The sequence below is a fragment of the Pollicipes pollicipes genome, unplaced genomic scaffold (assembly GCF_011947565.3).
Source record: "Pollicipes pollicipes isolate AB1234 unplaced genomic scaffold, Ppol_2.1 Scaffold_5724;HRSCAF=6776_pilon_pilon_pilon, whole genome shotgun sequence".
Lineage (NCBI taxonomy): Eukaryota > Metazoa > Arthropoda > Thecostraca > Pollicipedomorpha > Pollicipedidae > Pollicipes > Pollicipes pollicipes.
The window spans coordinates 19073411-19143182 of NW_023596746.1; the positions used below are offsets into that span (position 1 = coordinate 19073411).

Here is a 69772-nt window from a genome sequence, read left to right on the forward strand (position 1 = left end):
CGGCGTCCGCGGCAGCCCGCAGGTGGGACATGGCGTCGGCCGGGTCCGGCCCGAACCCCGCCGTGCGAGCGTCAGAGACCGCTGGTCAGCAGTCCGCCGGTCAGCGGCCGTGGTCAGGGGCCTGCTGACGATAAGGGGCTTGCCCGCGAGGAGCTGTCGTTCGGATGTCTATTGCTCGGCGGCCACTAGTCAGGGGCTATGGCTATGTAACAACTTTTTTTGAGTCGCTATCTGCGAGCATTTTCACTGATGAATAGCGCTGTGAATGCGGTCCGTTGGCGTGGGGGCGCCGCGCCCCTGGACCGTGCCACAGAGCTGGTGTGCACCCGGCGCGGTCCGTGTTGTCCGTGCCGCTGACGTGTCCGGTGCGCCCTCAGAGTGTTCTCGCATTCGGGAGGGTCTGCTGTACCTGCTGCTGGGCTGGGCGCTGCACTACCTGCCCTTCTGGGCCATGCAACGCATCCTCTACTTCCACCACTACCTGCCGTCGTTCTTCTTCAGCACAATGATATCTGGTAAGCCGCCTGGTACTCACAGTAATCTCGTGTTCATGTTCCGTGATGCTTTGGGTGGAAAATGAAGTGCTGTGGTGGCAGTGTTACCGGGCGGAACACAAACGGTCGTGGATGAGTTTTTCTGCTGATGACGTCCCCAGGTGTGGTGGTAGACGGACTGATTGGGAGCCTAGAACGTCTGCCTCTGCCGTTGGGTCGCCAATTTGTCCGACCCACCATCTTGGCAGCTATATCGGCTTTCTATGTCAACAGGTCAGTACTACATGTCAACCTTTCCGGTGGCGAGATCAAACCGAATATGTTTCGTCTGGCGCTTGTTTCACAAAACATTCGTGGACAGTGCTCAGTTTTGACTACACGAATCGACGGAGGGTACAAAGAAAAAGACTAAGCTGATTAAACACTTTAATTTCAAAAGGCTGACTACACCTTTCGGCGGGGGAAGGGGGCGAGAGCAATAAGTACAGCAGAGTTAAAAGGAGCTGCCCCAGCACCCGCCAGCTGAGTGGAATGTACAGCGTTCCTTGCGACATCTGATCGTTGACGTCTTCTGGCCGTGTTTTCAGCTTCCTGACGAACTGGGAGCTGGCCTTCGGCGTTCCGGGCGATGGCACCAGCGAGCTGCTCGTGAAGAGGTTCCTGTATTTTGACTCATGGGAAATGTGAGGAGCCGCCGTGCCGCGCACTAAGCGTGGCACCAAGCGCGACCCGGCCCCGTTCATGTATGCTTCGTGATGCCATACCACGCCATCCCTCGACTAGTACAAGAGGTGCTCAAATTGCCGACAGAAGCGGGTTTGAAACAGTCTTGTGCCGCGTACTTTTGTTGCCGACGGGATATTTTCGGCGCGGGTCTATCGCTATCGGTCCCGAATACAGGTGCTGAGCGAGTGAGGTGTTCAATGTCGTGTCAGCGAGGAACAGGGCGGATATGCGGCAGACGAAGGGAGAGTGAGGAGAGTGGTGGGGGGGGGGGGGGGGGGAATATTGACAGTAGTAGCAGGTTATTCACATTTTTCGAATGTTTTATGTGCTATCAAAGCCTACGCGAAACCGTCTGTATATCATAACATACACAAGCAGCCACGTCCAGGAACATAGGATACAGAGAAAGACGCGCACAAAGGTCACGCAAAAAAAAACAGGAGCAACGGGGCTCAGGCCCAGGATAGAAACAATCCAACGTTGGGTTCCTGGTAGCGCATGAAAACGGACGAAACGCACGAATAAAACACACCGTAGTCCCATCAACTAAATGCAGTATCCCTGGGGTTCATTTATTGGCAAACATCGCAGTCTTCGCAACAGTCGCACACACACGCTTCATGATCGGCCCGCGCGTGGACTGAGCAGTGAACATTCAGATTTTGAATGAGACGGTGGGGGGGGGGGGGGGGACGGGAGAGGGGAAGAATTCATTTCACTAGTCCGGATGTTAAACGTGCACGGGTTTTCTCAAATAATGTCCATGACGTTTATTTTTCAAGCACGAGTTACACACTCCTTGCGATCGCCTTCAATCGATTTGCTTCGAAATTAATCGAAATAAATAAATAAATGTAATCGATTTCTTGCTGTTCCCCGTGAGAATCAGGGCTGCGCGGTTGAGCGCTGGAGTGGAAAATTCAGAAAATGTGTGTTACTGTCCCACGTGCCATGTAGCAACCAAAAAAAGTGGAAATGGGGGAAATGTGGAAAAACACACACGCCGAGATTCATGTAAGCAGCTAAGCTGCTTGTCAGCATAAAGAACAAAACACAAATTCAATAATTTAACTGCGTTTGCAGGCAGCAAGCCTGGATAAAAGGTCTTTACAAATTACGCTGGCGGTTACGAATGGCAAACTCACCGCTTTCCCTCACTGCCCGAGGCATTCACAACAAATCACAACAGCCAAGTCACTGACAAAGGACGCCGACACTGCGGAGCAGGTGCGGCGGTCGGAGTTGTTACGGCTATTGACATTCGACATACAGCCATCACCCGAACGCAGTTGGATGTGTAGGGTACGAGTGTGGCGCACTGTGAGAATGGATACGTGAATACGCGCACGAACGGGCAGCCACTGTTGTTCGCCGGTAGTGCGCCGCTCACGCGTCATCAACATCGATGGCGAGCAGACGTTTGACACAACACAAGACTGACTACCTAGTCTACAGTTCGCCGAAACCCGATAAACACTGGACTTCGGCGCAGTTCCAGGACAAGAGGCGCAGCGTACGTTAGTATCAAAAGACCCCAGCCGTCCGCCGGCTCACACGGAAAACGAGGGCGGCCATCACCCCTACCACAGGAACTCGCCTCCAGCAAAGCTTCGCACCCACAGGTCCGCTATGTGACCCCACGCTCTGGCTATCGGCTTGTACCCGCGCCCAGTCTACACAAGCCGACTACGCCCGGTGGCGCCCCTCGCGCGCTCGCTGCGCTGCGCCTCTCGCCGGCCATATTGCACAGCTCCGGCCCGTCCTCCGCGCGGTCTGACCGGCGCCGCGGCCCTGCCCCGCCCGACCGACGGTAGCCGAGGGACGACGTCTGTCTGTCGGAGACCCCGACCCAGCGGCAGGGCTCGTGAGGCTGTGGCACCATATATGACGTACGGTGGCGGCGCCGGCCGTGCCACATTACATCTATCCGGTAGTGGCCACGTCATGGCGCTGATGCCGGTCCGGTGGCCGCATCCAATACAAACAAAGACGTCGGACCGTTGGTGTCCGTGACGGCCGCCCAGAGGTGACGCCAGGGAAGGCCACCCGAGTGACCGTCCACAGCACAGCACCAAGCCGCGACGAAAACGATCGCGGTCTGGAATGGATCTTACCCGCCGAAGAGCCGGCCGCCGCGCGGCGCTCCGTCCGATCAGACCGCCACCGACGGCAGTCCTGCGCCGGCCACCGCGCGGCGCCCCGAGCGATCAGACCGCCACAGACGGCAGTCCTGCGCCGGCCACCGCGCGGCGCCCCGAGCGATCAGACCGCCACAGACGGCAGTCCTGCGCCGGCCACCGCGCGGCGCTCCGTCCGATCAGACCGCCACAGACGGCAGTCCTGCGCCGGCCACCGCGCGGCCGCCTGACCGGGCCCGCCGCCCCGCCCCGGAGCGGTGTCGCTCCCGAGGGCGGCGCCGCACGAGGCGGGAGCGAGCTCGTCCGTCGGGCCGGCCGAGCCCGGCGCAGTGCTGACCTGAGCGTGCGCCGCCAACCGCGATACGCCTGGCAGTGGTATGTAACATACCCGCAAGCTCCGATGCCAATGCCGTTTACAGAACACAGCCAAGTCCGCGGGGGCCAGCTGGGTGTCCGTGGTGCCGACTGCACACCAATACCCAGCGCTGGTGTAACTTCGTCAGTAGGGGTGGCGGAGTCCATCTTTGGGAAGCTGCGGTGCTACTGTGTGTGTGGGGGGGGGGGGGGGAGGGGGCTCAACATGTGGGGCATGGCTCCTCACGGAGATACAAAGTTCTACCCATGATACCCAGGCGCCAGCGCGTGGCCAGAAGTGAACGCCGCTAGCCGCAGAGCAGCGAGCGAGGCCATTACAATGTTACCGCGCCGGCGGGGCGGCGTTACGCACTTAAAAATACCCCAGACCTCCTACACGCTCTGCACCAGCCGTCGCACTAGTTTAATCAACGCAGGGGCGTAAATGACTTAGTGATGCCATGGTTAAGCAGAATGATAGAAACCACCCTCTACGAAAGGGAATAGGTAAAAATAATATTCACAAAATAACACTTAGTCGGGTAGCTTCTAAAGCAGCTACACTACGACATACTGTACCTAAGGTCTGTTTTTGGAAACATGAAAGATCATGTACCACAAAACTCGCGACGATCCCGACAATGCGTTACAGCACCGCGATGACGGCACTGCGCCGCCTTTACAACTTCAATCCACCGATGCCTCGCAAATCCCCGAGCTGGCGAAGCGGCTATGGCACCGGTCGCGCCTTAATGATCGTCAAAGCCGGGCATGGGGAACTGTGCGGCGAAGTGGCGCACGCGCCGCTTCAGGTCGGCCACTTTGTCGATGATTTCGGCGTCACTCGCCAGCGCCGCCCGGTAGTCCTTCAGACTTTTGCCTGGAGCGAGAGAGAGAGAGGGCAGCAAATCAGCAAAGACTCGGGTAAAGCCGGGCCACACTCGCTCTGACGCCATCTATACACAGTGGGCAGCCAGCCAAGAGCCGCCTCACGCGGACGCCACCCTTGTCTTGCAGTCAGTTGCACGAGTACACAGAGTCGACGGGTGTCTGGGTCACGCGCACGGCGCCGTCATGCAGTCTCTACACGAACAGCCGGTCCTCCGGCGCAGGCGCCTCAGTCTAGCAGGGCTGGGCAGGTGTCCTAATTCAGGTGAGGCGCCAACTCCACGTGCGCTATTCTGCCGCAAAGACAGTGACCTCCGACAGCTGGCGGCCTCCGAAACTACGGCGCCAGCAACAACACACGAAACCCACAACTCAACAACGGCGGACAAAGCTACCCACGCCCGCACCACCGCAGGCCGCAGCGCACCACCCTGTGAGACGCGGCGCCACGACGGTGTGACAGCGTCCTCTCGGCGCTCCCGGCGCGGCCGGAGCGGGGGCGCAGTCTGCGCTGCTCACCGGTCTTGGTCTTGAGCTGAGTGGCGATCTCGACCGCCTCGTTGATCAGCGCGACGACCCGCTCGAAGTCGCTCTCGGTCAGGCCGCGCGAGGTCAGGGCGGGAGCGCCTGGCGGCCGGTGGGGCGGCGCAGGTCAGCGCCGAGGGTGCAGCCGGCGGGGCGGCGGGGGTCAGCACCGGGGGTGCGGCCGGCGGGCGGCGCAGGTCAGCGCCGAGGGTGCAGCCGGCGGGGCGGCGGGGGTCAGCGCCGGGGGTGCGGCCGGCGGGCGGCGCAGGTCAGCGCCGGGGGTGCGGCCGCGGGGGGGGGGACCGAGGGGACGGCCGCAGCGGGCGCCAGCGGTGACGCATGCAGAGCCGGCGCCCCGCCGACCCGCGTGTCGACCGTCACGGAGCGATCCACCGGGTAACTCTTGGGATCCGATGGTAACACTCTGCATAAGGGTCGACATCATGCGTGTTGATATCATTCATGTCGCTTTCATCACAAACTGATCATACGTTTTAGACTTAATACGGCACTCGATGATGGTGATACTGATAGTGATGATGACGACACATGTGGTAATACACGCGGCGAGGGCGGTATTCCGTGACCCGAAAAGCTCGCTAAGGCACCCGAATTAAGCTTCCCTTCGGATGACCCTGGTCTCTTCGCCCTCCAAGTCAGGCGCACATTCCTGCTCACCCTCACCAGCGGTCCGAACACGATCAGGACTCGCCTGCCACAACAGCACGCTACACGTCTACGCCCGGACACTCCGTGACCCCCCTCCCTCCTCCGACCCCGGCTGAGCCCCAGGAGCGGAACTGACCGAGGCGCAGGCCACCCGGGTTCAGCGCCGACTTGTCGCCCGGCACCGAGTTCTTGTTGACAGTAATGTTGCAGAGGTTGCAGACCATCTCGACGCGCGCGCCATCCAGCTGCTTCGGCCTCAGGTCCAGCAGCACCAGATGGTTGTCTGCCGACCGACGGCAAGGACGGCGGTCAGCCGGCGGGACGGGCGGACAGGCGTCCCACAGCGGCCGCAGGTCAGCTGGCAGGACGGGCGGACAGACGTCCCACAGCGGCCACAGGTCAGCCGGCGGCACAGGCGGACAGACGTCCCACAGCGGCCACAGGTCAGCCGGCGGGACAGGCGGACAGACGTCCCACAGCGGCCCCAGGTCAGCTGGCGGGACGGGCGGACAGACGTCCCACAGCGGCCACAGGTCAGCCGGCGGGACAGACGGACAGACGTCCCACAGCGGCCACAGGCAACAGAGGGATGGGGCGCACCAGGGCGCGCGGCACAGATGGGCGTGTCCTGCGCGCAACGGCGGCTCGGCCCGTCCCGGCGGGCGGGCCGGCCAGCCGGGGCAGCACAGGCTCGGACGGGAGCCTGTGACGGTCAGACTGGCCGGGCACCACCCACCACCACCCACCTGTGCCGCCCGACACCAGCGAGAGGTCAGCTGGAGCAGCACAGGCTCGGACGGGAGCCCGTGGCCGTCAGACTGGCCGGACGCCACCCACCTGTGCCGCCCGACACCAGCGAGAGGTCAGCCGGGGCAGCACAGGCTCGGACGGGAGCCCGTGACGGTCAGACTGGCCGGGCGCCACCCACCTGTGCCGCCCGACACCAGCGAGAGGCCAGCTGGGGCGGCACAGGCTCGGACGGGAGCCCGTGACGGTCAGACTGGCCGGGTGCCACCCACCTGTGCCGCCCGACACCAGCGAGAAGCCGGCTTTGGTCAGCGCCTCCGACATGGCCTTGGCGTTCTTCAGCACCTGCTCCTGGTACGCCCGGAACATGGGCGTCTGCGCCTGTAACGACCGGGCAGGCTGCGTCATCGCGAGCCGGTACAGCTGGAGAGCAGCGGGCCGCCTCCGCCGCACGGCACACACGGAGGTGGAGGAAGTGCCTGCCGTAGCAGGGACTAGGTTCGCTTCGCCGGCAGTTCGCATCCAGTCATTTAGCTGCACAACCTATGGCGCTGATCGTCGCGGAGAGGGCCGGTGGCCAGGCGCTAGTACACCACTCGCATGCACTTACACTCTTCACAACTTTCACATCACACACGCGCACGCACTTGCACACTTCACAACTTTCACATCACACACGTGCACGCACTTGCATACTTCACAACTTTCACATCACACACGCGCGCGCACTTGCACACTTCACAACTTTCACATCACACACGCGCACGCAGTTGCACGCTTCACGACTTTCACATCACACACGCGCACGCATGCTTCACAACTTCCAGCTGAGCAGCCCCCAAACGATAAAAGGCTCGCAAAACGAATATTACAGCCTCTTTGCTGATAAAGCCGACGCATTTTTCAGTCAGAACATCATCCCAATAAGTCACCAGCTGACTAAGCGACGAATCGCCGTCAGACTGAAGCACAAGTCCCTGAGCACAGCTGGCCTCCGTGGCATGAAGCCTCCACGGTCGGCACCAGTGACGTTACGGCTGACCTGCCGGAGCGCGACGGCCACGCCGCCGATGGCGTGGTTGTGCGGCCCGCCCTGCAGCGCGGGGAACACGGCTTGGTTGACGCGGCTCTCCAGGTCCCACATCAGCTCGCGGCCCGTCTTCGGGTCCACGGAGCGCACGCCGCGTCGGTAGAAGATGAGGCCGGCCCTGCCGACCGTGGGCACGCCCGGTCAGTCGGCTGCGGCCGGCGCTTCGCGGCGCGGCCTCGGTCACAGGGAGACGCCGGGGATGCGGACACCACCCCACTCTCACCTACAAGCCGACACTTCGAACGTGCCCCGCCTCACTCAGCTCAGCAAAGACAGGCTACTCACATAACCAACTGCCTACCCACATCCCCACGGTACTATTGGCACATCCCTGCCTGCTGCCAGCTGGACCGCTCGGTCGACGGCACCGCCCGGGGCGCATCCGTGTGACGCCGTGCAACCCTGTCCGTCTGGCGCCGCGCTGGCCGGGCCGTCTGGCACAACCGGGCCGTCTGGATCACTTCCCCGGTCCTGGTGACCATCACCTGGCGCCGCGCAGTGTCCTGTGCGCGGTGGCGGTGACCACGTCTGTCCCGGCCTTGGTGACCCTCACCTGGCCCCGCGCAGTGTCCTGTACGTGGCGGTGGTGACCATGTCTGTCCCGGCCTTGGTGACCCTCACCTGGCCCCGCGCAGTGTCCTGTGTGTGGTGGTGGTGACCACGTCTGTCCCGGCCCTGGTGACCCTCACCTGGCGCCGCGCAGTGTCTTGTGTGTGGTGGTGGTGACCACGTCTGTCCCGGCCCTGGTGACCCTCACCTGGCGCCGCGCAGTGTCTTGTGTGTGGTGGTGGTGACCACGTCTGTCCCGGCCCTGGTGACCCTCACCTGGCGCCGCGCAGTGTCCTGTACGTGGCGGTGGTGACCACGTCTGTCCCGGCCCTGGTGACCCTCACCTGGCGCCGCGCAGTGTCTTGTGTGTGGTGGTGGTGACCACGTCTGTCCCGGCCCTGGTGACCCTCACCTGGCGCCGCGCAGTGTCTTGTGTGTGGTGGTGGTGACCATGTCAGCGTAGTCGAACGGGCTGGGGATAACGCCGGCGGCCACCAGACCGGAGATGTGCGCCATGTCCGCCAGCAGGTACGCCTTCACGTCATCGCAGATCTGGGGGCGGCGGCGGCAGGGGGTGAGACCCGACGCCACGGACAGGAGGCCGGCGGCGCGGTCCGGACGGAACACTAACGGCGGGGCGGCGGGCCAGAGCGGCGGCGGAGGCACCGGTCCACCGGTCCACCGGTCCACCGGTCCACCGGTCCACCGGTCCACCGGTCCACCGGTCCGCCGGCCCGCCGGTCCGCCGTCGAATACGCTGAGGCCGCCGGGTACGCTGGCACACCGATCAACAGATGGGACAGCTGCAGATGAAGTGCTGCAGCCTAAACATCAACAGCATGAGGCACGGCACTGGCAGACACGCCTTTTCACCACCTAACGAGCGCTTGCACACCAGATGTACTATGTTTCTCTTCTAACTGCAGTAATGATACCTGTAAGCCTTAAAGCACGCGAACACGTCCAGCGGCCAGAAAGGCCAGCTTTGGGAGTATTCACTTCGAGCTTAGCTCTCGAAGACATTACTTAATCAAGACACTTTTAACTACAAGATATTTTAGCCACATAAAGCTGACTATTGTTCAAACTGATATCCAAGAAAACACAACGAGCTTACTGAAGCCAATAACCTGCACAACAGGCAAAGCACTGGTGCCATCAGCAAGACGACCTCCCAACAGCTGCCTACTGGAAGAGAAGGTACGGGTGGCTGACGTGCCTGCCTGAAGCGCTGGTAGTCGAGCAGGCGCGAGTAGGCGCTCGTGCCAGCGATCACCAGCCGGGGCCGGAAGAGACGCGCCGTCTCCTGCAGCTTGTCGTAGTCGATGGTGCCCGTGCACGGGTCCAGCCGGTACGGCATCGACTCGAAGTAGACGGACGTGGCCGAGATCCGCTTGGTCTCCGTCATGAAGCCGTGCGTCAAACTGCGGGCGAGGAGATGGCGCGTGAGAGGAGGCGGCAGAGGCGGGCTGGCCGGACCGGGCGCGGTGGGTGGTGAGGGAGGGTACCGCTGGGGAGGACCGGCCGGACCGGGCACGGCGGGTGGTGAGGGAGGGTACCGCTGGGGCGGGCCGGCCGGACCGGGCACGGCGGGTGGTGAGGGAAGGTACCGCTGGGACGGACCGGCCGGACCGGGCACGGCGGGTGGTGAGGGAGGGTACCGCTGGGGCGGGCCGGCCGGACCGGGCACGGCGGGTGGTGAGGGAGGGTACCGCTGGGGCGGGCCGGCCGGACCGGGCACGGCGGGTGGTGAGGGAGGGTACCGCTGGGGAGGACTGGCCGGACCGGGCACGGCGGGTGGTGAGGGCGGGTACCGCTGGGGCGGGCCGGCCGGACCGGGCGCGGCGGGTGGTGAGGGAAAGCACCACTGGGACGGACCGGCCGGACCGGGTGCGGCGGGTGGTGAGGGAGAGTACAGCTGTGGGGAGGGGGGGGGGGGGAGGGGCACGGCCAGACCGAGCGCGGCACCGGCCACAGCGGCAGGCACTGACGGCCCCGCCAACACATCATCGGCGTGTGACGTGAACAGCTCGTACCAGGTGTCCGTGTCTCGGACTTGTGACTTGCCACTGACGCTAAGGACGTTGGAAGGAGCGATCCAGTGAGCGGAGTGTGGTGGGTGTGGTCCGATCAATGACCGACAATACGGGGTCGCACCAATGGGGAGATTGGACCAGGCGGCGGCGGTACCCCTCATATCCCCCAAAATGGCACAATGTGGGACAACGCACGCCAAATCTGCCACAACGTGTCATTCAAACGACGCGTTACCAGCGCTGAACCGCATACGGGGGGAAAGAGTTAGGAACGAGGCGACCCACAGGCGTTATGCCGCAACACATGCTGTCCGCAGCAGCAGCTGTTCGTCCCAGAAGCAAGCAGCCAGGGCATCAGCACCTAGCGTTAGGTGATGCACTGCCACGCAACGCGTCCCTAGACGAGAGATCGGTCAACATTCGGATGGCACCTCCAGCCTGCGCTGGATTCCCAAAGTGGACGGCCTGACGTAGCCAGGGCCATTCGTCCTACGCATCATAGGATCATCCAACATTGCTCGGCCAAGAGCGGGAGACTAACAGCAAGCGCAGGCAGCTCTGGACTGATGGGAGACGGGTCAGGACTGCCCGGGATCTAGGGCAACGGGGCGGCACCAGCCCGCGTCTGCTGCGCATGCGCCCCGACACGACGGCCCAGACTGCGAGACCTCTCACTGGCAGCCCGGCGACCCAGCTTTTGAGACTGGCTTGAGGCTGGAGCCGGCACCTTGAACACATTTGGTTTCCCGCTCTTTGAAGCTGGAAAGAAGGGGACACCATTGTTCCAGCAGCCCGACAGTCGCGGATAAGAGGCTGACATTGATCGTTTCCGGCGACGTAAACATGCTCCTGAAGTACGTCGTACACGAAAGGCACGCTGGATAGCAGCGTAAAAAGCGCCTAAAACCGTCCAGCGGCTGGGACAAATAAACATTGGTCATGCTCTGAGCCGGTGAAACATTGCTACAACATGGAAAAACTTAAAAACATTTCAAATGCTTCAAAACTCGTCAGTGTTTCATGCAATGAGGTCATAACATGTGTATCTTAGTCCTGATAGCTGTCCCTAATCGTTTACCAAGGTGAACGTTTGTAGCGTTCTTTCGGAACGCTTTAAAATCAATTTTGGGGTTCGACGTGATGAACGTTCGTGAAACGGCCGGGCGAGAAAACCAGGCGTGTACACCCACCGACAGAATATTTATTTAAGTATTCCAAAGGCCATGCAGCGTGAGCGAATGTTGCAACATCGCAACCAAAAATCCGATACCCAGAAACATTCAAACTTTTGGAAAAGCACGTGAAAATTTCAAAGCTTTTCCAACACTCAATACAGCATGATGCAGCAACCAACCCAGTAACACGTTTCGGGCTCTAAAGACGCCACGTCCATCAAAAGACCTGTCACCCGTGCAAACGATAGCTCAAGGAGAAAATCCCGACAGCAGACGGGAGCTTTCAGCCACAGCTCAAACGGCGCAACAATAAAATCGCCATTTGTGCGATGACTCTGGCTGCTTTACTCTGGCTGCCTTCAGCTCAGCTCACGGCGCGCTGAGGCATGACTGTTGTGTGGCAGCGCTGATCGTCGCTGGCCTGCTGCGCTGCCACAGAGCCCGTGTATGAGGAGAGCGCTCTACTGCAGAGGCGTCGCAGAGCACATCTCGAGCGGCTAACGACGCTGGAGATCTCGTGATAGCGAGGAGCAGGACACCCAGACGTGAACGGCGAACCTGAACTGCGGCGACCCTGAACAAATGGCTTGTGGTCCAACCCCCTTCAGCCGTGTTATTTAAGCTAGGTTTGGCAATTCGTGGAGTTTTTGTACTTAAACAATGAGTTTCCATCTTCAATTGACATGTTCTCGGCCTACGATCCATTTAACGACCTATCTCTGCAAATGTGGCACGGTAAGAGCGTTGAAATTCGGGATGCTCGAAAAGCATGATGAAATATAACAACTATCCGAACATCTGAACGCTGACAACAAATACTCGTCTCAAGACAGTGCGCCAAACTCTCCGCAGCCTTGCCACGGGTGAGCCGTTCAGACAGGGCGAGGACAGCGGAGTCGTGGGAGCTCCGCTGGGCTTCTGAACGCGGCGTCCGCTGGCCAGCGGTGTTCGCGCGGTCATGGCAGACAATGTAATGGCAGGCCACTACTGACGGCGACCCCACTCGTCATCACACACCAAGGCGGTCACTCAGGCAGAGCCCGAGCCCGGACCGTGTGTCAGCAAAAAAGGCGTCCGCGACAGGAGCCCACATGCGGCACAAGGGAAGCACACACCCGTGTTATGGATCACAGTCACCCTACGCAGCTGCGGTACCGACAGCTTTTCACCCAGCTGCTCATGGTGTTACAAAATAGCGTGGTCTCAGACTCTTTGTACTAACGGCGAGTCAAAATTGTCGCAGCGCCGTCAGCTGCACACAAACAACGCGGAACGTCGACGCTTTCCATGCAGCATGTGCTGAGACTGACCTACTAGGGGTATATATTCCCATTCCGTTGGGTGGGTGGTGGGAGGGTTAACCTCCCCCCCCCCCGCCGGGACAACTAGGGCCAACCCGCCAAAGTTTGGGAAGAAAGAGAGATAAACCTGAGGATAAACCTGTTTGTCGGCATATTTTGGGAGTTGGTTGAGCCTTTTTTCATTGTTCAACCCCCCCCCCCCCGCCCCAGCAACCAATTTTGAGAAGCTACGCCCCTGTGATCTCCTAAGATGCTCTACGTAACTGAAGATTAAAGTGGCAACCAGGAATATGTAGCATCATAACACGACCATGGGCAAACAGCTCTCAAAGCCACGCACACTCATTGAAAACAAAAACATCACACATTTATGTTTTAACTCGATAATTATTTTTCGAACCGTGCTGACACCGATCCAGCAGGACAGCGAGCCAGGTGCCTGGATTACAATGGAATGCATCATGGGCGGCGTCATGCTTTGTGATACCACCGCATGGACGACACTTATTGAAAACCCCAGCAATCCAGACGCCTGGACGGAGTTTCATAGCCACTTACACCGGAGAGGATCAGGCAAAACTCCAAGACGTTGCACCACGAGTTAACGGCAGTGTACGCGCGCAGAACCAGCGGTGGCGGAGCCTCATAAGCGAACGCTGCGGGCTGAGCTGGATGAGGAGGGGGATACTGTGGTCCGCTGCAAGGCTGGTGAAATAATTCACGAAAGCGTTTGGAGCGCGACATGGCACCACATGTTTACAACAGGGGTTTCGGTATGCCATTGAAAAGAAATCGCATGCATTTAACGGGCCACTGACGGGCTTTAAAGTGTTGAGTCCACTCCCGCCGGCTGGACGAGCCAGCACCGGAGGTTTGTCGACTAGCGGATTCTGTGACTGTTGATGGCTAATGATTGCTGCAAGGGGTCAGAATTGGTATTGGTGCTACTTTTGGGCGTGGAATGCAAAATCCTCCCTAATCTTTGAAAAGTAACCCAACCAATGTTTGCAAAGTTCCAAGAAAAAGACGCTTATCCAAGGTCTGCTTGTTTCATTTGTTTGCCTCCACCAGCCGCCTGGAACCGAGACCGACGGGCGAACCGCCACACCCCCGGGGAGGACATGGCGGCTGGTGACCATACTTTGCACAGCCCACGAAATCGTATCACAGCCACCATGACTAATGCCCAACACTGAACCATCCGGCTACAGCACGCAGCAAAAACAAGGCAGTATCCAACATAGCCCGGTTTGCTTCACACAGCACTGGGCCAGCTTACGATTAGCCATCGGTACACCTTCTCCAGATGACGTACCATCCACGGTTCTGGACATTAGACGGGCCCAAGAATAACTACGCCCTGACGCGAGAAACTAGCGATGAGCTCACACATGTGCCCACAGTTTGGTAACTTAACCAATCGTAGACGTTTTCATAGCGTTTTGCGGCGCGTCACTGGCTGGCGGCCCGACAGCCTAGCTTGCATCAGCCGCATCCATGCGGCCTAAAGCTTGCCCAGCCGAAGCAAAACGAGCATTGTAGCCACCCCAAAGCTTTATGGTTATTACTGCATGTCTGTTTTATGGTTACTTAGCCCGCTAGTTGTGCTGACTGTTGCATGAGTTAGTTGTTGTCGATGCGCAATTAAGAGTCGAAGGTGGCGGTACTTGTGGCGTGACCCCAGTGACCCGAGCACTCACTGTCCGCCGTCGGGCCGGTCCAACACCACGTGACCCCTGTAACCCCACATGACCCGTGACCCAGCGCGACCCGGTACACTCACTGTCCGCCGTCGGGCAGGTCGAGCCCCATCAGACGGTCGTGCGGCTTCAGCACGGCCGTGTAGGCGGCGAAGTTGGCCGGCGAGCCCGAGTACGGCTGCACGTTGACGCCCCAGCGGGCCGGGTCCAGCCGGTAGGCCTGCAGCGCGCGCTCCTGGCACAGCAGCTCCACCTTGTCCACCACCTCGGTGCCGCCGTAGTACCTGCGGGCGCGGCGTGGCGTCAGGAGGACGGGTCGCGCTCGTAGCGACGCCGGGACGCCCTGACGATCGGGAGCGGGTTATCAGGAGCAGGAGCTGGCAGGTCACCTAACAGAGCGAGAGCGCACCACGAAACACCAAGTTATCCGGGCGAACTCGGCAGATTCACGACAAATCAGCCGGCCTGTTTCCGACTACAGGCCATGAGATTTATCGAAGTATTAATGCGCCGGTTCATGAATCAAAGTCAAGCCCACACACAGCATGCACTTGCCGCATCTGAACTGTTCAGACTGCGTGCGCCTTAGCCAGCGGGGAACAGGACGCCGCCGCGGGTGCGGGCCCAGGTCGCCAGTCCCGGACACACCCCTTGCTATGACCTCTGCCGTACTCGCGGACAGGCGACCAACACTCGGAGATCGGTCGTTGCCTGGCGCCGGCCGACACGAGCCAGAGCGTTCCCGGCCGGCAGTCAACATAAACAGCGGGAGGCCCGGCCGGCCAGCCAGCCGCCGCCACGGCCGGCCGGCGCCGGGCGCCGGAGCCGACGGCGGTCGCTGCCGGCGCCCGGCCGGAGTACTGATCCCCGTCACGTCACGCTCGGGGTCAGCTGACGCGGCGTCGCACGCTCGGTCGCCAGCGGGCCGCAGCCGCACGGCCACCCAGGACCGCCAGATGTCACACCACAGGTCACAGAGGTCAGATGTCACACTACAGCTACGGCAGCCTCCACTCGCCGTCCCCGGCCGGCCAGTTTCCAGGCACCAAGGCCCCTTCTCGTCACTTTCCAGTGATGCCCGGCTACGACAACCGCTCCAGCCAGTAACCAGTGTCCGTGGCGCCCGGCCGCCGCCGTCGCCGCTGGCGTGCCGTTGCCGGGGTCAGTGGAGATGCCATTTCCGGCGGCTGCTCCACTGGCACCGCCAGTCGGTGGGCCCGTCACCCGCCCCTGCCCCCTTCCCCCGCTAGGCGACTCGTCACGGTCCGGGAGCCGAGCCGCACTGACGTAACACCGACCGCGACAGGTCCACCTGCGCCCCGCACCTCTGAGTTCTGACAGCCACGGATTAGAGCTGGCCGCTCGGACCGGTCGCTGCGATCAGACGCCGATCACGGTACAGAAGCCACCCCGCCCGCTCCCAGCGACCCCTGACAGCCGCTGATCACAGCTGGCCGCTCGGACCGGCCGCTGCGATCAGACGCCGATCACGGCACAGAACCGCCCCCTCCCGCACCCAGCGACCCCTGACAGCCGCTGATCACAGCTGGCCGCTCGGACCGGCCGCTGCGATCAGACGCCGATCACGGCACAGAAGCCACCCCGCCCGCTCCCAGCGATCCCTGACAGCTGCTGATCACAGCTGGCCGCTCTGACCGGTCGCTGCGATCAGACGCCGATCACGGCACAGAAGCCACCCCGCCCGCTCCCAGCGACCCCTGACAGCTGCTGATCACAGCTGGCCGCTCTGACCGGTCGCTGCGATCAGACGCCGATCACGGCACAGAAGCCACCCCGCCCGCTCCCAGCGATCCCTGACAGCTGCTGATCACAGCTGGCCGCTCTGACCGGCCGCTGCGATCAGACGCCGATCACGGCACAGAAGCCACCCCGCCCGCTCCCAGCGACCCCTGACAGCTGCTGATCACAGCTGGCCGCTCTGACGTGACGCCGATCACGACAGAGGAGCCACCTCCTCCCACCGACCCCTCACAGCTGCTGATCAGAGCTGGCCGCTCTGGCGTGACACCGACCACGGCAGCACGCGGCGGTGGCGGCGGCGGTGCGCAGGGCACGCTGGAACCCGCGCCGCACACACCGGCCGATCCCTGGCACACCGTCGGGACCAGCCGCTCAGTGGCCGAACACGAGGCCGATGACTGCCAACGGCGTCAAGAGGCTGGACCAGCTGGTCAGACGGCCCCCGCGGCTCCTACGGGAGCCAGCCCCGGCAGCGTGCGACGTGGCATGGTGAGACACGCGGCACACGTGGTGGCCCTGAACCGGAGACCTCGGAGGTTTTGCGGCAGCGGCGAGGCCATGACGACTTTTTATCGGCGGCGGCGGCGCCGTAAAAAATTTGGCTCATCCCGGCTCTTGAGATACCCTGGCTGGGGCGTGGGCTGACGAAGCAGAGGCGGTGGAAACACTTGGCCGTGTCAGCACGACTGTGAACAGGAACGCCTCGGACGGTCACCGGTGCCAGCCCAGCGGTGGGCGTGTCGAGAGGGAGTCTCTCCGGAGCAAACGGTGGGTGCCATCCTTTCAGCGGTGGTACAGCAGACGTGTGGGAGGGCGACCTCTCATGTCGGGCGACCGAAGGCCAGCTCTCTCTCCGGGATCACTGGTCTAATCCGAGTTCGCTAACACATGCCCTCCGCGTGTGCACATGTCCTGCCGTCTGCGGATGGTCTGCTCACCTCTGGCCAGGATATCCCTCCGAGTATTTGTTGTGCAGACACGACCCCATCGTCTCCAGGACGGCGCGACTCACGAAGTTCTGAAACACAGGCCACCGTGTGGGTTCAGACAAGCACGGCCGACCCACCGAGGCCGGGGGCTGACGCTGCGGGCCGCAGCCAACAGCAAGAGCTACCACTGCACGCAGGCGCGCACTTGAGAACAAGCACGGGCTGCCTTCGGACACTAGCTCATCTTTACAACGCCGATGCTGACAATAGTTGCCTAGTTGCATCGGTATCGGCATACTCCAGTTTAGCTCAGTGATGTGCAGTGATATAATTGTGGATGACACCAACCTGGGCTATAGGGCGTTGTGGATACTGGATCATATGGCAGCAGTCTTTACTGCCGATAAATTCACACGCAGTGCTCCATATATTCAAACAACCATGATTTATAACTGGGCATCGCAATTATCTCAGATACTCCCCACTACACTTTTCACATGACACCTACCAAAGCGAAGCGACACATTGGTTTTTAAACGGCGCAGATCATGACCGTCGACGGATTCCACCTGTGTGATGTAGCAGATGCCTCCACACATCTGGCGCCAATCTGTCGCTCACCTCACACATGCACCCGCGCTGAATGGCTGCAGACCGACACCCAGATATAGCGGAGCCGAAGGCAGCGCAACATCTTGAGGACATAATAACTGCTGGATTGCTGACTAATGCATCCACTAATCGTCGTTGCAATGGCCAACGGTAGCCGCCCACCTTTCCCTACACGCCTTCTCAAGCTATGCAAGGCAGGCGTTGGTCGTTCCTCATGACTCGAGTTCATAGGAGACGGGCTGGACGGCAGGGCCAAACACAACAGCGGTCAGGCGCAATCAAGGTCGTGAGGTCCAACGTCGGTTGGTGCTGCTAACGTCGGATGGTGCTGCTAGCGTCGGCTGGTGCTGCTAACATCGGATGATGCTGCTGACGTCGGCTGGTGCTGCTAACGTCAGGTGGTGCTGCTACCATCAGGTGGTGTTGTTAACGTCGGATGGTGTTGCTAACGTCGGGTGGTGGTGCTAACGTCGAGTGGTGCTGCTAACGTCAGGTGGTGCTGCCAACGTCAGCTGGAGCTGCTAACGTCGGGTGGTGCTGCCAACATCGGGTGGTGTTGCTAACGTCGGGTGGCGCTGCTAACGTCGGGTGACGTTGCTAACGTCGGGTGGTGTTGCTAACATTGGGTGATATTAATAACGTCGGGTGGTGTCGCAACGTCGGGTGGTGTTGCTAACGTCGGATGGTGCTGCCGAGACCAACCAGTGCCCAGCTTTACGGAAGTTTTAGAAGCACTCAACTGCTCCGGTCATGTACCTTGGCCTTGTCAAAACAAAGATTGTATTCACATATAGCGGGTATTAATGACGTACCCTTTATCTGAGCCTTTGCCATGCAGCCCATCTCGATAGGAAAAGGAAACGGGACAGCAATGCGATGCGAACAGAATACTGTTGGTAGGCAAGAAGCTATGTTTGTATGTTTGTTCACCACAACTAGATAACGGCCTACACAAACGTAAGCACGCCCTTCCGATCCCAACTGTCAACAGGACAGGCGGACGCAATCGTCATTTTCTACGCTTCTCAGGTCTCATGAAATCTCTGATTTCGCAACCCACAATAGGCCCGCAGCTCTTATATTTTTGTTGGACCGACCCGAGACTGCTGTTGTTTAAAAATAAATCCAGAAAACTAGATGACTTTAAGGTGGGATGAGCCACCTAGGATTTGGGAGCCACACACTAAAATGTATAGAGTGCAAATGATTCTAAAATTGCACATTTTTTATTTGGCCAGGAGCATTGTCATTACATAACTGTTGCTTACAGAAAGCAATAAACACCCCACATTATAGATCGCCCCTACCGTCAAGAAATCAGCGATTTGCACGTAACTCGTGTGGTGTCGCCCGCACACGGGCCTGCGAACCCGTGTGACAGATGCATGGGTCCCGAGTTTGAATCTCGTTAAGAACCTTGTCTTAAGTTTAAGTCGTTGACACTTAACTGGCGACGATTTGGACACGGAAGTTCAGAAAATCGTGGATATTTATTCGTCACCTGTCGTCTAGTGATGCATGTCAGATTCACGTTCTGTCATGCCACTTCCACAGTTTGCGACATCGGTGTTATTTTAAGGCGTCGTACTCCGTCAAATATTTTGAAAACATGCGATAGCCTTGGCGGTGGTGCTGGATCGCTTGCATGACAACTTGCAGCTTCACGCAGTGCCGATCGGCGACGTTTCGTGTCAATGTCTCCACACCGCCCACGCAAGCCTTCGCCTGAGCTGTGACTTATGATTGGCATGGCTTGCGCACTCCTTAAGGGCAAGTGTTCTCCACCTGCCTTGGCTCGCGGGAGCGGCCGAGGCGAGGCGCGTCGTCACGTAGCTGCCAGAAAACTCGAACGCCCTTATCTACAGCATCATGTGCACAGACGTCCTAGCCGGGCTCCCGCTGCTGACCTACGGCCCTACCGCTCAGCAGATGTTCCATGCTGAGGAGGTCTGGGCTGATGCGCACAGACGCCCTAGCCGGGCTCCAACTGCCGCCCTACGGCCCCACCGCTCAGCAGATGTTCCTTGCTGAGGTCTGGGTGTACCGCCCAACACCGCCACGGACCGGAGGAAGCGCGTCACACTGCAGCGGGCCCCGAACCACGCAGCGCTGGAGGGCAACGGGTAGTCCGACCGCAACGCCGGCGTCCGCCAACTGCCGGCTTGCATTCGCGCCTTCGGTGCACAGGGGCCTCACTTGCTACCAGACCCAGACGATGGCCGAGGCTCGCGCGCGACGCCGCCCACATCGGCGCCTCCGTGTGAGCCCCCTTGGTGCGGTCACTGCACAGGATTGTCAGGAGTCTCCACCGCCGAGGGGTCATGGCCCCCGGTCCCTCCCTTTGATCAGCACCTCGACACGGCTGCTCCCCGACACAGCAGCGGTGCACTAAAGGTAGCCCCCGACGCCGACAGCGGTGTACCACACTGCTAATGCTCTGAGCCTATGTCTTAGGGAGACAGATACAGGCAACTGCCACGTCTTGCTCTCGTTCCCTGTCACTGCACAGAACAGTGCTAGCCTTGCTAAGCCTACCATTTGATGATATGTTATGCGGGTGGGGAGCCGTTTCCGTCGCGCTGTCTGGCTGCGGGCCAGTCCAGGTGGGGCCGGATGGCTGCGACCCGGTCTATGTTGCACCGCTGCGTGCCCCTCCCCTAAGTCCGGCGGCAGGCCGGCCGCCGCTGCCAGCATCGATCCTCTCCCATGGCCGGCGGCGGTGGCGGCGGCCGCTATAAATAGCCGGCGGCCGCCGCTGCCGTCCGCACGAGCCCTGACCAGGACGGCGGCTCCGCTGCGCGCGGCCAGTGGTCACCTGGCAGGCGGGAGGAGTGCGCGCCGTCCAGCGGCGGCGGAGCGGCGGCGCGCACCGGTCCGCTCCGGCCCGGTGCGGCGCTGTCCGGTGCAGTCCGGTTAGCTCCGGCGCTGTCCAGCAGCGTCCAGTAATTATGGCAGGCACGAACAGGGCGGCCAGCGAATGGATAGGACCAACTCACGCTAAGGAAACCCGATACAACAGGAATTGCAAAAGGTGGGAAACATTTACCCGGCAGTTAATTCAGGTTAATGTTAAGAACAGGCAAACAGAGCCTTAGCCCAGACGAGAATACGCAGTCCTAACACATTAAGTGGGAATACCTGGTATACCAAGTTTATACAAAATGTCTTGCGTCACTTCAAAATGTTTCAAAATGAGGCATCCGGAAGTCTTGGTAAAAACAGCTCACATGGCCCGGCTGCGAAGCCGGCTGAGCACCAGTGGGAGCACCTGCGGGCGCGCTAGACATCAGCTGGACCTCTTAGCAATGTGTGCAGTGCACGTCAACCGTCCGAAGTGAGCGGGACCCCGGACCATAGCAGGGCGACCCTCACTGAACACCTCGAAAAGAAAATGACATTTGACACGGGATTATCTCAACGTTTGTTGAATAAAATCAGCTTTCTTCGCCATCGCGCCTAATTTGTACCGCTCCACTTCGACAAACTACAACCAAGGCTCGCCGTACGGTGCGCCAGACGGATTCGAAGCCGGCAAAAACACACTTCTCTCCACGACTCTCGTCACGGAGTCTTATCCGTCTTTTTTCGCGAAAGCCTTGAACAGCCCAGCACATGCCCAGCCCAGAAGTCCTTAAATGGCATGCCTAACCTAAAGTACGGGCCTCCCCGACCGCTGCCCCGCGCCGGCCGCCAGAGTCGCTCGGAGCCGGCGCCTCGGGGCACAGTCGCGGCCGCTCCTCCGGGCAGCGGAGCCGTCGGCCGCCGGCGAGTGACCTTGGTTGCAGCGTGACGGCCGGTCGGCGGCCCCAGCGAGCAGCCCATGGCCTGCCGTCGACCGGTTCAGTGCGGCGCTGCACGCAGACCCGGCCCGCCCGGCCGCAGTCCGGTCTCCGAGCCCACCGGCCGGCTCAGAGGCGGGAAGGCCCTGACACGGCGCTGCTCGGATCGGGCCGGCGCGGACCCGTCCAGAGCGGGATGGCAAGCTGGGCGCCGATCGGCTGTGCCGTTCTGCTCGACGCATGAAGGCAGAGTCCTTTGAGCGCACGATGAATACCAATTCTTAGTTGGCTGCAGAGGTTTGCAACCAGAAATTGTAACAATCATTACTTTTTAACTTGTGGGAGGCGATGACATTCATTTGATTTCTCTGAATTGTTTAATATGAAACGAAAACACAAGTGTGTTTGAATACAAAGTGTGATGATGGTGATGATTTGGGCTTTGGGGCGCACCGACTACGTTGGTCATATGGCGCCCAGAATACTAAGTAAGACCAACTGTCCGGCAGCCAGAGATTCCAGGCATACGCTGTGTTTATACATGTTTCTGAAAGTCTGATCATGTTCAACACAACCACTACCCCGCTGGTTATTCCACGGGTTATAGTTAAATCATACTGAGCCAATACGATTTCCCCCATCTGGCTCGCGCCGGACCCAACATGATGTGTAACTCATTCTCCATCAGATGCTATTACTCGGCATATCCTCAATCCGACGCTGAGCTCACGGTCGTATGCAAATTCTTCCCGGTCCGCATCCGGACACTGCAGATTTTCCATTAGGTTGTAGACTTAGGAGAGCGACGTGGATGACTGAGATGATAAAAGACACAGAGGAGCCAGGATGCCCGAGCACGGAAAGGATGGCGCGCTCACTATAATGTGAGGACCAGCGAAACACGGCCGAAGATCGGTGATCATGCCATGCACCGGCGACGTCGAAGGGCTGAGGATAACATACAACATGGCCCGTAGCTGTGCCGTGAGCCCGCGAGGCTGAGGGACAGCGAGGACCATCCTAGATGGCCAGTGACAGCGCCCTGTACCCGAGAGCGTACAGGACCGTGAGCGGTACTCGAGACACCAGTGACAGCGCCCTGTACTCGAGAATTTACAGGACCGTGGGCGGTGCTCGAGACGCCAGGTGGCCGCGGCGGAGTCAGCCTTACCTCGGAAGCGATGAGCTCGAGTCCGTGCAGCTGGCGGTCCTTCTCCTCGGCCAGCAGCTGCCACATCTCGGGGTCGTCGTCTCGCAGCGCCTCGCGGCCGGTCCAGCTGGAGGAGAGGCGCGCCGCCGCCCCTCCCAGGCCGGCCTGTCGGCACCGGCACGGCGTCAGGGCCAGCTCGCGCACACACACACTGGACGCGGCCGGCCGGAGTCGCCAGCTGGCGCCGCTGCCGGCGCCCACAGGCGCCGAACCTCCGATACGACTTTGGCGGATTGTTGCTGCGCAGTCACGCACGCCTTCCAGCTATCTGTCTATCTTTTCAGGCATTGAATCTTCCAACACTATCCCGCTGCTAGCCTTTAAAATTGTGTCAGAGGGTTTCCCTTTTTGTTCCAAAACCCATGAATAGTTTTCACCTAAGAATGCTGTAACGGTAAGTAGGTAATGCCAACATGATGGCCCTTATGAGAGCGTAGCGCCCATAGCGTTACGACCGAAAAAGGGTTTCATGATTCCTTACGCCAGTTTAGCCTTCCATATGTTGTCGCCGGAATTGGCCACGCCAGAATCAATTAAGAAACCAGGCCGTGATGTCCTGAGCCTGACGCGGAATACAGTCAAGTGTGTGCTGCGCTGCCCGAAGTCAGAGCCGGCGTCGACCCCCTGGCGCTGGCAGCCGGACTCGGAAATGATCGCGGAGGCGTGGAATCACGCACAAGTTGAATTTGCAAAACTTTAGGCTTAGCATTGCTGCAATGGTACTGCCAAAGATTTGTGGAATTCTTACAGAGCAAGGCGTAAAAATTCTGACATAACATATGAACTGAATCAAGAAATTACGTTGCATTTTCCAATGTTTTTGACTCAAACACGATTTTTGGGCGGGCGAAATCCCTTTATCTTCCGCAAAAGCTGGGCCGGACTTTGACTCCTTGTCTCTTACACACAACAAAATGCCAACTGAGTTACATATGTAAAGCGTCGCAGACGGCCTGTGAAGCAGGGAATGCCTGTGAGCGGTGTTATGACCTGGAAGATATGTTGACTCGGCATCCAGCACCACGCGGTACGAATCCCAAAGTGGGCGCACACTTCAGCCGGACCCACAAGGAAAGGTCAGTGGACAGCAGGTCAGCGAAGGTCATCCTCAGCCCGGGACGGCCGTTCCCACAGCATTGTGCGGCACGTAACACGCTGTGCGGTCCTGTCTGAGGACACGGCGGAGACCAAGTTAACCACTGAGCTGGACGGAACGGCTCGGGTGGGGGGCTCGTGGCACACGCAACAAGCTGTGCTTAGCAAGAGGTTTGATCACAAAGGCATAGATGCGAACCATCGCTAAATGAATTACGTAAAAATAAAAAGGTCGCGGCATAATCTCTCGCATCCTTTGTCATTCCCCTTTCTGATAGTTCTCCCTTTTAGGAAGAAACATTTTTGCAGGTTTGCTTTAAGATGGGCGCAATGGGGGCGATTGCCACCTATCTACATTATGGTACGTGGGTAGTAATACCACCTACCACCTACCATTACGGCATTACGGCTACGTTTCAGTCCAAAGAGTTATGGCGGAAGACCAAACTCAGAAGTTATATAATTTCAGGTACTTGGGTTTTGTTGAAGCTGGAACACTTCCAATGGGAATAAAACGTTCAGTTCGTTCCAGGAAAACGCGTGGACATTTTCGTATATACTATTTAAAGGTCAGACTGGTATCCATGACGCCATAATAACGTCATTCAAATCCTGCTTTTTCACTTGACGGGCGACGATCAAGGTCTTTATAAATATAATCAAGTCGTTCATTTTTGGTGTTTGTGAGCATTATTCCAGATAAAATGGTCGTAAGTTGGCCCTTAATCAATGTGGTGCAGGGTACGATGACGCAATCAAACGACGACGCCTGGAGGAGCGTGTTGGTTAAATAGAAAAATTGTGTTGTCTAGGGTAGCGGTTCACACTTGAAAGCATATCAGTAGTTATGCGCCAGCTTATTCATCACATTCGATGCCTGCTTCAATGCCTTCAAACATGGAACATTCCCTTTACGGTACGCTGAATCTGGAACCCAGGCGTGGCCTGCGCGCTCCGACCTCATCGAGCCTCTAACGAGTAACGTACGCCTCGGAGGTTACCATGGAGATCGCAAGCGCGCTATACATTCATCGGGCCTTGATTTGGTTGACTGGGTAATGCTTCGTCTGCCTTCGGAGCGCGCCCGCGGCCTGCACAGCCTCCAAAGATAAGGTCTTGTGGAAATTGGGCACCGAAGCGCAGTTGTCTGACGTTGTTGCCAAGGTGCGTAAACCTTGTTTAAGCACCTTTAAGTTTAGAGGCAAAGTGAGAGAATACAATTTTGAAATTGCAGGACAACATAATGAGACAAGACCCATAATTATCACATGCATTCCAGACAGTCAGCCCAGGTCCCGCCAAAACAAACTCGTACCGTTTCTGGTCATTTTGGGATTGTCGTATGGCCATGAACCAACTTTGAAAGATTGCAGCTATCAAATCCACAGGAATACACTTTTTCCTTCAAGAGAACATCCCAGGTACCTCACCTGGTGATGGCGGAGCTTTTAAAGCCCAAAGGCCTGTATGCATCCGTTCTTGTTAAGCTCTTAAGATGTGCGTCTCATACTGTGGTTTACATCAGTATATCATAAACGGCCGAACGTCGTCAGGCACTTTCTGAAACTGGTTGGCTGCCGGGGATAACACCCGACGGGATAAGACCAGACCAGGCGGGATAAGACCGGCCGGCGTGCACGGAGCTCCAGTCATATGCCGTCTGGGCATTCCAGTTGAACCTGCGTACTCTTGCGTGTGCTCCGGGTTTAGTACTTTCACAGAATAGCCCTCTGGGATCGACGAGCGTGGTATCTGAAAATTTCGTTGGCCGGGTCCAGCTGTCCGTTAATCATCATGTGTCGTTTCTGAAAGTGTCTGAGATGGGGTGCCGCTTCTGAATGTGCCTGAGACGAGATGCCACTTATGAATGTGTCTGAGATGGGGTGCCGTTTCTGAATGTGCCTGAGACGAGGTGCCGCTTCTGAACGTGTCTGAGACGGGGTGCCACTTCTGACTGGGATCCAGCCCGATCTTGTGCAATCTGTCGTGGGATGTCAGTCGGTCAGTCAAGAAGGCTGCGATCTAATTTAGCAGCGTTTCTCGAATGCCAAGGCCGTGCAGTTTCCCTGCCAGCCTCTGCTGAGGAACACAAACACCTTATAATCCTTATAATTCAGGCAGAGCACGTCCACAGGGTTACGACACCCAAGTCCAGTCATCCAGTGACACCCACCGGGTGTACGGCTCACGACACACCTGGGTTCAGTCATCCAGTGACAGCGCGTACGGGTTACGACACACCCGGGTTCAGTCATCCAGTGACATACACAGCGTGTACGGATTACGCCACTCCCGGATCCCGTCATCCGGTGACCAGACATGGGCACGAAGCCAGGCTTTGGCTCCCAAGCCCAATCCGAGTCCGAAAGGCAATAATGTGACGCCGAAATCGAAGCGCAGCCCAGTGGCTTTGAAGTTCGAGTCTGCGAAACCGGAGAAGCCAGTGACGTCGTATTTGTGAGCCGCGGAGCTGAATCCGAAGCCAGTTACTTCGAACTTTGTAAACACGATGCTTAAGACGAAACCAGTCGTTTTGAACTGAAGAAAATCGATGCCCAAGCCGAGCCCATCAGTTTAAAATAACGAGGCCGACGCCGAAGCCAAATCTAGTGTTCAACGTTGTTTGCGAAACTGAAACCATTTTCGCACCTGCTTTAACTGTGTAGGATATGAAGACATCATCAGGTTTTGTAGACTGGTTGAAACGAGGCGTTTCACTACCGATGGGGTATTGTTCCAGCATCGTCCTCGGCCTGCATGAATTTGTCCACAGTTTGGACAGTGGTCAGCCCATTGTGAGGCGTTCAATGGCCAGGAGAGTGACCGGCTGGTTTTTCACTGCCAGCTATGTATGCGTCGCAGCCTCTAAAAGTTTATGAGGCGCATTCTGGTGACAGAACGGGCAGGGTTGTTTTGAGAAGCTAAGTCACAACTGCAGTGAAAAAATACCATGATAAGGCCATGCCCAGCAGTTCAAGATCTGGTGAAGCTAAAGCCACATTGGAGCACGTGTCCCCTGCGCGCCCGCCCCCACCTGCGCTCATGGAGCAGGACTTAGTCACAGCCTAATCACAGATCAGGATCAGTGGGTACCAAATGCAGAAACTCACACCTCATCGGACTTAAAAGAATGACCACAAAATTTGCTCACTGCTGCCCAGCATCATTGCGACTTTTTGTCTAATGCATGTGGAGTTAAAATACGACACCACGCAGGCCGAGCGTACACAGCATCTGTTGATGTGTACGAGTGTTCTGATGCGTAAGCTTGGTACTCCGCGTGCAAATACTTTTTCGGATCTGGTAGCTTTACAACACATTTTACTAGCAGTGGAATTTCAGTGGATGCCGGAAAAAATGTCATTTGAGACAGGCGATGCTCTGTTAACAATTGCAAAACCAAGTAACAGTTCAAAACACAACTATCAAGATCATGGCAACTCAGGGGCGGATATAGAGGAGGGGGAGGGGCACGAGGTCATGCCCCCTTGGGACCCCAAAAGGACCCCATAGGCTCAGAAGGAGCCCAAAACCGACCGAACATGCGCATTTTCTTTGTACAAAACGCAACAAAATTGGGCATTTTGGGCTTCCAGGCGTCTAAGAACAATCGCCGACAGTGAAGGGCCCACGAGTAGACACGAATTATTCTTCACTGACTGACAGGGTCGTGATTGGGACATAATAAGCTCATAACGCTATCCAGAAACCCTATCCTGTTTCCGGCGACCTATATGCTCACTCGCGGTTTCAAGCCGATTGTTAAGGAGCCTTCCACGCTGCACTTACCTTCGTTACAGTTTCCCGGACGGCCCTGGGCTGTTGCTGGGGCCCTTCCTGCTACCGTACCGGGTCGCTCTTGTTAATCAGGAGCCTTCCAAGGACTTTTCCCATTTGCCCGAGAGGCTCTGTACGCTATAGCCGGGGGCCGCATATGTTAGCCTGCCGGGATATTCTCAGTTGCTCAGGGGCCCTTCATGTTGGTCTCGATTAACCCACCGACACATTCATGGGATGCTCATGGGTCCTCTTCATTCGTCTAGGACCTTTCAAAATCTTTGTTAATTTCTTAGAGCCCTACGCTCTTGTTGGGGGCTCATCTGTTGACCTGCTTGGGCACATTCGGTCATTCGGGCCACTCGAAATTGGGTTTTGGGTACTTTTTATTTCAGTGAAGGGCCTACACAATTGTCGGGGCCCCCATTTGTTACATGCTCTGGCACACTGAATTTTTTAAGGGCCTCGTGGATATCCAACGCATTATATTCAAATAGCATTGGTTATTTGAATGTAAGGCCCTAACCTCCTGTCGCGGGACTCTGATAACCGGCTCGGGTACACTCCATCTTTCGAGGGCCCTCCACACTGGGTCTTGGGCACCTCTTATCTGAATGTAGGGCCCTACGCTCCTGTCGGGGGCCATCTGATAACCTGCGCGGGTACATTCGATCTTCCGAGAGCCCTCCACACTGGGTCTTGGGTTCTTCACATTCTGAATGGAGAGCCCTGCGCTCTTGTCGGGGCCCCCATGTCTTCTCTTGCTTTGACGTACTCGATCGTTCAGAGGCCTTCCACATCGTGTAGTGGGTATTTCTTCTTTGAATTGAGAGCCCTACGCTCTCGTGGGGCCCCACTCGTTAACCTGCTCAGGCACACTCGATTGTTCGGAGGCCCTCCATTCTGTCTTGGTTACTTCCTACTTGAATGGATGGCTTTAAGTTCTTGGCAGGGGCTCATCTGTTAAGCTGCTCAGGCCGGTGGCGAATACAGAGGGGGACGGGGGAGGCACGGGACCATGCCCCCTTGAGCCCCGAGGGGACCGATAGGCTCCGAAGGGGCCATAACCGGCGGAACAGGCGCACTTTTCTAACACAAAACAGATCAAAATTGGTCGTTTTGGGGCTGCAGACGACCAAGAACAGGTGTAAGCGAAAGTGAAGAGCACATGAGCAGACAAAGTTAATTCTTAGCTGATCAAGGTGTGGATTAAGAGAGATTTTGAGGCTCATTACGTTGTTCAGAGGCTTTACGCTGTTGCTCGGGCCCTATTTGTCCACTTGCCAGGCCAATTAGATCGCTGGACAACCTTCCACGTCGCCCTTGACATCTTTAAATTTTCTCGTAGGGACCTACGCTGCTGTTGTGACACTATCTGCTTACATGCCTGAGCACTCTCGATCGATCAGTTTTTCCTCCACGAAATTTTTTCCATCCGAAAGGCTTTATACGCTTTGTCTGGAGCCCCATATAACGGGTTACGCTTAACTGCTCAGGGGGTCTTCACATTGGCGTCGGATTATCTCCACTTGTTCGGAGAGCCTTGTGCTGTCGCCAGGGCCCACCTAAGGCAAGGTACTAAGCCATTCGATGCTCAGGGGCCCTCTTCTTTGATCGAGGGCCCTTTCCCTTTGATCTTATTTGCGGGTGACTCATCACTCCTATCGAGGCTCCTTCCGTCAACCCAACCGGCCACTCTTGATCGCACATGGCTACTCATTCATGGTCTTGGGCAATTCCCTTTCCTCTGAGGGCTCTGTGCTCTGACTGGGGCCTTACATGTCAGCCTGCCGTGGTATTATCGACCGTTTAGGGGCGCACCACGCTAGTCTTGGTTTTTTCCGCTTGTGCTGAGGACCCTATACCTGCTGACGGGAGCCTCCTTGTTTTCCTCCCTCGGCACCCACGTTCACTCAGGCTCCGTCTCTATTGACCTTGGTGCCCCAGGATTAGAGTAGCAGACGGATATGTACAGTTGAACTTTTACGCGCAATTGTCGGAGGTAATTTTACGTGCAGCCGCCGTCCTCCGTGTCATTTCCTTCGCTACTGAGTGTGTGACATTTTAATACTTGTGTGCCACATTCCTAATGCATTTTGAGTGCTAGGATATTAAAACCTGGAAACAATTCTGGGACAAACAATCTGCACTAGTCATCAGCCATTGGCTAACCACACAGAACAGCTGGTTAACCAAAAATGAACTAGGAACCAAGTTTGTGTTTATTCTGATGGCATTTAGCAGCCAGCATCAGATTATTTAACCTGTTTTTCCGGACTAAAATGCATACAACTTTTACAGTGCCTATGATGTTTCTACAAAACATGCATGCAGCTTAATACCATTGATCTTACAGCTGGTTAACCAAAAATAAGCTGGGAACCAAGTTTGTGTTTATTCTGATGACATTTAGCAGCCAGTATCAGTTTATTTGACATGTTTTCCAGGCCAAAATGCATACAACTTTAACAGTTCTTACGATGTTTCTACAAAAATGCATGCAGCATAACACCACTGATCTTAAAATCTAAGGACCAGAATATAAGTACCTTCTATGAAAGAGCGTCACAATGATGTGTGACCCCCTGTTTGTCACAATCCTGGGTGTGCTGCTGTGGCAATTTACCATGAATGTGGGTGTTAGTGAGAAAACTGAGTTGTGAAACTAACTCAAAATCACTTTGCCAGGGGCGTTGTAATTGCTTCATTTAAAAACTAGTTAAAATAAGGAGCATATCCCTTGTCATACTGGCATGCCAATAAGGCATTACATGCACACAATTCTTCACAACCATGGTAAGTACAAACACATTGCTTTCTGCAAACCAACAGTACAGTTGTGAACTTACCTTGGAGCCAGAAAGCGCAAGATTCAGGGTCCTATAGATGGACATCATCTTGCCGAAAGACGCTCCAGATGACCACCGAAAGCAATGCGAAATAGATCCCTTCTTCGGTTCGAGCGCGCCACAGCCCGCAGTAGCACCTTGTTTTACCAAAGTCTCTGTCCTATTACAGCTGAAGATGGCTATGAGCAGTGCAGGATGCACGAAACACGCTTCAAAAGCAGTATATACGCTGCTGGACAGCCTTAAACGCAATTACCGGCACCCACCACCTCCACACACGACCTCCGCGAATAGACACACAGCATCAGAACACGAAAAATCAAATACTGTCTAACACGCGGCATAAATGTCGACAGCAGAAGTGGTAGAGCTGAGAAGTATTTTCTTCAGAAAATATCTCTGTACCAAATGTTTGGATTTACTAAAAGTTTTATTTGAAGCAGTTCAGTCCAGAAGATGTCAATTCTCGACATTTTTTTTGGCCGATCTCACTGAAAATTTTTACTGTACCCTGATGTTTTTCGTCTTGTTTACGATCCAGCCGAATCTGACATCAAAAAAGCGCAATTGAATGGCCCGTACAGCTTTTGAAATGTTTTGTCCTTCTCTAGTGAAGTCGGCCGAATGACACTAAAGTGCTGCTGCGCTGTTGTCCAAGGGAAGATAAGGGATATCTTTAATAATAATATCGGCAAAGGGTTACCATTTCTTCTTTCTAAGTAAGACTACAACACTTCAAAGGCAAAAAATTGCATTGTACTGATCTGAAATCTTCATTGCCTCTAATATACCTCCAAAGTCTTGGGTTCCATGCAAGGCGGAACTGAAAGGTAGTTGGGGTCACGATGAAGTACATAATTTCCTGGGCCTGCATCGTAATGCTGAACATGATTTTAGCTGTTCGGGAGCTTTTTCTTAAAGCTCACAATGTACAAAAGCTCATATTATCTGCACTGCTCTGTGGTTCTTCTCACTGCCGTTCACAACAAATTTACTGTTGCGGAGGTTGGGCGGGTGGCGTAATGGAGCGCGTCGAAGTATAAGCGGGTTTGCGCATTAATGCCTTTGGCTGATTGTGCGTGAGGCAAGTGGGGCGATGTGGGCTTGGCAGGATGGCAATGGGACTATTAATTAGATGTGTCGTGTGAGGCAATAGAGAGGGGTGAGTTGCAGTCCTTTCAGTGCATTTTTTAATGAGGTTTGGTGTGCTGAAAACCCGTGGTGTTGATTGTTGAAAAAATGGTAGTTCTCCTGCTTCTTGTGTATGTTGTCAATTTGGTAGTGCCAAATTGTTACATTGTTGTTCAACAGTATTTCCTTTAACTTGATACCTTTTGTTAACCATGTAGTATACCATGAAAAGGTGTGTGAGCATTTCATGGTAACCAGGCTGCTCATTTTTTTGAGCATGTGTCCATGGCCCGGGGCATAGTTTCATGAAACACGTTTGGGCTGGCCAGCGGCCAAAGACAAAGCCCAAAATAGTGGGGAAATGGTGGCTTTTTTACTTTGGTACCTGTATGGTCAATGGGGAGAAGCATGAGGAAATGAAAGAAGCCATAGTGAACCCTGAGACAGCTGCAATACTATGAAAAATATGAACATTGCTGCTACTCAGCAGTCAATCATGGAAGTGCTGCCTATGCCCATGGCCTATAGTAGCCTAAATTTGGGAAATTTGAAAAATATTTTTGGACCTCTCTTCTATGAATGAGACCAGCATATTTCAAAAAGGCAAATTCCAGGCCTCAAGTATTGTTTGCCACAACCAATATTGCAGAAGCCCTGAAACCTAGGTTTGTCATATAAAAAAGATAATCTAAATAATCATAGAATGAATATTTTTGTTTTTGGTGTTTTCCATCCAAATTCTTTTCCCTTCGCTGCCTGCAGTAATTTCCCTGTCCAAGCTTCTATCCATCAATGTAGGCTGCTGCCCCCACGTAAAGAAAGGAAGAAAAAAGTCAGCGAAACTGCCAAGCTATTGACTACATAGAGTAGAGGCTCACTGCATGAATTTCTGTTACCACTTAAGTAGGCGAGATATTCACGATCCGTTGACAACTGAAGTAACAAAGTAAAAAAATCACATGATAAACAAAACATAGCATTGCTCATGGTATTGCAAGTGAATAAAAAAACATGTTCTCTCACTGTCAGCATTGTTTTTAACTCCCACTACTTTACATCTTCCTGCACTTACCAGTATTCTGTGTGATGTCCTGGTGCAAATTTGAGTAGAAGAATCTACTGCAGCAAAAAAAGGAATTGTGCCCATGCATATTCATGGAAAGGGTATTGTTTTCAGAGGACAGCTTATGGCTGATGTTCAGGGGAGTGTAAACATTTGAGATGATTTTAACTATGCAGCCACCTGCAGGAATTTTCACATCATAAAGAATCTACATTTTCTTGATTGAAACCAGTAGGGCCCCTTATGTAAGGTGAACCCAGAAAGCTGATTACAGATATGAGAGCAAATCATGATTATGTGTATGACGCCAAACCAAGCTGATGGAGCAAGTGTGCAGTTTGACAGTTGGTCTCTGGGTTTAGTCCTCAGTATGTTGCGTTGAAGGACGGTTTCGAAAAAGGGTGGCATCGGCCAGTTGTCAGGCGTCTGCTAGTTCTCCTATGGATCTGGTAGTTCCGAGATCGCTCACGCAGTTGCAAACCGTGCATTCGCCTGGACCGTGCTGTTGGTTTCATGTTCAACTGACCTAGCTGTCTAGAGCTGACACAATCCTTGGTAGCCGGGGCGGATCGATGGTTGGCGCCGAGTACGCTGGACCGGCCGGAGCTGACACAATCCCTGATAGCCAGGGCGGATCAATGGTTGGCGCCGAGTACCCTGGACCGGCCGGAGCTGACACAATCCCTGATGACCGGGCGGATCGATGGTTGGCTCTGAGTGCGCTGGACCGGTCGGAGCTGACACAATCCCTGATGACCGGGCGGATCGATGGTCGGCACCGAGTACGCTGGACCGGCTGGGGCTGACACAATCCCTGATGACCGGGGGATCGATGCTTGGCGCCGAGTACGCTGGACCGGCCGGAGCTGACACAATCCCTGATAGCCGGGGCGGATCAATGGCTGGTGCCGAGTACGCTGGACCGGCCGGAGCTGACACAATCCCTGATAGCCGGGGCGGAGCAATGGTTGGCGCCGAGTACGCTGGACCAGCCGGAGCTGACACAATCTCTGATGACCGGGCGGATCGATGGTTGACACCGAGTACACTGGACCGACCGGAGCTGACACAATCCCTGATGGCCGGGCGGATCGATGGTTGGTGCCGAGTGCGCTGGACCGGCCGGAGCTGACACAATCCCTGACGACCGGGGGATCGATGCTTGGCGCCAAGTACGCTGGACCGGCCGGAGCTGACACAATCCCTGATAGCCGGGGCGGATCAATGGTTGGTGCCGAGTACGCTGGACCGGCCGGAGCTGGCGCAATTCCTGATAGCCGGGGCGGATCAATGGTTGGTGCCGAGTACGCTGGACCGGCCGGAGCTGACACAATCTCTGATGACCGGATGGATCAATGGTTGGTGCCGAGTGTGCTGGACTGGAGCACTCGTCATCGGCCCGCACCCTGTCGAAACGGATGTTCGTTGCATCTTCCGGAAAGCGACATTGGTGTCACGCCGTCGCGACCTTCGGTCATCGGCATGTGCAATGTATCGTATGGTATTGCATCGCGCTTTATCAGGTCATTCCGCATGTTTGGGAATGCGGATGACGCGATGAAGGAATGCGCTGACCTACGCTGAGTTCATGGGTCACAGCGCGGCACGCACGAGCGCGGCACAAAGAGGCATATGCAAGAGGGAAAAAATGTCCGGTACCTTGAATAATGCCTCATATACGGGTCCTGAAAGAAGGAAAAGTTAAGTGCGCGATGTTGTTGCTGATAACACGCTCGTGATACGTAAGCGCGGCTCTGTAGGCGTAGGCTCGCCTTCCGTGGTTGTTCTTAACGCCAGAAGGAGATAAATGACTAGACTGACACGTACTGATGTGTTTGGGGGTTTGTGAGAAAGCTGAGAATGTAAAGTCTATGGTTTCCCGGTGGTCAGTGTTCTGTTTGAAAGACACGTCGAATAAGTCAGTACGCTGCTGGGCACTAAGCCGTTAAAACGGCCGTAGAACATCCGACATATGGTCAAATGGACATCGTTCGGAGACCGCATAAGCTGCGAAGGCAGACATTTGATTTTACAGGAGTGGAGCTGCTAACGCTCCCAAAAACATGAGCGCAGAAGCATGCATGGGAAAACACAGGAGCGTCAATGATGCGTGATAGGACATTGGCAAATAATATATGTTTTGCATTAAACAGAGACATGGATGCCAAAAGGGTGCCACGTAGTGGGTCTCGCGTGCATTTCCCAGGACAACAGGATTCCTGATCACATCAGAAACATGGTGGTTGGGCGCAAAATGACCATTGCAGTCGACGCGCCCGAAAACGCCAATAAACAACAATAAACATGGTGGTGGCTGACTCACGGATCTTGCTGGGTTGGCGCCCGCAAGTAAAAAGTAAAAGTTTCGTTTTACCAGCATTAACCATCATGTCATGTTTGAGACACCACAGGTGCATTGTGTCCAGTACTGTCATCAAAGATCGCGACGGAGCGAACAGCCGGCTGCTACGTGGTCCAGTGACGGCGATGTGCGTGCCGTCGGCGTAACGGACTGCTGTTAGACGGAAGCCGCGGATTTCAAGCAGTATGTGACAACGGTGGTCATTTCTGGTTTTGGCAAGGCAGGAGCCTGACAAGTGCCAATCAAGATGGTTGAAGAAAGTGCTCCGCATTTGTATACGATTTCAGACAATTCCGTGGCGGGCTGCCTGCTCGAATGCTTAACATCATCGCACATCTGTCTGTTCATTCGCAAAGTGATATTCTGATACGTCGATGAGCCCTGTCCCTATGCGCACCCGAAGATGAGCGTCATTGGTTTGTGTCTGCATGATGATGACCACATGGTGATATGTGCTATCTGCATGGTGGTAACCACAACCACATCCGTTATTACTTTGCTCGTCCCGGGCCGCAAAATATTTTTCATTGTTTTACAATGACGTAAGCAGGATTTCGCCAAACTTGGGGGGTCGAATCGGGCATAAGCAACAATTCCAGCAAAGGTACCACAATTCGTGGCTAAAGCGACCCTGTTTTTAGATTAGAGGTCTTTTTCAGCTCGGAATCTCATTTGTATCCAGGCTCAAGGGTTCTATTTATGTTCTAAAGGCCCTGTTTGGTGTTTAAACAGCGCAAAAGTGCATTGGGGCTTCGGTCCTTAAAGAACGGTGTGCCGCCTCCAGGAAGGATCATGACTCAAAGCCCCCCCCCCCCTCCCCCCCGGGCTAAGTCACTGCTGGGCTCATTGCCTGTATTGCCTTCAAAGCAGTTTATGGATGTCTTTGGTTTAAGAAACAGTGCGTGTGGATTCGAATCTCAATAAATATGCCAGTAACCTACGACAAGGATTGAAACCATGGTGTTATTTTGTGCCGTTAAATTCTGAAAGTACACGTCACGATGCTCGTTTTGGTCCACCGAAGATTGGTCCTGAATGAAAAATTGTTAAAAGGGCAGAATACCACCATGTTTCATTTGTTTTGGTTTTGCTTTGTTTTGTTTTTGCTGTTGTTTTTGTTTGTTTTTGTTTTCGTTTTTTTGCTAGCTGCGTCCTTGGTGTCTTTTGCTCATGTCAAAGTTTTGGCTTTTTCAAGCATAATGCGAAAGGAATAAAACGGTTGCTCTAGCGGAACTGGGACCGATGGTAAAGCAAAAAATGACAGTATTTTTTCAGGCCATATGATACTCCCAAAAGTGACGTTTCTAATCAAAATCTGCTCCCATTTCTAGGAAAATAGAGTTGGGTATTATATGTTTAGCTCAGCCCACTGCTCTGTCCATAAATATCGTAACACGTATTGCATATTTATGCTTATGCCACCTCTTCCCCGTGATACAGGCTGTCCATATTGAAGTGGTTAACGTGTTTGCGTCAACCGCCGCACGACTGGAAAACCGGAGGTACGGGTTTCGATTCCCCACGGCATCCACCCGTCCTGCCAGGGTGAGAGGTGGGTGACGCCATATAGCCTCAGCAGCTCATGAGTGCGTCATAAAAGCCCCAATGCCCCTCCCCCCTCTACCCGTGACGCCATTCCAAGGCTGATTCACTCAATTTTAAAGAGAGTGTCCTTTGTGGGACATATTTCAAAAGATACTCAAGCGAAACCAAGTACTCCTCTTCCCTGCAGTCGCGACCACCCTCCCCATGACAACCACCGCGCCACCTCTCCTGGTCCGAATAAAAGAGCATTTGTGATTGGCCTAGCGGGCGGTGAGGACCTGTTACGGAGAAGCGTATTGGTTGAAGGCTGAACTGATGCGTTACTTCGCATCTTCTGATGCTCACATTCCCAACGCCGAAGTGCGCCTCGAAAAGAGCCGCTGTGATAAACGCGATATGGTACGGGAAAAATCAAAGCCATAGGATAATCTTTTGTCGAATTCGCGGTATAATACCTTCATGTTTGCTTATGTTCTCGTCGGTGTGTTTCAACCGTGTTTCAAGCCTTTGCACCATTTTTTACACAGACGTTTTGAATCAATTAATGTGTTGCAAACATTACACAGCACACACAGGAGTGTCGCAGAAATGTCACAGGAGTGACATTTCTCCCGCAGAGTCGGCTACTCCAAAAATGCATTTTTAGCTATTTAGAAGTATTTCTAGAAAACCGGTATTACTGATCAAATCGTACGCGTTTGAGGCAACAGTTGGTGAAAAGTACAAAAATGGTTGGATACTCCCTTAAACTAAAGGGGCCCGTCAAGTATAAAGACCTGATAACCTCCTCCAAGAAGGAGCTGAAGATGCACTCCGAAATACCACCGTTATCCCAAACAAACTCCAGGCAGGCATGAAATGTAAGTGTTCTGGCGCTTGGCCTGCGGCTGCAGCCATATAAATTAAAGAGAATGTTCCTCATTTGAAGATACTGAAGCAAGCATCATATACGATTAAGTAAGCTCACTTATAACTAGTGCATACTTAATGTTCAAAACTGCTCAAGACAACACGATTTCTTTATTCAGAAAATATGCTCCTCAAAGTGTCATTGTGTGGTTACGTCATCGCACCTTGCACAATGATTGAGAGCGAATTGACGGCCATGATATCTGGAAATTGTGATCACGAACGTCAAATATAAACGACTCGATAATTTTGTTTACATTGGCCTCGATTTCTGCCCGTCCAATGGTGTGGCAGGATTGAAATGACGCCGTTATGGCGTCAGCGATGCCTGGTTGTCTGTAAAATAGCTTGCACATCGCGGGCGTGTAACCCAGAAGTTAAAGGGGCTTAGGTTTTAAGAGGGACGGGACTGAACTGCACGCAATGACCTTCGAGATGGCCATTTCAGTTCAAAATCTCATGCAAATATGGAACACAGCTAGGTACCCTTTTTTGGTATTGGTACCAACTCTTCAACGGTTATGTAAACCATGGACGAACTCCTGTGTGAATAATCGGGCATACCGAATAGTCGTTTTTGTTTTCGTTTTTGATATAGGCGTGTAAACTTACGCCACACTTCATCAAACCATGCAGGTAGGGTCCGTTCTGCCAGAAACTTTTCCCCTACACTGTTTTAAGGATGCATATTTAGCTCCCAGTCAGCCAAGTGGAGGGTAGACAAGAGGCTTTGCAGTGTTTGACGCGGCCACTGGAAGGGATAACAGAACCGTGCGTCCCCTCTCCCTCTCTGATAGAGGTTTGCATTAGCTACGGGACGGTATCGTGCAAACTTGGTCCCAGTTTGCAAGGATATCGAAAAATCCGAAACTGACTGTTCCGGAACGGGACCCTTACCTCCACCCCCCTAAGGAAAATTATGGGCGGCTATGGGTCCAATTCCAGTAAGGAAATTTTGAAGATGTGTAGGTGATATTGGTATCCACGTTACGATAGGTTTATATATAGTTGCGTAGCGATAGAGAACAGGGCACGACAGTAGCATTATTCCCATTGGTCGACATATGTGCTTCTTGAAAAGAAACTTTTGCAACGCTAGTTTTGTCCTCATTCAAGTAAGAATGAGATTTAAAACTGAATGTCGGGGCATTAAATTATCTGTTTTTTTTGGGTTCGTGTAATCACCTAGAATGCTGATGGTGTAGCCCTTTTGTAACAAAAGTCTTGCTATGCATTTTGCATCAAAAGTGACATGTTTTTGGGAACGAGAGATGTATTACGTTTGAGACATGACATTATCTCCGGACGCGCCAGGTTTCCAGCAGCACTTTAGTCCTCCATCCATGCTGAAAGCGCGGCCATGATGCGTGGGGTTTGCCGCAACGCCGCGTATGCGTTCCCCGGCTGCGCGCGTCGGGGGATGGTGTCGTGATTTATTCGGATTTCAGTTAAGTATGTATGCGCGTTCGTTTACGAGGAAGCCGTGTTGAGTGCATGCAGACTTGTCCCTTTGAGTCAAGTCTGTTCCGAAAGGACCGTTGTCCTTTGAAAAGAAGAGGTAAATGGAGGATGGTGAATAGCTTGTGGATATAGAGTGAGACAATGCATGTGCAGATGAATCCTCAGAAATGGCGCTGTTATTTGTTATGCATTAAGTGCAATCTCGACACCAAGCCATGCTCTTAGGGGATGTTCCACATCTGAAGATGCAGGTGCGAGCATCAGATATAATGAAATAAGCTCACTGATAATGTTGGTTTGCTTTAAAGTGATGGAGACTTCTCTAGACAACATAATTTCTCTGCTTTGTAAATATGTTCCTCATCACATTGATAACATCATCAAGCCTCGCACAACATTGAGAGCCAATTGACAGTCATCATATTTGAAAATTTTGCTCACAAATGTCACATGATCAACTCAGTAATCACCTTTTTTGGCCTGGATTGCTGCATGATTATTGGCATGACAGGATTTGATTGACATTATTATGGCATCATGGTACTTTGTTAACCTTGAAACAAGTCTCCTTGAAATAATTTGCATGTCTTGGTGGGTGTGTAGCTGAGAAACTAGAGGGGGTTTAAGTCATAGGAGGGTAGGGCTATAAACTGCACAAGTCTCCAGGGCTGCTGTTTCAGTTTAAAACATCCATGCAAATATGGTGAACACCCTTTAATGGGCTCCTGTTCTTTGATTTAATAGCAAGATTGGGCATAGTTATGATGTGCAGGTGTGGCTGTTGTGAATTTGGTTATGTTGGTGCATTTTCCAGTCTACAAACCATAGCAAACATGCTTGTGATATGTAAGGAGCAGGTAAAACTCTGTCTTTATTAGGAATGTAAGCTGCCCTATTGGGACAGATTTTGTTCAACTTGCCTACTCCCATAAGCCTGATTTACCACAACATGTGATAATTCTCTGTGGTACTTTTTGTTCTGTATATTGTAAAACATGATTTATATCTTTATTATTCAAATTCAGTAACTTCTGCTACACAATTTTGATAACCTGTTGCTTATTGGAGGTTGTGCCCTGCCCATGGTCTAACAGGATTTTGTCAAAACCTGCTGGACTGGCCCATTTTTGGCAATTTCCTTGCAGACTGGTAAATCAGGGATGTGAAATGTCATACCTGCAGAGATCATAGTTTCCTTCACGAGCTGCATATAGTGCTTGAAAGTACCATCCCAAAACTTGGGAAATGTTTGTCAGTCTAGTTAACAAATGTTGAAATCCTATGCATTGGTGACAATAAATTATTGTCTGCAGGCAAAGTTTTGACTCAAGAGTGGAAAGAACATGGCAATAGCACATGTACACCAGTGAATAATGGTGTGGTACAAAACTCATGTTGATGGAAAATGGCTGAATATTTTTTTACGCTTCTTTTGGAACTTCCTCTAAAGTAAAAAGCAGAACATTTTGCAGAGGCCATTTCCTGTGCCCAGAAAACTGCATGGGAAATTACTTGCAGCATATTAAAAGGTTGAAAGATTGAGATTGCTTGTTGCAGTAATGATCAAGCATGAAATGCAGTATCAGAAGCTTTTTGGATGCCTATGTTATAGGCATTATTTATCAGTTATAGTAGTTGATCAATGGTTATAGATCAATAGTTCCAGGCTTGTGATCATGCATTATTTTTTAGAGATCATGCTGTATCTGCTGATGGTATTAGATAGTATTAACATTTAATATAGATTGTGTGGGATTTGGCACACTTGAAGTTGTGTATGTGACATCAATGTATGAAGATTTGTTTACCATATATATATGCTGTCTACAATAATATAAATATATTATAGTGCTAACAGTCTTATGCCACTGTGTATGTTTGTCATATAATGGCACAGTGTCGACTACTGCCTTATGGAAATGAGTCAGTATGCTCCATATGCTCATTGGTACTATGATGTGGGACAGTTAATGTTCTTATTTGCAGAAAATTTAAATGATTTGTCATAATTATTTACATTGATTTTATTACTGGATAGCATAGTGTGGATGACATATGGAGTTAGAAGATGTCTTTGCCATGTTCGGGGACTCAAGCCATACCAATCTGGAATAGTCCTTAACTTTTGGAGTGATGTCTTTTCGTTTCTACTGCATGTATAGATCAATACTACATTGGGCTATTTGTGATGATTTTTGACCTACAATAATATTCATGCTTATAGTGTAAGCAATTTTATGGCACAGGCTAGGTAGGACCATGAATGGATTTTGAATATCTTTCCTCTGTTCACCATGCAACATGAGGCTCATTGTTCCATTAGCTGATGACAGCCACTGTTGCAGACCATGGACATTCCGCTGCCTGGCGAGGACATACCGCTGCCGTCGTCGCCGCCGCCGCCGGCTCCTGCTCCGGCTGCGACTGCGGCTGCGGCTGCGGCTGCGGCTGCGGCTGCGGCTGCGGCTGCGGCTGCGACTCCGGCTCCGGCTCCGGCGGCGCCGCACGTGCCGCCGCCGGGCCCGCCGCTGGGCCTGCCGCCGCTGCTCGGCCTGCCGCCGCCTAACTTCAGACAGCCGCCGCCGGTGGTGCCGCCGGCGGCGATGCTGGGCCAGCTGCCGCCGCCGCTGCCGGCTCGGCCTCCGCCCATCCCCTCCCTGATGGCGCCACTGCCGCCGCGCACGGTGCAGCAGCCGCCGCCGCCGCTCATGGCCACGCTGCCACCGCCGCTGCTGCCGACCGGACCGCCGCCGTCGCTGCCCACCGAGCCGCCGCCGGCCGCAGCACCGCCGGCTGCCTCTGCCAGTTTCTCGTCCGGCGCTCCACACAAGGATGACAGGTGAGTTACTGGCTGGCGACTGGTGCTAGCACCGGTCACCATGCCCTTTTGGAAAACCGTTCGTGTGTTGTATTGTTGCCCGTGTCTAATTTTCGGTGCCAGAGTCGGGCTGTGTCAGTGTGAGTCGGCCTTCTGTGTCGTTGTGGATGCCGTTAAGCATGCAAGGTCTGCTCGAAGTCGACGTGTCGAAATGCGCGGCGCAAAATGCAATCCTGGCGATCGGTGGGTGCCACGGTGTCGCGGGCTGCCTGCATGTTCCCTGATGGCAGTGACGTCATGTTTCAGCCGTTACTCGCCGAGTGCCATGTACGACAGTGACAGTGGTGTGGACGAAGAGGCGGCCCGCGCACCGACAGCCGCCCAGCCGCCGGCGCCGGCGCCGGAGCCTGTCGTCGTGCCCACATCCGTGTCGCAGATCGCACCCAGTGTGCTGAAGCGGCTGCCGCCCGTGCTGGGCAAGGAGCAGGCCAAGAAGCGACTACTGGCCTTCTCGGCGGCACGCCAGGGCGCCATCAAGAAGCCGCCGGTGCCGCCCAAGCCGGTGAAGACGGCTGCCGCCACCGCCGAGGAGGAGGAGAAGCGGCGCAAGAAGCGCGAGCGGAGCCCGCTGCTGATTGAGCAGATCAAGCGCGAAGAGGAGGAGCTGCGCGAGACGCTCAACCTTGGCCACCTGCCCAGCTCGGCCATCATCATCGGCAATGCCACCAGCATCATGGCTTCGATGGCATCGATGGCGGCGGCCAAGAACCGCGACGCGCAGGTGGCCGAGGAGAAGGCGAGCATCGAGGCCGCCGTGGAGGCGGCGGCCGTGGCCGCGGCAGCCGAGGAGCCAGCGCTGACGCCGGCCGCGGGCGAGGCGGCCGCCCCGCCGCCGGTCGTCGCCGCCGCCGCCGCCGCCGCTGCCTCCGCTGCCGCCGCTGCCGCCGCCTCCGCCGTCGCCACCACAACCGCCGCCGCCGAGCCGACCGAGGAGCGGCGCCGCAGCCGCAGCGCATCCCGGTCTGGCGGCCGGCGCCGGCGCAGCCGCAGCCGCAGCCGCAGCCGCAGCCGCAGCCGCAGCCGTAGCCGCAGCCCCGAGCCGGTGAAGCGGCGCCGGCCCGACACGCTGCCGATCGACTGGCGCGAGTACAAGGACGGCGGCTACGAGCCGGACGACATCCGCAACATCCGCACAGAGCTGATCCGGCGCAAGCGGCGCGACAGGGACGACCGTGAGCAGTATCGGCGCCGGCGGCGGCGGCGCCGCTCACGCTCCTCCGGCTCGGGCTCGGCCGGCCGCGACTCGTCGCCCGAGGAGGAGCCGCCGCTGCTGCGGCCCGAGTACGACCACCGCATGATCGTGTACGTCAGCGTGGTGGGCCGCACTCGCGCGCTTGAGTACCCGCGTGAGACGGTCAAGACCACCAAGACGCGGCCTCACGTGACGTACGGCGAGAGCCTGCGCGTGTTCTCGCGCACCAAGTCGCGCAAGCGCGTGCTGGCGGAGGTGGACGAGACACGGCGCGCCGAGCTGGCGGCCTGGTGGTCGAGGTCGGAGCCGAGCACGCCGGCCGGCCCGGCCGAGCCGCTGCGCGAGCGGCCGTGGTACTCTCGCGACCCAGAGGTGGACGAGGTCGCGCCGCCTGAGCACGACGAGAAGGCGCGCTCTAAGTGGGACTCGGACGCAGAGGCGACGGCCGGGCCGCGTCAGAATGGCCGACAGGCGGCCGCAGAGCTGGCGGCCGTGCGGGAGGCGACGGGGGCCAGCCAGGAGCCGACCAGCTCCGAGCCAATGGAGGTGTCGTCGACGCGGGAGGAGCCGCAGTTGGCGGAGGCGGACACGGCCGGCGGAGCCGAGCCGGGCTCGGCACATGAGGAGGAGGAGGAGGTGGCGGAGTCCCCGCCGGTCGTCGACGAGCGGCCTCCCCAGGAGGAGGCCGCCCAACAGAGGAGGGACTCTGTCAACGGCTCGGAGGTGGAGCAGGGCGTGCGGAAGGGCGATGACGAGGAAAAGGGTCGAAAGAGGAAGGACAGCGTCGGCGAGGAAGTGAGTCGAAAGCGGAAAGACAGTGTTGACGAGATGATCCGAAGGCAGGAACAAGATCGTGATCGTAAGTTGAGCGGGCAGAGGAGAGGAAGTGTGGAGGAGGCTAGCCGTAGCAAGGGGAGAGAAAGTATGGAGGAGGTGAGCCTTAGTAAGGGGAGGGAAGGTGTGGAGGAGTCGAACCGTAGCAAGGGGAAACGAAGTGTGGAGAAGGAGAGTGGCGGTGAAGCGGCCGACAGAAAGATGAAAATAAGCGGGGAAGTTGGTCACCGCGAGAGGAGGGAGAGTGGAGGTGGTGTGGCGGAGAACAGCCGCAAAGATAGAGAAAGTGGCTTCGAAGCTGCCGATCGAAAGAGCAGAGAAAGTGGGGAAGAGGATAAGAGTAAGCGAGACGAAAGTGGCGATGATGTGGCGGTCAGAAGGAGGAAAGATAGTGTAGAGCGCGATGGCCGTAAGAGGGGAGGAAGTGACGATGAAGGGATGAGCCGCAAGAGGAAGGAAACGGAAGATGGAGAAGTTGCAGGCAAAAAAGGTGGCGAAAAACCCAGTCGCAAGATGAGGGAAAGTGTAGAAGAGGTGGACAACCGAACATGGAAGCAGAGAAAGGAGGAGAAAGAGGTCAGTCGAAAACGAAGTGAAAGTTTTGATCGTTCTGGCCGAGACAGAAGAGAGGTTGACGACAATCGACGGGACACAGGCGACAAAATAGACGGTGAGGGAGACCGGAGCAGGAAAGGCAGGGCGAAGGAGGATGTCCGAGGCGGCGCTGAGAAAGAGTCTCCGGCTGCGAAGCGTAGCAGGAGAGATAGGTCAGAAGATCGGGCTGAATACGCAAAGGAAAAAGGCGGTGATCGCAAAGATAGTAAAAAGAAGCACAAACGTAGGTCCGCAAACAAGGAGGACACGTCCGCAGACGACGATACAGATGATTCGGTAGCTGAAGAGAAGTCCAAGAGGTCTAAAAAGAGCAAGAAAAACAAGGATAGGCGTCGTGACGATGATTCTGATGAGGACAGGGTGGAGAAGAAAAAGAAAAAGAAGAAACACAAGAAGGCTGCCTCAGAAAGTGACTCGGACTCGGACGAATCGGTGGACAGGCCTAAAAAGAAGAAGCGCCACTCCAAAAAGAAGAAGAAGAAGGCCGCCGACACCTCCTCGGAGTCCAGCAGCGAGGACGAGTCGCCGAAGAAGAAGAAAAAGTCCAAGAAGAAGAAGAAAAAGAAGGGCCGCTCGCGCCAGCGCGACCCATCCGACACCAGCGACGACTCGGACTCGGACGACGGCGCCGGTGCGGGCGGCAGCGGCTCCAAGAAGCGCTCGCGCCGCGAGGGCGGCGACGACGGTGACTCGGAGCGGCGGCGGCGGCGGCCCTCGCGCGACGGCCGCCCGTCCGAGCGGCGCTCGTCACACAAGCGGCGCCGGCGGGACAGTCCGAGCGATTCAGCCGAGAGCGCGAGCGCTAGCACCAGCGACTCGACTGACAGTGCCAGCGACCAGACCGATAGCGAGGTAGAGCGGAGCGGCCTTGTGGTGAGCGATGATCAGATGGAGCCCAGCGGTCTGCTGGCGAGTGGTGGTCAGATGGAGCCCAGCGGTCTGCTGGCGAGTGGTGGTCAGATGGAGCCCAGCGGTCTGTTGGCGAGTGGTGGTCAGATGAAGCCCAGTGGTCTGTTGGCGAGTGGTGGTCAGATGGAGCCCAGTGGCCTGCTAGCGAGTGGTGGTCAGATGGAGCCCAGTGGTCTGCTGGCGGCGAGCAGTGTGATGGAGCCCAGTGGCCTGCTGGCGGCAGAGGTTCGTATGGCGCCAAGCGGTCTGCTGTCGGGAGGGTCCGGCTCGCCGGAGCTCGCGGTCGCTCGCGGCCGCTCGCCGTCACCCGAGCTCTACAGTCCGCGGGCGGCGCTGCAGTACGAGGCGACGCCGTCGCCGCCGCTGGCCAGCGACGAGGAGGACTGCGCGCCCGCGCGCTGCCCATCCCCTGCGCCGGCCAGCGCCCGGAACGCGGACGCGCCGGCGCCTCTGGTGTCGGAGCAGCGCTACTCGCCGACGGCCGTCTGGGAGGCGGAGGAGGAGGCCACGGCCGCGCGCGACTCGCCGCAGAGTGCACCGCGCGCTCGCCGCCGCTTTACCGACTTCCCGGAGCCGGCGGCCGCACCCGCGCCCTTGGCCGTGCCCGTGCTGCGCGGCGGTTCGTCGCCGTACGACCCGAGCTCCCCCAGCTCGCTCTACGACCCCGGCTCGCCCACCTCGCCGCAGATGAGCCCTGCGCCGGCACGGGAGGAGTCGCCCCGGCCGCTCACACCGCCCTGTCGGGAACCCACTCCGCCACGTCAGGAGTCCACCCTGCCGCGTCAGGAGCTCACCCTGCCACGTCAGGAGCCCACCCCGCCGCGTCAGGAGTTCACCCTGCCGCGTCAGGAATCCACCCCGTCAGGTCGGCAGCCCAGCGCGTCGAGTGCATCGCCGCCTCGCAAAGGCTCCCCGCCGCGTCGGCGGGCCAGTCCGTCACGCCACGAACGGAGCCCGCCGAGCGCGTCACGGCGCAAATCAAGCCCGACGCGCCGCAGGTCGAGCTCCCGCAGCCCGTCTCGTCGGAGGTCCAGCCCTTCACACCTCAGGGGCAGCCCATCGCGCAGAAAGTCGAGCCCCTCACGGAGCAAGTCCAGCCCATCGCGTCCTCGTCGCGAGTTAAGCCCGCGCAGCCCATCTCGTCGCAAGTCCAGCTCATCATGTCGAGGTAGCACGTCCAGCCCACCTCGCCGGACGTTCAGCCCATCAGGACGTAAGTCCAGCCCTGCCCGTCGCAAGTCCAGCCCATCCAGTCCACGACGGCGTAGATCCAGCCCGTCACGTCGGGAATACAGCTCTCGCAGCTCGCCGCGTCGCAAGCCCAGCCCGTCGCGCCGTCATCGAAGCCCATCGCCCCGCCAGACCAGCGCCCCGGTCCAGGCGGCGGCGCGTCCCGACAGCCCGGCGGCTGTGGCGGCCGCCTGGGCTGCTGACGCCGTTCCGCCTCTGCCGCCCTCTTCCGGCCGGCATGAGCCGGAGCCGCCGGCCGCCGGCGACTCACCGTCGCTGCCACTGCCGCTGGAGCTGCCCGTGCCGCATGAGATCCCACTGCCGCCGCCAGCGCTGCCGCCGGCGCCGCCACCGGCCGCCATGACGCGCCTGCCGCGCGAGCTGCCGCAGGTCTCGGACATTGCGGTGCGCGCGCCGCCGCCGCCCAAGCCGATCGGGCTCGGTATCAAGCTGGCGCCGAAACGCACGCTGCGGCCCGTGGCGCTGGGTGCGTTCGCCGAGCCGGAGGAGGCGGTGCGCGCGGCACCGCGCTGGTCGCCGGCCGACAGTGACGAGGGCGCGCCGCCGGGACCACCGGCCGTGGAACGGCCGCCGTCGCCTGAGCAGCCGCCGCACGTGGAGGGGGCACGGGCGCCTGAGGCGAGTCCTCCCCCACACCAGGCGGAGGAGGCGTGGGTGGGGCATGGTCAGAGTGACGGCCGGGAGGAGGCGGGACCATCCGAGCCGGTCGCGCTCGTCTCCCCGACCCGGCCGCCCAGCCCGCTACCGCCGCCGTCGCCGTCGCCGTCGCCGACCGCCGCCCGGCCCGCCAGCCAGTGGGCGACGGAGAGTCCGCCGCGCGCTGCTAGCCCTCCAGAGGAGAGCCTGCCGTCGACCGACAGCGAGAGCGAGGAACAGATGGTTCAGCATTCCCCCCGGTCTGAGCTCCAGTCTCCTGCCATTCCCCAGCTCAGACAGGCTAGCCCCAAGGAGCTGGCGCTCGAGAGTCCTGCGAGGCAATTTCAGAGTCCGGACAGGCGGTCTGAGAGTCCCAGAGCGCGGTCCAAAAGCCCCGAATCACGGCCCAAAAGCCCTGAGTCACGGCCCAAAAGCCCCAAATTGCGGTCCCAAAGTCCTACGTCACGGTCCAAAAGCCCCGAATCACGTTCCAAAAGTCCTAAACCACGTTCCAAAAGCAATAGAGGAAGGTCTGGAAGCCCCAAATCCCAGTCTCTGGAGAGCCATGAGAAACGGCCACAGAGCCCCAAGTCTCGTTCGCGGAGCAGTCCTACCAGAAGGTCTCGCAGCCCGAAATCTCGAGCCCAAAGCAGCCCCGGCGGCAGATCTCGCAGCCCAAAGTCACGGTCCCGGCACAGCCCCGGCGGCAGGTCCCGGAGCCCTAAGGCGCGATCTCGTCACAGCCCCGGCGGCAGGTCTCGGAGCCCCAAGTCTCGCTCTCGCAACAGTCCGAGGCGGCGATCGAACAGTCCGAGGTCGCGATCTCGCAGCAGCCCCGGCCGCCGGTCCCGGAGCCCGAAGTCTCGCTCGCGGAGCGGCACGTCACGACGCTCCAGGAGCCCCAAATCTCGCTCTCGCAGCGGCACATCGAGGCGTTCGAGGAGCCCCAAGTCACGCTCTCGAGCTAGCCCGGGCCGGCGCTCGCGCAGTCCCCGGAGCCGCGCACGCGCCAGCCCCGGCCGCAGGTCGCCCACGGCCCGGTCACGGCACGGGGCCAGTCCCAGATCCCGCGGACGCGGCAGCCCAGCCCGACGCTCCAGAAGCCCCAAATCTCACGCGCGGCGCAGCCCGCCGCGGCGGTCGCGCAGTCCGCGCGCGCGCTCCCGCGGCAGTCCCGGCCGGAGGTCGCGCAGTCCGCGCGCGCGCGGCCGCAGCAGCCCGAGCAGGAGATCGCGCAGTCCGGGCCGGCGCGCGCGGCTCAGTCCGGTGCTGCGGCCCGGCTCGTCCAGTCCGGTGCGCACGGCGCCGCACTCGACGCAGGGCGGCGGCCCGGACTGGAGCCGGCTGCCGTCATCCTACCCGGTGTGCCCGGCGGTCGAGCCGCTGCCGCCGCCGCCGCTGCCGCTGCCGCAGCACATCCCGCTGCCGTCGTCCAACCTGCGCCAGGTGACCATCACCGACGACCCGCCGCCGTCCAAGGACTTCAGCCTGCAACGCAGCCTGGCCGACTCGACCATCAGTGACTCGGAGCTGACCGACGAGCGACTCAACGACGACCTGTGGAACGTGGCGCTGAATCAGCGCTCGGCGGTGGCGATGGCGGCGCCGGCGCGGCAGTCCCTGGACGAGCGGCTGGCGCTCGAGCACGGCCTGGCGCCGCAGATGGCGCTGCCGACGCCGCAGCAGCTGTGCCGGCCGCCGCCGGCCGCGCCGCCCTTCTCGCAGCCGCCGCCGCCCGTGCAGCGCTCGCGCTTTGTGCAGGTGGGCAACATGCTGCAAGTGCTGCCGCCGCCAGACGCCCCGGCGGAGTTCGACCAGCCGCCGCCGCCGCTGCCGCCGGCAGCCGCGGCGCCGACCGCCGCGCCGGCGCCCACGGCCACAGCGCAGCACATCACCGAGACGCTGACGCGGCTCTCGCAGGAGGTGGCCGCCGCCGCCGCGCCGCCGCCGACGGCGCCGCCTAACTGGTACTTCCCGCTCTATCAGCCGGCCGTCCGGCGCCGCCGCAAGGAGAAGAAGAAGAAGCGCAAGCGAGAGAAGGCGGAGACGGAAGAGGAGATCGGCCGTAAGGCGGGCAAGCTCTCCAAGCGACAGGTAGGTGAAGGGCTGATGAGCACCGCTGCCGTTCAGCCTGGTCCTGCTGATGGCAGCCAGTGGACAGTCACCTGTCACGGACGTTGACAGGTTTTTGTCAGGAGCGTAAGGGACGTCTGATGTTTTGTTCACTAATTTATGTTATGTAATAACATGAGTTTACGCTGCTTTTTCTTTGTTTCTCTCTCCCATTTTTCTGCCGATAGGTCCGTGCTTTGAGCGTTTGCTGGTGCTGCCTTGTTTCTCGTGTCCGTTTACTGATTTCGTTTCTCGATTATGTTCATCAGAAGAAGAAGCTGGACAATGATTTGGAGGCCACCATTGCCGGCGGAGACCCGTCTCTGCCAGACATCGACGACGAGGAGAAGGCGCTGCTCAAGGTGAGGCGCCACGGCGGCGGCGGCCAGACGGCTCGTCCGGTCCAGGCTGGTCGCCGGTATCTTGTCTCAAAGTCTGTATGCTCGGCTCAGTCTGTATGCCTGGCTCCGTTCCGCGGCCGTGGTGGGCGGAGCCCGCGCGCCGTTGATTGGCGAGCCGGCCACCCCTGTCTGGGAGCTCTCGGTGATGGCCGTCACGCATGCCGTCCCCACCCATGGTGTTCCGTGGTGTTCCATGTATCCCACGGTGTTCCAGCCGCTACCGGGGCTCGGATGGGCAGCCATCGTATTCGCGACGCTTTGCCGTCACTCGTCGGCCGGCCGGTGGGAATTCGTTGGGCCTTCGCCTCTTTTGGCCCACCCCGCCATCGTGTTAGAATGTACACTGGTCGACGGCACTGGCGGCGGGCGGCGGCTGACCGTGGCCTCCACCGACAGGAGGCCATGTCCGAGGTGCCTGATGTGGAGGAGGCCGAGTTCGCCGGCTCCGACCCGGACGCCGAGGAGGACGAGGAGGAGGAGGAGGAGCAGCAGCGGCCGCGCTCGCCCGTGCCGCTGCCGCCGGCCGAGCGCAGCATCCTCGTCATCGACGGCTTCAGGTGGGCGACCAGTGGCGCCACGGGTGGCTCCCGTCCAGTGGCCCAGACGGCTGTCGGACCGGCGCTTAACGAATGCGTAGCCCACCGTTATTTTGATGCAAACCGCATGCTTGTTGAGTTGAGTTAGATTTGCCCCCTGTCAGCCACGTTCCACTCCCACCGCGACTCCCAATAGCTCAAGCCTGGTGAATTCCACACTGGTCGGCGGACGTGCCGACGACGCCGGTGGTAGCCAGCTGCTGTTCGGTCAGATCTCTGGTGGTCCCCATCGCCTGTGTGCCCCGACGACGCTGACCGACGGCGTCTCCGTCCGGCAGCAAGGACCGGCTGGAGAAGCGGGTGGGCTTCGCGGACGGGTACGGGCCGGGCGAGGGCTCGCCGTCGGAGGACGAGGCGTCGCCGCCGCCCTCGCCGCCGCCGTCGCCGCCCAGCCGGCGCGGCCGCGGCGGCCGATGGCCCGACATCAAGGTGAGGAGGGTCGCCGTGTGACGTACGTCAGCGCGCCGCGCGGGCGGCTGGTGAAGGGAGCGGCGATGGCGGCTCGACACGCGGATCTGTTGTCCCGTGCCGCTGTCTCCGAGGGCGAGAAGGGAGCCGGTCATATCGTCAAGCGTGTTCATGCAGGAAATGGTGCTGCGCGCTGTTATTGCGAATTGGATAGAAGTGCACCTGAATTCCAGCTTGTATTAGAGGCTATTGCGCGAATGTGATGTGCGCCGCAACAGCCCTCCCACCCCTCGCCCCCGTCTGGCAGATCAAGGTCATCCGTCCGTTGCTCGAGGACGAGGACGAGGGTGCAGAGGAGACGCCACCACCGCCGCCGCCGCCGGGCAGCCCGCCGCCCGACCCGTACTACTACCTGGGCCCGGCCGGCCTGCTGCTGCTGTACATGCAGCCCATCGGTGAGAGGCAGCCGGCCCGCCGGCTCGGTGTGGCAGAGGGTCGATGGCATCCCCTCTGTCGGAGATGGTCGATGGATCCCTGGCGTTCGTCCGACTGGAGTTGTGTGGCGTCACGTGTGTGAAATCGGGCTGAAAGGCAGTGCAAGTGTACATCATCACCTGTAATTCTGTCGGCACGTGTGCGTTGCTTACACTCAGATGGGTATCTGTCCATTTTGGCTCCAGCCGCCTGCCGCGGTACCGGCGGTAGTGACAGCCAAGTGACAGTGACCTAAGGCGGCGTGTGTGCCGCGGCTTGTCCCAGCGCTGTGTACCTGTGAGCGTACGTGACCGGAGGCTGCGGGCGCCCCCCTGACCGCTGCTCTGTCCCGGCAGACGCCGACGGGCCTGCGCTGGCGGCCGACCCGCTGGCAGCACCGCTGCCGGCCCTGGTGGCGCCCACGGTCGGCTGAGGCACGGCCCCGCCTCCGCCGCCCACACGGTAGACGTCGCCAACGGTCGCTGTCCCCCCCCCCCCCCCCACTGGCCCCGACCCCCGCCCACCCACTCCCGCCCCCTCCCCCTCCCCGCGCGCTGACCAGGCGCCTGATGCGCCGGCGCCGCATCCATGTAACTGGTGAACGTTGGCTCAATTTCATGCTGGCGGCCCGAGCTGGCTTGGCGTGCTGGTCGGCCGCGCCACACTCGTGGTGTTCTCGGACCCCTCCCCCGGATCGGTGTAAATACGCATGGGCGGGAGTCGGGCCGCACGGTGCCAGCCGCGCGGTGGCTCCAGCCAATCGCACTCCCGCTCGTGTGTGACGTGCCGCACAGGACGACCTCTGATTGGCCAGTCGGCCCGCCCCCAGCGGCTGGGCTGCGTGCGCGCATGTATCCGTATATGATAGCCGGCGTCTAGAATAAAGTCTTGGTGTGAGCCCCTGGTGGTGATGATGCCGACACTGAGAGAGCAGTGAGCTGACTGTGCCCTGACTTTCCAGCCGGCAGGGCACGGCCGTGTTGTGTCCGTGCGGCGCGTTGTTGGTTGTTTACTGCGCGGCTGTTGTGTTGGCCGTCCGGACTGAGCTTCGTCACACGTGCAGCGGGCGGCCCAGCTCAGCCAGGTACGCAGACGGGTCCGCACGGGGCCGCTGGGCCGGGTGGCGCCCGGCCGCGGGCAGCGCCGCGCACACACGGGCACACGACCTCTGGCTACTCTCGGTCTGCTGGGGCACAGCTACACGGACGGGCCGTCACTCTACGCACAGCCGAGCTTGCATTCGAAGGCTATCTCGGTACAATGGCCGCGACAAACACCCGCTGTTTCAACCTAAACTTGCGCTGCAGACGGATGGTTAAGGACAGATCTTGTCCTGCTCATGCATGGGCGTCAAGCGACTCTGCGCTCGTCACACCGCAGAGCGCCATAAATCAGACAGGCCTTGTGTGTGATGAGATGTACCACGGCGCATGAATACCAAGGTGTGCTGGGTATGTACTGGTCGCATGACTCAATCTCCACATGCGTGCCTCAAAAGCAGAATGATCTTCCAACTGCTGAGCGAGACTTGCGATATGAATACTTTCGAATGTCATCTCGACAAGTCCGAGCTGAAGTCATTGCTTTTGGTTTAAAACGTGCTTCGTTCGTTATAATCCGCCGTCCTCTATACTGGTGCCCGCTTGCCACGTGTTTATGGAGGGGAGTGTGCCGCCATTAGCTCCACAAAGGCAAACGATTGGATGCGGTGTTACAGCTTACACGGGTGATGAATACGGAAGGTGACAGCTTACACGAGTGACAGATACGGAAGTATGAGTAACAGCTCACACGGGTGGCGGATATGGAATTATGTGGGTGGGTCAAGCTTTCAGCGCATCGCTGCTTTGGACACGTTGTGCGTATCAGTCATGAAACGATGGTTGTATTCAGCAACGAAAAACCCGCTCAAGTTTCTCGACATCTGCGCTTAAGTAAAACTCGACGGACTTCCCGGAGACAGCAAAGTCGGTGGCTCGTCGGCTGTAGTATGGTAGCAGGCAGTGTCTTGCGTTGCATCCAGACTACGACGACCTGGGGGAGGTCTAATGGGCCTGGACCGCGCCACTAATGTGTGCGGCGCGCAGGACCCCGGTGCAGTTGCCGACGAATCGTATGTGTGAGGCCGAGATTGAAAATATTGGAATCCGGGGCGAAAGATGCGTTGTTGATAACGCTCCATGATAGTAACCTCGCGGTTTTGAATGGTTTCGAAGTATTTGGCAATGACTCATTCAATTTCATGATTTATGAATTATTTCGTGTGCACAGGAGCTTTGGGTGGGCTCGACAAGACAAAAAACGTTTGTTCCGAGGAGAATTATTGTTACGGCAGCTTTATCCTGGCTATGCTTCTGTACTGCCACGGTGGCTTCATGGCCTGGCCTCCTATAGCCTCACGTCCCTTATATATATATATATATATATATATATATATATATATATATATATATATATATATATATATATATTGTATATATATATATATACACGGAGAGAGAGGGAGAGGGAGACAGAGGCATGCACAGACACAGACACAGACACAGACACAAACACAGACACAGACACAGACACAGACACAGACACAGACACAGACACAGACACAGACACAGACACACAGACACAGACACAGACACAGGCGGACGGACGGACGGACGGACGGACGGACAGGCAGGCAGACAGACAGACAGACAGACAGACAGGCAGACAGACAGACAGACAGGCAGACAGACAGACAGACAGACAGAATCTAAGGAGTCAAGGTTGTGAATGAGCATGGAAAGCAAGTTACCGTGAATGGCTCGCACCAAAGCGTCGTTCAGTTGGGCCGTTTGGGACGATCTCCGCGCTGCGGGAGTGCAGGGCGCCGGGCCGACCCCGCCGGGGCATCGCCAGACGCTGGGTTCTAGCGCACCTCGCGGCCGCTGCCGACGGCCGACTGGCGTCGCGTGGCAGAAGCTTGAGCTGAGGGCCGCCGCCGGCGCCGGTGGGACCAGCGGCGGCGCCCGACAGCGAGCGCCGCCCCGCCGCGCGCCCGGCTCCGCTCGTGGTGTGTGACTGCTGCGGCCCATGTTTCAGAGCGCCAAAGCCAGCGCAGTGTGTCCACAAGCGGACTGGTCGGTGCTCGCCGCAGAGGACGGCTGTGGCGTCGGCGGCCAGCTGTCGCCGCCCTCGCGTGCCTGGCCCCCTGTCCCTGTGCCTGTGTCTGTGTCCGTGTGTGTGATCTCGGCTTGGTCCGATCCGTGACCCGCTCTGTGGGCACACCCACCTCCGGAGTTGACATGCTGGGTGCCGCCCAGCGAACCCACACCGAGTCATGCTGCGAGGCGATGGCACCGATGTGATCAGGACAATTCTGGCCAGTTGGTTGCTCTGCTTCCTGTGCCAAGTGATGAATGGTCACCCTATTTAGAGCTGCGTCAAGTTCCACAAGTCATGTTAGCGCAAAATAATTGGCTGTGATTTACATGTCACATTCACAATCATCAATGCCACACACTGCGCATCCGCTCCCATCTCTGTATCATGTTGCGGCCACAATACAGGCACCGCCCAGGTGGGTGTGGCCGCTGCTAGCCAGTTGACTGGCTGCACATTTTAACAATGGCGCCATTCAAGTAGTCTCACGGATTTGTAGTGTTCGAACAGGACACGAAAGCCGGATAAAATTGACAGAATGAAGGCTTGTTTGTAACAGTTTTGTCCTTTTCGTAATGGAAGGAATCTGTAAGGCGCATTACATGCAAAACATCTTTACACTCTGAGAACATTCGTGTCACGCCGGCCGCTTGAAGCTTTGGTTCGGCGTGCAACTGCTAGGGGACGTGCGACACTGAGTCACCGTTTTCCACGACTCCTGTTTATCCTGCAGTTTGGGCCCGGTCAGTTTGTCGACATTGCAGTCGGCCGGATTGCTGGGTGGTCACAGCTGCGTGAGGAGTGTGCCCGAACGGAACAGTTACGATTCTTGAGTATCGGTGTGGATGTAGGTGTGGTATTCCCGGCGCGCCACCGACGTCAGCTGCTGGACGCCTCGGTGGGTGTGAGTTCAGCGTGATGGAGTATTGGGAGAGCCTCGGGATGGTGAAGGAAGTTCGTCAACTAGCACAATATTTCAGCAACAAAACTACTAAGGAATGTGTTCAGGTGTGCTGCACTTGGTGACAGGCCTCCTTGTGCCACATCGAAAGCTGAAGTGACTGAAATGGCACAAAAAACGAATCCAACGGATATATGAGAGCCGTCCATGCATTACGGACGTTTGTGTGTGAGTGTATCAGTAACGCAAGCAGGGGGCACGTGCCCCCTCCCCCACTTAGGTTCTGGGTGGCTCAAATGGCTCCCCGAGACCTATGATTAAGGGCTCGAATGACCCGAGAGGCTGACCGGTGGTCGTATTCAGGGACCCGGCCCGCAGGGCTGGGTACTCCTACTCAAACGAGAGGGCTCTGCCGCGCTAACCAGACGCCCTGGGTCGATAAGGGCCTATATGTCTGTCAGACACCACCAACAACGTACGGTCGGCAGGGGCCTGATGTATCATTACCCGAGCAGGGGCAAAGCAGAGGCTAGCGATTTACATAGGTCGAAGCGCAGCGTCTGTCTGGATCTCACAGCGATCTGACAGCAGAGGGCCTGGTGTTGGCAAGAGCCGTGAGCCGGCCGGAGGTAGTGTTTGAGAAGGCCCGAAGAGCCTAGGGGGCCCACCGGGACTGGCGGTCAAGGGCCCGATTGGAGAGCTGAACGGGACGAAGGGCTGGTCGAAGTCTTATTCAGGGGCTCCGACCTGCGGAGACGGGCCCTCAAATGGCAGAACGCTTTTTGCGCCGATCGGGGACCCCTGAATTGATATGAACATATGTCGGCGTGAAATGCCAGTCAGGTCCTTTTGCACCGTTTGACGACCCCCTGAGACAATGCATGTGTCCCAGTCGGCCAGAGACCACGAACATCGAACAGTTGGTTCCCTGCAGTCTGAAAAGGGTCCATTTCTCAAGAGGGGTGAGGATAGGACCCGTGGACCCAGACCAATGCCACGACTTGCATTGGTCTGGGTCCCTGAAATAATGGAACCTCTTTGGCGGTCGGGGGCCCACAATGCCTAACAGGGAGTCCTGTGTCGACTAGTGGCCCCGAGTTGGTCACGGGCTTTGTTTGACGAGGTCCGAGGAGGGACCGAAGAAGCCCTCGGGACCAACGATCAGTGGGCCGATTGGACTCGGGGCCCGGCCACCCACCCCTAGAGCCGTGACCTGAAATGTCAGTCAAGGCTTCTATTAGGGCGCTATTACAAGGGTTGTCTGTTTCTATTTTATAGGGCCTTCACACACAGCCAGCCGGCTCCATGTCCCTCTGAGCCCTTGGAGCCCATTTTCCAATAACGGGGCCGGGCCCGCGATTTGCGATATTCGGAGCCCCGGACACAATGAGGGGCTGCTGTGGGGGTCGGAGTCACGGTGTGTAACAGGGTAGCGGCAGGTGGCCCCGAGTCAGCCAGGAGTGGTGTTTGCGTGGTTCCGCAGAGAGGCCAAAGATCAGCGGCCAGGCGGGAAGGCTAGGGAACGAAGGCCTGGCTGTAGGCCACATTAAGGACCGACATTTGAGATCACAGCCCTACGGGCTGCGATCTCAAATGTTGGTTGGACGTTGGGGGTGTTGCGTCATTGAGGGTTTGTGTGTTGGTTCGGGGCTAACTGCGTGGACCAGGAGGCCTCCTGTGTCGGGGGGGGGGGGGGGGGGGACGTTTTGATATTTATCCTTCTTAGGACCTCCGGTTCGACCAGGGGATCCCGCCCCGTGTCACTAGAATGACAGATGGAAGACAACCCTCAGTGAGACGGAATGGCTCCTCAGTCCTTGACTGGGAACAGTATTTTGCCACTGGTGTTTTTCTCAAGGGAGCTCCTTGCTCAGAAAACAGTGAGGGGTCTCATTACTGTTGAATACGATGTATCAAAATGAATTCACGAACAAGGTCACCCCATGTTTTCCTGAGAATGTTCATTCTTCTGCAAAATCGGTTAGTGAGACACATCATGTGGAAAGGATTGAACATGAGCTCCCTCAATCTCGGGAGTAAGGTCAGCGGTGGCCTCGGTCGCGGCTCCCGTAAAACGGAACGGAATTGGCAACTGCAAGTGACACCTGGCGGCGGGCGCCATAAACAGTATTCTACCTGAACTCTTCTAGTCGCACCGCCAGATTCCAGCGCCGCTTTGCCGTGCTGTTAGAGCCAGTTCGTTCTTATCATCAATCTAAAATTCGCCAATGTGGAATATACGCCCAAACTACCTTTAAACGCAAGGTTTGGTGTCCTAAAGCGTTCAAGGGTACTTTCAGGAGCATCATCATTTCGTCTGCCTGTTGGCCATGGCTCAGTGTTAGCCGCTGGGTCGACGCTGCGCGACCCCCACGGAGACTGTAACGCCTGCGGTTGGAATTTTTGTTGCTAAGATTGGCGAGCGCGCATGTTACGTCGCAACTACGTTACATAATTTGTATCGCTTATCGATTCAGACTGGATGTTGAACATTTCTAAAGAAACATGATCTAGTCATGAAAATGCGCACTGTTGACCCATTTCGATCCACCACTTACCTCTGCGGGGCATTTAATACGTCTAGAGCCCAGATGAGGCTCTCTGACAAAGCTGAGTTTCATTGGTTTAAAAATATTCCATTAAACTATTGTCAAATGATCAGCGTCGGTGATGCGGTAATCTGATGGCAGCTTCAGGTTTTTGTTTCCATTTTGGTAACAAGGAAAACAACGGAAATACTAAGAAGACCGCGTCCCTGGTTGAGTAGGCTAAACCAGGCGATTTGGGGGGGGGGGATCATCGCTAGGGGGTAAATTGTGTCAGCCCTGCGCCCCCGCTCTGCCGACACCCCTACCCATATACAAAAGCAGATCAAATCAGCTACTTTGAATGACAGCTAACTGAATGCCAGTTGGACCAATTCATGCCTAAGACGGGCAGTTTCCCGAAGGTTGTTTTTCTGCTGTGGTGTGGTGTAAGAGAAGATAATTCGGAAAAGGTGCTGCTGCAGATGTACAACACATGCTTTACACACCAATAAATGGTAATGCTCATCATTAAGCATGCAGCAAAGCAGCCATACGATCAGTCGTGCAAGGGACAGCTAGGCCAGAACAGCGGCTGCCGACGACCGACGGGAGCAGGACTCAGATAAGAAATATGTGACAGAAGGGCATTCATTCCATGCGTTGTTTTTTTTACAAGGGAATGTTTAACCTATACTTTAAACTATACAAGGAAAGCATAGTTTCATGCTTTTTGTTGCCTTGTTTTTGGCAGCTAGATTTGAAGCTTCTGAACTTATTTCCACCATAAATACACGGTAAATCTTATCTCTTGAAAATTGACCGGTGAAATCTAAGCGGATGAAGCCTCTGGCGCACTATGGGCTATCGATTCACATTTTTAATTCTGACCAGCATGCGTCCAGGTAGTAGCTAGGCATCTTCCCTGTGGAGGCAGATGCCTCCCGAATCACCCAAAATGCCCGCCTGCTCGTGGGATTTCACCTCTCCAGGGGAAAATAATGTTAAAACGGGTGAATAATCTTGGGAAGCTGGATGACGTTATTTGCCAAATGACATAGATAAGTCAAATAGGCAAGATTATGTACCATTGGGAAACAGTTGTATGTCTAGCAGAGCACCTGTGGTTTTTTCAAAATGTGTTAAATATCAATTAAGAACGGACAGTAAGCTTTATCTCAAGCCCCTCCCTCCCCCAAGATACCGGGATTGCCTTCTAGTAAAATTTTCCGCAGTTTGCCCTGAGACTGTCCCGCCCCGAATTGTTGAAACGTTTTTTTGTCCACGCACCGAATTATTTTGAATTGGTGAACGTCGGTGATTTATTTCTTGAAATTGTTTAGTACATGATTTCTTCGGTTAATTGACTATAAAATTCAAGCAAAATATATCACGCGGTAGCTTTTGGCTTCTGTTCCAGTTATAACACAAGAAGAGATAAAATACCAAAGAAAACCGTACCCTCAAGCATACCCATACCCTCGTGAACAAATGGGCCACAGCCGGTATTTTTAGATTTTTGATACTCTTTGAGTATTAGGGGGTCATTTTTGAACCTTGTCCCCCTTGCCGAGGCCCCGGCTACGCGCCTGGGGTCAATGTCTGCTATTGTACATTTCAGCTCATTTTCCTAGGTACCTTACATGATAACGTGGTTGATAATTCTTGGCTTGACAGAAAGCATGATCCATTTTCCTTTTCGGAAACGTTTAGCGTTTAAACAATTTGTGTTGCCTCCAGCACACCCGCGTTCAGAGCAGCATGCATTGACCTGCCCTCCTAGTACACTGCGGGCTTTGTCTGACGCTGCAGCTGTGGGCGCATTACCGGCGAAAGCTACTTACGTGAATAATTACAAAGGTTCTTGTGCAGTTACCTCCTCCAGGAATATGCGGTGAGTGACTAAAGCGCAGGACTGTAGGAACAGTAACCGCGCTGGGGGAGAGCTGGCCGACTGAAGTGGTTTGTTCGCTGGCCGCGTTTTCGTGGACTGGACACAGTCTCGGCAGCGAGGAGCACTGGTGGTGACGGGGATACCACAATGACAACCCTTCAGCATGATTGCAAGGGTTGATGGTGTCCTTCCGTTAGGTCTCGTACTGCTAGTTTTTCGCACTTGCGGCTGAACACCTACTGTTCCAACTGCCGCTGTTCCATCCTTCCGTCCATAAATACACCTTTGTTTGACATGCCGCCGCCTCTTCCGTGTGCATCAGCAGGTACATGATTGGGCAGCTCCCCCAGCTTCTGCCAAATTTCATAAAGGGACCGTGCATGCCGAAAATCGTTTCTCATTACGATTTTTGTGAAATGATTTAAGCTCTGCACAAAATGCGGCATCAGCCCCCGACAAATGGCAGGCGCTTGAGATAGTGCCGCGTTCGCCCTCTGCCTCAGGCCGTCACGGTTTGAAACAACAAACTGGCGTAATGGAACTATCACCGGGGGTGATCTTGCCTTCGGTCGGGTCCGTGTTAGGCCCCAACGTGCGCGTCATCCCTCAGCGTCAGCAGGTATCTCCTGGGTAGAGGGGAGGGACCGTGCCAATGAACGGGATATGCTGCAGCTGTTTTTGGTAGGTCCGATCTATTTCACGTGTTTAGGGTCGGACAGCCGTCGCTCTCAGGCAACTGCGTCGGAGGCCGCAAAATCTGGCCCTAGTTAAATAAACATCCTTTTTGCCAGCAAGTTTTTCGTTTCGCTGTAAGTACTCTCGATCGGGTTAGGCCTTTGCGCGTGCCGCAGCGGGGGCCGGTACGCTGTGGTTGTAATTTCGGCATGAGCAGAGCTTTAGTCCACAGTGCTAAGGCCAAAAATAAAGCGCCAATCCTGCGACATGTCATTTGTTGAGGGTTGATTGGGGCTGAAAAGCTTTCCCTGTAACTATGACCCCGCCATTGGTAGGTTATTTATTTGCCTGTTTCATTAAACTGGGCAAACAATTGAATGCATGGCTTTGCATCGGAAGAAACAAGGAAAACTTTGTGCTGTCGACTGTTCAGGGGCTCGGTCCTACTGCTTTAGTGTACCTCACTGACCTGGCGGGGACGAAGCTTCAAAAAATGATCAAAATGCCTGGCGGAGCTAGCGACACCTTGAGACCAAACTTTGTGCCTATGCTTCCGCGAGCTGAACTAGGTGGCACAGAGCGCCAGGTGAACTGCCCACCTGAGGCGCCACTGCGGTGAAGATGTTTACGAGCGCTGGCGCGGCGTCGGGCGGGGAGAATGCTGAATTAAGTTGTTATTGTAGCCTCATGTCGGGGATTATTACCGAGAACGTGGCGCGCGGAGCTGGTTGGTGTGCGTTGGGGCCCGTGTTTTGGGGCCGCTGTCAATGGGCGGAGTGATCAATTAGCGCAGCGTCCCGCCGGCCGGTGGACTCGGGAGTGAATCACAACGCGTCTTGGGGCAGAGCGGGGCCCGCCGACGCTCGTCATCATCTCGGAGGACCCCAAAACCCCGCCCGACCACGCTGCATGAACCGAGCGGCCGGCACGGGGCGGTGCTGCGCGCGCCCGCCCGGCGCCGGGAGCGGCCGGTGCGTTTTTGTCGGGCGGCGTGAGACGTGGGCGGCTATGGCGCAGCGCGGTCGCCCGGCGGCGGCGCTCGGCCCGCTGCCGACCGATTTATCGCCGGTCAAGCGGCGGCCGCTGCAGCCGCGCTCACGCCATTACCCGTCTGGGGCGGCGGCGCGGTGATTCTCCGCACCTCCCGAGTGTGCTGGGCGACCGGAGCCGGGTCAGCAGCACGCTAGCGTGTTCGCGCTGCAGCGCCGGCCGCGAGACGCCGGTGGGGCCGGCCTGGCCGCATGTCAATGACGTATAATCACTGTCGGTGCCTGACCCTCGCCCGACAGCTTCATAGGTGTCGACCGCGCCGGTCCGCCGGCCGGCCGCCGCGCTCTGGCTCTGAACGCGCGGCGGATGGCGGCCGCCGCCCCAAGCCGCGCCGCCTGACTGGCCGGCCGTGTTTTTCCGATGATAGATGGGGATGTTTTCATTTGACGGCGAGGGTTGGCGGCGGGAGCGCAGCGCCGCCACGCTACGGGCGACGCGCCGCCGCCACACCACAATGTGGCCGCGCGCAGATGGGCGCGCTTTGTGGCGCACATAATGGGGCGCTCGGCACCCGCTGAAAGGCCGCGTCGCCGCCGAAGGATTCATTAGTGGCCAAGTCGACGGGCCATGACGGCTGCTGAGAGGCGCCAGCCGGCCGGCTCAATGCGCGCACTGCTTCAGAGGATCCGTCGGTCAGCAGCCCGAGCCTGCCTCCGGCCGCGGCTGGGGTCACTTCAGGGCACGCGCCCGGCGCTGGGAGACGGCCGCGAGCCGGTGGGACGGGTGAGAGGCTGCGCGATGAACCGCATTGGTCATGGCGACTCATGGGTACCATGTGAAAGGGATAACGGGCTGGGGTGGATTTCCCCATAATTTAGAATTGAGGTGTTGGATAACGGCACGACTCGGTACACCTGATAAGGAATGGGTGGCGGGTTGGTATGCAGTACAGCCCCATGGGCATAGCTGGTGGATTGGGTAAAAAGCCCTGCAGCTTGCCGCGTAGCTGTTTTCAACGCGGACGTTATGGAAGTTAGGTAAGCCAGCGATGCGGTTGAGCTCACTATTTCTCCTCGACTGGAACCAGCTAGAAACAAATCACATGCACTTCATCTCATTATCTCGACGACAAAGACATCAACGTTGCGATTAAGTCCCAAATTTACGTTGAGTGCGTTTGGTGGCGCCCTTTCTGAGGTGTTGGACTGCTTTCGAACGTGCCACAAGCGATTTCGGTGTTAAAATATTCTCCAGATCCGGACGTTTCATAGAATATGCGAGTACCTTTTGCAGAGCGGAAAGTTTAGCTTTATTTCACACGGCGCGGGAGCCGGTGATCGTGCCCGCTTGTCGTGCGTCACCTCTAGCGGCAGGAGTGGTTCACACGGCGCGGGAGCCGGTGATCGTGCCCGCTTGTCGTGCGTCACCTCTAGCGGCAGGAGTGGTTCACACGGCGCGGGAGCCGGTGATCGTGCCCGCTTGTCGTGCGTCACCTCTAGCGGCAGGAGTGGTTCACACGGCGCGGGAGCCGGTGATCGTGCCCCACTGTCGTGCGTCACCTCTAGCGGCAGGAGCGGTTCACATGGCGCGGGAGCCGGTGATCGTGCCCCACTGTCGTGCGTCACCTCTAGCGGCAGGAGTGGCTCGCACGGCGCGGGAGCCGGTGATCGTGCCCCACTGTCGTGCGTCACCGCTGACGGCGGAGGCGGGTACGCCCAGGTCCGGCCGCGTCGTGTTGGCTGCCAGGGGCGCTAATTAAGCTTTCTGGGGGCAGAGTTACGGCCGCGCTACATCAGACCAGCCCACGAGTGGTGTACGGGCCGGGACGGGTCGGGACTGGCCACGTGCAGTCGTCACTCTTCCGGCCCCGAGAGGGAAGGCAGGGCTGACACCCCGACCGGCCTCCAACTGGACATTGTTCGGCTCCTGGGACAGGGTGGAATTCGCTAAAAAGAGGGTGGAAAGAAGCTGTCACCCCTGAATTTCCCCGGCCGGTGTTCAGTGCTCGCCAGGGGGGACAGTCGACACATGGTCCCACAGCATGCATCGGGTCCGAGCGAACCCACATTCACCTGGAAAACGTAATCATTCTCTGGCCCCGGTCGTTACTGGTGTCCCACCGCCCGAGGTGGGTGAACCTGCCGCACCACGGCTGCCCAGTTAGGGGATCAAGGGCAGCGGTATCAAGGCTCGGATGCATCAATGCCAGTAACTTAAGAAGCATACACGAGGCAGATGCAAAAACGGTCTTGGAATCACCGTGCGGATCATTTCCGTCTCGTGCTGCAAGCGTCGCGGTCAAAACGCGCCTGATTTTTAAGTGTTTGTAGGACCACGTTTAACGCCAGTCTGTGCCTCCCATTCAGTGACCTTACAGTTAAATGACCACCGTTAGGTGTTTTCCGTATTGGCTGCAGCCAGGTCACGTGGTGTCATGCCCCGACTGGCGTACGATGTGAAACCGTCTTTCTTTTGCCAGAGCGTCATGTGTCTCACGCACTCGCATGCATGTCGGTGCCAGTGCTTGCATTATTTCGGCCATAGCAGGTTGAAACACTGATTCCATTCCTTCCCGGTTGTAATGAAAGTGAGATGCCCTTGACCCTGCTGGAACGGTCTCAGGTAGGTCAGGGTCAGGTCGGTCTCACGGTCAGGCTGACGACACTGAGGTTCAGGTCACGTGACATCCGGTGCCCACCCGGTCAAGGCGGCGCAGGCGCGGCGGCTCGGCGTCCGGCTACATGTGCATAGCTGATGCGGCAGGAGAATTCTACGGGTGAAGGGTCAGAATCACAAACGATCATGCAACTAAAGATGGCTGAAAGATCGTAGTTCCCGAGTTGGAGGCTCCTCTGGGCACGAGGAAAACATCTCCAGGGTTAGCTAAGGTCAATGATCCATGACGGCTTTGTTCGGGTCAAATCGTTTGTGGACGATGGCTCTACACTAACTTTGATTAAGACAACAATTTTGTGTATACGTTTACATAAATTTTTATTCTCATTGCAAACCACTCCTTCTGCCAAATTTGTGTCCCCGAGGCTGCTGAACAAGGTCATTTAATGAATTGACTTAGTCCAACGGAGGCTGTTGAGCCTTGGGCTCCTGAGATATCCAGCTTTTCACATTGATATTTGCAATGACGCAGACAGTTTATGTCTGAAAGCATGAAAGTGACCTTACAATATGTTTTGCAATGCTCGCTATAGCGTGCTGATTTTTAAGGGTGCCGTCGCGTGTCAACCCCACGGCTGACACTAAGGTGGCAAGTTGCTGCGCTTGCTGAGCTGTTTCGCTCGGCATTTATGGTAACAAATTTAAAGACTCCGATTCGAAGAAGTGAAGCGCCTGTGGAGGAGACCGATCTGTCTTCATTATCGTGCTATCAAATACTAGATGTCTTCTTTAGATTGGCAGGTACGGAGATGAACATTCAGTTCAAGTGCCCATCTCCGGTCTGTCCGACCATGGTGAGTATCGATGAGGGTTTCGGGGGACGTAGGGCATTAGTCGCTGATTTGATGTTTTTCATTTATGCTACCTTCTGTCAAGACGTTTTATGTCTGATGGATCGAAACCGATTTTGTAACCGGTGAGTTTAAGTGAATATGATGACGGTGCCGTACTCGGGGGGGAAGGGTACCGGGCATAGCCCTCCGATCAGCGTTTTTTTATCACATGAATGATAATTCGATATGAAACATATGGAAGTATATATGAATAGGGTAAATGTGTGCAGTTACAAAAATGAAGCAGTTTGAAAGCACGCAGTTTTGTTGTACGTCGTCCAGGAAATTGTGCGCGCTTGCAGCGGGTTAGAACGTGTTTTTAATGAGAAAGGTAGAGTTGTGTTCTCCCAATGATCAAATCCTGCGTATATCTGTGATGGAAGTGGCGTTTGTTCACAAGAATAACGAAATGAGAGGTTAAAACTCAGCACCGCATCTATTAAGCAAGTTTGTGAGGAAAATCACGGAATAAACCCGGCTTACGGTAAGGGCTGGTTGAGATTACGAAGGCGGAACGGAGGAGAAAAAAATCCCTTTTGAGAAATACAAGGTCTCGACTGGTCGTCAAGGAATTACGTGACGCATGAATGTGAAGGATTTTTATTGAGCGTAACCGAGGCGCAGCAAGGTGGGTTTGGATGGCAAAGCATCACTTTCAGGTGTTGTTGAAAATCACGTCAAGGGCTTGTAAAATTTTCAACCTAAAAGCCGTATACCTCCTGTTGGCACGCTCTCTGGCAATCCACACGTCCGTTTTTGTTCGGCACCGCTAGCTGACGTAGGGGCCAAACAGACGCCACCTTCTGTGACGCTACGTTTAACACAGCGCAGCCAGGGGTGAGGAGGCTTCCAACCGGATTAGAGGTACGTAGCTACGTGGAGGGGGTGGGGGTGGGTGGGGGTGGGAGAATGCCAAAAAAATACGCGACGTAATTAAGGGACGGACTCCTACTTAGCTCTATCTAGGTATACACGTATACACCTAGTATATATATATATATATATATATATATATATATATATATATACCATAAGTCTGCCAGTGAACAATCGTGTACCAAATCGTGGTGGCGGCGCAGCGAGGTCTTTTATTGACTTGCAAAGCAATGCTATGGCGAGCAAGACTGCATGCAACGCATGAGTTTCACTTGAACTTTGGTCAAATTCTCGGCTCAACTGTCCCGGCCCGCCGCGCCCGGCCTTTGCGCTTTCTATAAGCTGATACTTTTACACTCACTGATGTCAAGCTCATGCTGGTTTCAGTGAAAATAGGCCTAATTCTGTAACACTCGGCCCTACAAATTATTAAGCATTCATGTGCTATACGCTTCGTTGGGTTAACTACAACATTGCAATATTACCTCGATTTAACCTACCCATTCGATTGACGTGGAAAACGTAAGGTTTTCGATGTGCCGGAAATCCGAAGAACATGGGTCGAAACCGGCTCCAGATTTCGACGACAGTGCATCGCAGCGTCACCACCGATGCGACAGGGGAGAAAGCGAACAATCGGAAAGGCAAAAGCTTAGGTCAGAACGCGTGCGTATAATCATGCGATCCCTCTCACCACAGATTCACGCATTTGTGAAGTTGTCTGCAGATCCGCTAAGGATCTCAGTATGCTGAGCGGATAGGACAAGGAGTGATACTATGTGCACCGTGCTGGTGAATGTACGTCCACATGTGCTAACGGATCTCAAAACCGCCCGACCCAGGGGGTGCATGACGCCGGCCGGAGAGCAGCCGGGGGCGGGGGGGGGGTTGCTCGAAACCGATGTCGAATAGAGGTTGAGTGCAAGATCCTGTGGCCCAGTCTGAGATCCGACTGTACCATGAAAACTGCCCAGCCGCGCAGCCCTTGTGTTCAACATCCATCCATGACATTACTGTAGAATCGGTGAGGCTTTTATCTCATTTCTTCAATCAAAAAAGTTGTGTTTTTCAATGCTTTAGTCGCAATTGACACATGCGTAAATGCCTCTGAGCAAAGGCGTCAAATTTGGTTCTTAAAGTTGCCAAGTGTGGCCGAGTCGGCCAATTTCAAGCAATAGGGTTACTTGCGAATTGGTGCACGCTGGTTACTCTGGTGAACATCCACCAGTTAGGTTCTCATGACAGACTTTAATGGACACGTTAAACTTTAATGACGGCACCTCATGACATTGGTCAGAGCTGCTGGGATCGGTTGCTTAAGGTTTCTAGCAATATGGGCTTAGTTTTGGCTTCATATTTATGTCCAGCTGAAACTTTTACCGTTTAATCATCCCGCTCGTCCCGCGCCGCACAGGGAGCCCTGCTGGTCACGTAAACCCTGTCTCTGCGGTCCGCTGATTGGATTAAGCGTCGTCATGGACAGTGTCATGGCAGTGTCGGTCAGCGGTGGTCAGCTATGTTCAGTTGTAAACAGTGGTGGATCCAGAGGGCGCCGCGGGACCATATCCTCCGTTCTTGGGTGCCGAAGGGGCCCATAAACTTCAAAGGGGCTCATAGCCGGCAAAACGGACGCAGGTCTTTTAAACAGAAAACGCCTTAAATGGACGTCTGGGCCTCCAGGTGACCAGAAAGGGACGCAACCAAAGTATAGGCCAGTAAGTAGATGACATTAAGTCTTTAAGGGTGGTGGTTTGAGGAGGGATTATGACTCATTACGCTGTCCAGAGGCCCGCTGCCCAGGGTCCCACCCTACCCTACATGTCCACTACTCGGAACACTTCCATCGCTAAGGAGCATTCTACGTTGCCTGTAGTCTCTTCACATTTGCTCGTTGGGTTGTGCTGTCGTCGGGGCCCTGTGCGCTAACCTGCCGGGGCACTTCTGGTCAATCAGGGTCCCTCCACAGATTCTTCCCAGTCGCGCGACTCAACGCTATTGTTATGGGCCACATATGCTAACCTGCCGGAGCGCTCTCGGTTGTTCACGATCCCTTCACGTTGGTCTCGGGTGCTTTCCATCTGCCCGGTTCTGTGGCACACGATGTTCAGGGGCCCTCCGCTTTGGTATATGTAGAGCTCTTTCCATTTGCGCTAATTGGCATAGCACACTATAATCTCATCGAGGCCGCTTCTGTTGACCTTCTCAAACACTACTGATCGCACAGCGGCCCGCCGCATCGGTCTCGAACACTCATATTTTCTCAGAGGACTTTACGCTGTCGTCGGAAACGTCTTGGTTGATCTACCGGGTCACCCTCGGACTACGCTGTTCTCGCAAGCCTCTTAGTTGCCCTATCGCATCACCCTCTCCCCACGCTGTTGACTGGGCCGTACCCGTTCATCGGCTGGGGCACTCTTGATCGCTTCACATTGGGCTCCTCCTACGAGATCAGAAGGACCTTACTCTCTTGGCAAAACGCCACATGGCTTACGAACACTAACATTTCCGTCACCCGTGGCGCTGTGCCTGCTCGCGTGTACGGGCCGGGGTGAATTAATTCCCGTACGTAGGTCTCAGGTCTAACCGATAAGGATTTTCCTTGTAGTCTTTGTCGCGGAGGGCAGCAGCCAGACATGTCTTGATGACGCACAGTTACGCTAGATCGACTAAGAAAATTTTGCGCGCCGCCGGCGTCGCACATCTCAGTTCCCTGGGGAAGGGAGGTTTAATTTGTGGCGCTCAGTGCACTTGTGATTCACATTATTAACTCAATTTGAATGTTCGCAGATTTTGTGCTCCTTTATTATAACCGAAGTGAAAATCTGCGTCAGTCATACGCCAACAGCTGATGACATGATCGTGTGGCCGACTAGCCCCCCAAAACGGCTAGCCGCCACCATCACTTGGGATCAAGTGTCGTGTGTGATTTTTATGACATTTATCAGCTAGCCTGAGCTCATTTTTCATATCTTCTCGGAAAAGCATAGCTCAAAAATTGTAGGATCTGCCATGATCTGGATGAAATGAACGCGTTCCATGCATGCACATACGTATCGCGCCTAGTTTTATTGGGCTGCACTCAGAAAGATGGTTTCCCGAATCAAAAATCGCACACATAAGAATTTTCAAATTCACTGGACGAAGTCCGAAGTTTTTTTTTGGAAACGAGCCCGAAACTAGGGGGGGCACAATGCTCCGTGACTACCTCCCTTAACGAAATCCTGGATCTCCACTGGCTGAAGGCAGTGTCGATCAGCCGTGGACAGTGGCGATCAGCGACGAGGTCAGTCGTCAGGTGTGCAGAGCGTTGATCATCCAACGGCAATGTCAGAGCTTCAGCCGGGGGCATTTTCTGCTCTCTCCTGCCGCCGCACAGTCTCGTCACACACTCGATAGGTGGCAGCACCGGTGCTCGACGGGGCCGGGCGTCATCCGCTGGCTGGGATTGTGATGTTACGGGTATGTATCGGCGATGTGCGGCGGGAGGCCTGATGGCGGGCTGCCCGCCGCCGGTCCGGCGGCGGCGGGGGGCGGGCCGCCGCCGCCGCCGCCGGCGCCAGTGACAAACTGGCTGTCAATGGCCGCGTTATGGGGGCTTTTTCGGAGTCGTGCTGATCACGGTTCGGGCCCCCGCGGCGCCGCCGAGAATTATGGCATAATTATTCTTCCCGTGTACCAGTGCGCGCGGTATTGTATTGTCTCGTTGGGAGCGGGACAAAAAATCCCCTGCGCCGTTCGGGGCGGGCCTTGCGACGCGGACCAGTGGGCGGGTGGCGCTGCTGGTGTGCTGGGTCTGAGACCTAAAGCTGAAGTTAAACGGTCGGAATTAGAGCGGCCACCTCGGCTCGGCAATCTCGTAAAACGCGGCCGGTAGCATCCGGCCAGTCTTCTGACGTGCCGCGTTTGCAAACAAGATGGAGCCAACGCCACATCTCGAGTCGGGCCGCTTGTTATGCTTGGTGGTTGAGGCGGCGGGAGAATGGTATAGAGATGGGGAGCTTTAACCAACTCGTGCGGCTTCACCATTTCAACTGAGAACCAATCTATTGAATTGGGCGGCATTGCTTTGCGCAAAGAACAGAC

General features: G+C 56.4%; 4 protein-coding genes across 4 annotated transcripts in view; 3 read left to right on the forward strand and 1 right to left on the reverse strand.

Moving 5' to 3' along the window:
• LOC119103406 (protein O-mannosyl-transferase 2) overlaps positions 1 to 1377 on the forward strand; it is a 16403-nt gene extending 15026 nt beyond the window's left edge. Inside the window, exons 15-18 of the mRNA XM_037226930.1 lie at positions 1 to 22; positions 378 to 515; positions 656 to 767; positions 1082 to 1377. The exon at positions 1 to 22 is cut by the window's left edge and continues 129 nt beyond it. Coding sequence (XP_037082825.1) covers positions 1 to 22; positions 378 to 515; positions 656 to 767; positions 1082 to 1181 — 372 coding nt within the window. The 3' untranslated portion in view covers positions 1182 to 1377. The remainder of the gene's footprint in view (positions 23 to 377; positions 516 to 655; positions 768 to 1081) is intronic.
• A 2262-nt stretch (positions 1378 to 3639) lies between these two features.
• On the reverse strand, positions 3640 to 30708 carry LOC119102641 (serine hydroxymethyltransferase, mitochondrial). Its single transcript, XM_037226098.1, has 11 exons — positions 30405 to 30708; positions 22645 to 22788; positions 17092 to 17171; positions 14476 to 14676; positions 9400 to 9604; positions 8593 to 8732; positions 7584 to 7749; positions 6814 to 6922; positions 5931 to 6077; positions 5120 to 5227; positions 3640 to 4592 (listed from the first exon to the last, which is right to left on the reverse strand). Exons 1-11 carry the CDS (start codon positions 30450 to 30452, stop codon positions 4462 to 4464), a joined length of 1479 nt encoding a protein of 492 aa, XP_037081993.1. The 5' UTR covers positions 30453 to 30708; the 3' UTR covers positions 3640 to 4461.
• Positions 30709 to 37233: 6525 nt separating this feature from the next.
• LOC119102775 (serine/arginine repetitive matrix protein 2) lies at positions 37234 to 48640 on the forward strand. Its single transcript, XM_037226228.1, has 5 exons — positions 37234 to 37356; positions 42130 to 42522; positions 42691 to 46863; positions 46924 to 48329; positions 48637 to 48640. Exons 1-5 carry the CDS (start codon positions 37234 to 37236, stop codon positions 48638 to 48640), a joined length of 6099 nt encoding a protein of 2032 aa, XP_037082123.1.
• A 261-nt stretch (positions 48641 to 48901) lies between these two features.
• On the forward strand, positions 48902 to 51647 carry LOC119102776 (protein phosphatase 1 regulatory subunit 37). Its single transcript, XM_037226229.1, has 6 exons — positions 48902 to 49284; positions 49572 to 49664; positions 50100 to 50260; positions 50578 to 50728; positions 51015 to 51120; positions 51619 to 51647. The coding sequence occupies exons 1-6, from the start codon at positions 48961 to 48963 to the stop codon at positions 51645 to 51647; spliced, it is 864 nt and encodes a 287-aa protein (XP_037082124.1). The 5' UTR covers positions 48902 to 48960.
• The last annotated feature ends 18125 nt before the right edge of the window (positions 51648 to 69772 follow it).

Coding starts and splice junctions, on each gene's coding strand:
- LOC119102641 (XM_037226098.1), bottom strand. CDS start 30,452: ATGATGTCCATCTATAGGACCCTGAATCTTGCGCTTTCTGGCTCCAAG. Junction 17,172..22,644: donor TCGAGCTCATCGCTTCCGAG/GTAAGGCTGACT, acceptor CCTGTGTTTCAG/AACTTCGTGAGTCGCGCCGT. Junction 6,078..6,813: donor GCTGGTGTCGGGCGGCACAG/GTGGGTGGCACC, acceptor GTCGGTCGGCAG/ACAACCATCTGGTGCTGCTG.
- LOC119102775 (XM_037226228.1), top strand. CDS start 37,234: ATGGTTGGATACTCCCTTAAACTAAAGGGGCCCGTCAAGTATAAAGAC. Junction 37,357..42,129: donor CCCAAACAAACTCCAGGCAG/GCATGAAATGTA, acceptor TCCGTGTCGCAG/ATCGCACCCAGTGTGCTGAA. Junction 42,523..42,690: donor CCGCCGTGGAGGCGGCGGCC/GTGGCCGCGGCA, acceptor ACCGAGGAGCGG/CGCCGCAGCCGCAGCGCATC.
- LOC119102776 (XM_037226229.1), top strand. CDS start 48,961: ATGCTGCAAGTGCTGCCGCCGCCAGACGCCCCGGCGGAGTTCGACCAG. Junction 50,729..51,014: donor GCCGATGGCCCGACATCAAG/GTGAGGAGGGTC, acceptor CCCGTCTGGCAG/ATCAAGGTCATCCGTCCGTT. Junction 51,121..51,618: donor GCCCGACCCGTACTACTACC/TGGGCCCGGCCG, acceptor TCGGCTGAGGCA/CGGCCCCGCCTCCGCCGCCC.